Below are 63,049 nucleotides of genomic sequence, written 5' to 3' on the forward strand. Positions count from 1 at the left end.
TGTGATAAATAAGGCCACATATTTGGTATCCCCGTGCACGGGAGAAGTTGCAGAATGTGAACCGAGATTAATTTTGACCGTGGTCTATGCCGTGTGTGAAAAATGCTGGTATAAACTGACGCATTTGCTAAAAAATTGCTAATTTTATTTTGATCCATCTTATTCAAGAAACTTTCAGAAGAAAACTGGACTGTCTAAAAATATGATAAACCCCTTGAAGAAAACCTTGTGGGGTCTACTTGTGTGAATGAAGTCATTTATGGGGTGTTTCTAATCTTTCAGCAGCATTACGCCCCCCAGAAAACAGTATACGGCTATAAAGTCAAGTGTAGAATTCCTGGACCGAAAAGGCCAAAAAGCCTCTTTTTATGCCAAGCCCTGGCACATGCCCATGAATAAAGCACACATATTTGGTATCCCCATGCACGGGAGAAGTGGAAGAATGTGAAATGCGATGAATTTTGTCCGTGGTCCATTTTGTGTGTGAAAAAGCTAGCATAAACTGACGCATTTGTTAAAAAAAAAAAGCTAATTTTATTTTGTTCCATCTTATTCAAGAAACTTTCAGAAGAAAACTGGACTGTCTAAAAATATGATAAACCCCTTGAAGGAAACCTTGTGGGGTCTACTTGTGTGAATGAAGTCATTTATGGGGTGTTTCTAATGTTTCAGCAGCATTACGCCCCCCAGAAAACAGTATGCGGCTATAAAATCAAGTGCAGAATTCCTGGACCAAAAAGCCTCCTTTTATGCCAAGCCCTGGCACATGCCCGCACAGTGAATAAGGCACACATATTTGGTATCCCCATGCACGGGAGAAGTGGAAGAACGTGAAAGGAGATGAATTTTGGCCGTGGACTATACCGTGTGTGAAAAATACTAGCCTAAACTGACGCATTTGCTAAAAAAGTCCTGATTTTATTTTGTTCCATCTTATTCAAGAAACTTTCAGAAGAAAACTGGACTTGCTAAAAATATGATAAACCCCTTGAAGGAAACCTTGTGGGGTCTACTTGTGTGAATGAAGTCATTTATGGGGTGTTTCTAATGTTTCAGCCGCATTACACCCCCCAGAAAACAGTATGCGGCTATAAAATCAAATGCAAAATTCCTGGACCGAAAAGGCCAAAAAGCCTCCTTTTATGCCAAGCCCTGGCACATGCCCGCACAGTGAATAAGGCACACATATTTGGTATCCCCATGCACGGGAGAAGTGGAAGAATGTGAAAGGAGATTAATTTTGGCCGTGGTCCATACCGTGTGTGAAAAATGCTGATATAAACTGACGCAATTGTTAAATTCTTGCATTTTTTTCCAATTTTGCCCACTTTAGAGAAAAAAAAAAAATGATATATACTGACAAATGCCACTAAAACAAAGCCCTATCTGTCCTTTAAAAAGAGTGTAAAATTCTAAGATGAACTTTATTCACCTGCTGAGTTATAGTCATCTAAAGAAGCGCATAGCAAAATTGTGAAATTTGCTCTGGTCATTTAGCTGTAAAACAGCCTAGTCCTTAACCGGTTAATCAGCCCTGGATCTGTCAGATTTTTCACTCTCTGTATACACACACGTAGCGGATTTGTTGTGGATTTTCCAGAGTATCTGCAGCAAAATCCGCTCTGCAATCCACACTTGTGGGTTTTGCTGTGGATTTCACCCCACTACATTGAAAAGGATGAAATCCACAGTGAACATCCAGAACAGAGCATGTTGTATACTAGAAAGTCTGAATCATGCTCTGATTTCCGTGTGGAGAATATTCAGCTGCATGTGGATGAGTCTCATCCACTTGGCCTCAACAGTTTCCCGCGGCTTTCCTACCACATTTCTGGATAGGAAATCCGCTACGTATGCAGGGGACCTAAACCTTCCAATGTTTCCACCATCAGCTGCCAGCGATTCTGGATGACCACAGGTGCTTCATGCCCAGGGAGAATACGACATTGACATTTCCATGGCCAGGATGACAACTGCAAGTTTTTGGCCTAGTTCACACAGAGTCTATTGATGTGGAAACTGCGGCAAAAAACTTCCATAATCGCCTCCCACTGATTGCAATGGGAGCCAGAGGTGTTTTTTTCCCCACAAACTGAAAAAAAAACACTCATGGGGGGGAAATAACGACATGCTCTTTCTTCCCGCGGTTCCGTCTCAGACCTCACATTGACATCAAGAGGAAGTGGTTTTCACAGCGTTTTTTTTTGTCCACGGCGCTCAATGGCTATGGCGGAAAAGTGCAGGGAGGTCGAAATCTGCCTGCAGAAAAAAATATGTGAACTAGTCCTTACAGGGTCACATCTGCGTAACATGATGGAATATTAAATAAAAAACAAATCTCAAGACTGAAATACGTGGCGTGCAACAATGTTAAATAATCTAGCAGCCTTTATTACATCCATGTAGCAGTGAAAACGCGTCTAGCTTAGAATACAATCTTTATAATCAACCAGCAATTTATATTAAAACGAAATCATTAATTGGATGTTCTGCGTAAAAGTTGTCACGTTTTGACTAGTAAGACCCCATAACTTTTTTTAATTTAATTATTATACTTAGAAAACAAAGTTACAGCACGAGGCTTTGTAGGTATCAAACTGGATGTAGCACTAAGGACTTAAAAAATATTAGTATTAGTAAAACATTAGAAGATCAGTGGGATCAAGTTTTCATCGGAAGGCATTTGGTGTAGGTGTTCTTTATAGCAAGTTCCTAAAATATTTAGCTAATCTTTCACTATATTGTATCATATGATCAACAATTATCTCGGTCACTATGGTACCAACATTTTTGAATACAATCAATTTAAAGAGGTCCATCAGCGAAATGATGCTGGTTCTGGATGAAATTTTTTTCTCATCTCTCACAACCCGATTTAAATCATGTCTGACAGTCTGGTTACTATGGACACCGTGCCTAACAACCAATGTTTTCAATAGGGTTGTCAGGCAGGATGTCCCTAGCAATCAGTGTATCACATTTGGCTCATGGTGGAATCACCAGTGAAATGGGTGCAGGGAACAGAAAGGAATCATTTAATGTTAAACTTACAGCTTATTGCACATGTTTTTCTGAAAAAAAAAAAAAAATCTCTACATTTTTGGCAACTGTTCAGGCAGCTGATCAATTAGAGTGCAATACAAAACTAAGCCACTAGATGGCAGACTATCACACCCAAAAGCTTTTTATTTGTTTTCCAGAGACAAAAAAAAATAAAAGATGTTAAAATAATACAATACTTTATATACTTATATTTAGATTTCTTCACTGTTCCCTTGCTGCCGCTGTTCATCCCTGCGTGATGTGTCACGTTAACTGACCAACCAATCACAGCCTGCTACATAAACATGTCGACCATAATGACGTCACTATAGAGAGTGACTCGTTCGTCTGCTTACGTGACACACCAATCCATATCATCCAAGCCTGTACACATGTGCCAGAGTTGTTGCAGAAATTTCTGCGACCAATAGTCTGTACCATAGATCTGAATGGCTTTGTTTCTGGAGCGTGTGTATGGATTTTTACATATGTATCGAACAGTAGCAGAAATTGTTGCAACAAATCTGCCACGTATATAAAGGAGATGAATCTTTGTCATGTTTTTATCTGTCACTTGTGTTCTAGTATCTAATGTCCACTTGTATCCTTTCATGATGCACTGCAAACTTTTCTATAGTTTTACTTATCTGAAAAGCACAAATTATTTTCTGATTACCAAAAGCTAGCACTCTATAGACGGAATATGTTGCTTAAAATTCAGCACTCCGTCTACCCCGTAGGGTGCCTCTGTACTGCACAGTATCCTCCCCTAGTAGCAATGCTTCTAGGGAAGAACAGCTCTGATATACAGTTGGTTATAAAGCATGCCATCGATGCCAAAAAAGTCTTTATATGAAATCAGAGGCACAGAGAGGTACAACTTGGGACCGTAGATTTCGACACATACAGCTGTAGGAATAAAGACGTACTAATCTTTAGGGGGTTTGTAGTAAGAATGGGTTTAGCTCCGCTGTACTCGTCACACTCCATTATAAAACACATCGCTTTCATTGTTAATTCAAACAAATGCAGGATACAAAATTGTTAGTCCTTGAATAATATTCATTCAATTGTCATTGTTTTGATGAATGGATGTTTCAGCTTCATGAACTAAAAATTTCAGCTTCAGTCCTGAAGGGCTTAAAAGGAGCCGGTCGTTTACATTGCAGACCAGACATTAGAGGAACGATGAGAGACAACTGCAGAAGTATCCAATCTCCATCTCTATTTGAGCTTCTTTATATCTTCCGCGTAGATCCTGCTGCATTAGACAGAGGGCGCTCTTCTTACTTGTGTAGATAGGCATCTAGCCATAGATCACCAGACTCTTTCAGAGAGCTGTAGGAAACAGACAAACATTCTATATATTACACAATATTTTTATATAATAAGTCACTCATAGAAAGTTCATTTTAAACAGAGTAAAATGAAACTATATAGGGAAGGTCCCTGTTTTGGACATGGCCTAATTAATACTCCTCACACGGCCATGATACACCTGCATTTTAGGGTCGGTATTACAGTTGCAAAAGCAGACCCCCCCCCTGTGGTTGTACTGAACCAAGTTTACAGTAGATCACCATAGCGTTCTATGGTGATTTATAGTCTATGGAAACCTATGATGCCATTTTTAATGTGATGTATGTATTTTGGAATACTAAGTACTTTTCTAATATACTTTTATAAAAACTTTTCAGCACTGCAGCTGTCAGTCAAAACTGTTAGGGTATGTGCACACACACTAATTACGTCCGTAATTGACGGACGTATTTCGGCCGCAAGTACCGGACCGAACTCAGTGCAGGGAGCCGGGCTCCTAGCATTAAACTTATGTACGATGCTAGGAGTCCCTGCCTCGCTGCAGGACAACTGTCCCGTACTGTAATCATGTTTTCAGTACGGGACAGTAGTTCCACGGAGAGGCAGGGACTCCTAGCATCGTACATAAGTATGATGCTAGGAGCCCGGCTCCCTGCAGTGTGTTCGGTCCACTACTTGCGGCCGAAATACGTCCGTCAATTACGGACGTAATTAGTGTGTGTGCACATACCCTTAGTAAGCTGGTTTGACGGCTCGGCTGAGAGCGGATCCTGTGTACCTCTGACTCCTCATCTAACCCTAAGGCTGGGTTCACACGAGCATGTTCGGTTCGTAAAGGACGGAACGTATTTCGGCCGCAAGTCCCGGACCGAACACAGTGCAGGGAGCCGGGCTCCTAGCATCATAGTTATGTACAACGCTAGGAGTCCCTGTCTCTCCGTGGAACTACTGTCCCGTACTGTAATCATGATTACAGTGCGGGACAGTTGTCCCTGAGCGAGGCAGGGATTCCTTGCGTCGTACATAACTATGATGCTAGGAGCCCGGCTCCCTGCAGTGTGTTCGGTCCGACACCTTTACGGATGTAACATGCTCGTGTGAACCCAGCCTAAGGCCTTATTCACACGAACGTGTGCATTTTGCGCGTACAAAAAAACGCTGCGTTTTTTGCGCGTTGCAGTTCCGTGTGTCATAAGTGTTTGCTGCACGGCTGCGTGATTTTCACGCATATGCCAGCCTTACGACACGCGGTTTTGATGTTTAGAAAAAGAAATGAAGGCGGTGCTTTTATTTTTTCCTTCATTTCTTGATCTACTGTTGCGCGAATCACGCGCGACACACGGAAGTGCTTCCGTGTGCTGCACGTGATTTTCACGCACCCATTGACTTCAATGGGTGCGTGATGCGCGAAAAACAGCCAAGTATAGGACATGTCGTGAGTGTTACGCAGCGGATGCACGCTGCGTGAAAATCACGGAATGTCTGAACGGCCCCATTGACTAACATAGATCCGTGCGAAGTGCGTATCACGGTTGTTAAACACGTTCATCTGAATAAAGCCTTAGGGTATGTTCACACGCGAAACGAACGGCTGTAAATTTGATTTTCGGCCGTTTTTTTCGGCCGTTTTTTGGAGCTGTTTTTCTATTAACACAATGAAAGACGACTCCAAAAACGGCTCAAAAAGTGACCTGCATTTCTTTTTACAGGGCATTTTTTTAAGCACCGTTTTTTCAAACGGCCGTGTAAAAAAACGCCCCGTCGGAACAAAACGCAGTTTTTCCTATTGAAATCAATGGGCAGATATCTGGAGGCGTTCAGCTTTAGTTTTTCGAGGTGTTTACGCCCACGAAAAACGGCTGAAAATAAGCCGTGTGAACATACCCTAATACTAATAAGTATTTGGGTTAGATGAGGTGTCGGAGAGCCACAGGAGCCCAACTCATTGACGGCGCTGAAACAAAGGAATTTTTAAATAAAAGTATAATAGAAAAGTGCTTTGTATCCCAAAATACATACATTACATAAAAAATGGCACCAAAGTTTACCAAGTCTAGTTCAGTAGAGCCACGTTGGTCCAAGTGTTGCAGCCCTAATACAGCCGTGTAAAAAACAGCCTAGACCTCCAAAATAGGTGCTCAGGAATCTCAGGGTCGCGAGATAATGATAAAAACCTGGATAGAGTCACTTACTGGACTATGTCAGCGAATGCAGTATACAGTGGTTTGGATTGGTACTCAATGCCATACTTCTTGCAGAGTGAGCGTATAAGAGGTGCCACTTTCGAGTAGTTGTGTCTTGGCATTGTGGGGAACAAACTGGAGATCGAAAATGACGATGGTGAAATATTAGGATAAACATGGTTTACATATTAGCGACATTTCCAGTGCGGTTTACTTACTGATGCTCGATCTGAAAATTGAGATGTCCACTAAACCAATCGTTAAAGAAAGACTGGTCCACGTTACAAGTAGCTTGCAGCTGTGCGAAAGAAGGAGAAGTGTTAATGCACAAAGGTGCTGAATCAATAATTAAATAGGATACAGTCCAGCTTAGGATGTAGTCCACACACCACGTAGGCCATACACAACGACCGTGCCCATAATTCCGGTCCGTGATTACGGCCGCGGACAGTCATCCGCAGTTGCGGGTTGTGCTCCCATTATAATGTATAGAAGCACAGTCCGTAAAATAAAAAAAAAGGACGTTCTATTTTTTACGGAAGGTTTCTACGGCACAGACACCTTCCTGTACATATACGGGAAGGTGTCCGTCGGTCATACAAATGAATAAGTCCGTAATTCCGGATGAATTCTACGGTCGTGTGCATGGGGCCTTAGTCAGTGGAGGAGGTTTTCTACTTGGACCCCTACGATAAGCTGAAAACAGCCATTTCTAAACATAAAACTCTTCACTCTGGGTAAAAAGATGATGTTGGAGCTCATCATGGTTTCTGATTAGCTGAAGGATACGGGGTTAACATTTTAGTAAAGGGGACATCAGACACCCCTTTTAACAGTAAAAGCTGAGCATTATCCGATATGATGAAATGACATATATATTTATAAGAGGAAATTATATGAACTGTAGCCGCTGTTTATCACACACTATAGACAGGAACAGGCTGCTGCAAGCAATAGTCTGTATTCTGCTAATTGGTGTGCAAGTCTCAAGCTTTGAAATGCAAAAGTTGTTAAAATGGGGTCTCCAAGAGCTGATTTCGGTGGAAATAACATTTGATAAACTGCTGCATCCTTGAATGCAGCTAAAATAACTAGATTCTACTGATGACTTTGTGTAATTTCCCATCCACTACACAAAATTTATGGGGAAAGTATTGATCTTTAAACATTATCTGCCTCATATCCTTAAACTGGGGTTACTGAAAGATTTAACAAGCCTGCCCACCCCCCTCCCCCGCCCATAAGGAGTGTGAGGGAGCACACGTGTTCAAGCTACTCAGACTCTTTCAAAAGTGAACAAGTCTACTAAGCCGGAAGGTGCCCAAGGGGGCAGGGACGCGCTACTTCACATAGTCATTTAGTGATTAGTGGGTGCCCAAAATGCACCACTTTCATGGTAAAAAGCCATAATTGTGACACCCCTTAAAAGAGGGAATGCAGCCCTGAGTGTAACGTTTTCGGCATGAACTCCAATACATATAAAATATTGCTAGGACTAAAAATGGTAGAGCATAAAGACTATTACCTGTGCAGACAGCCATTCCTTGTTATCATCATAGTCTATGTGCATCGGAATATGGTTCATTTGTGTCACCCAAACAAACCAGTTACTCTCTAGGAATCTAAAACAAATTACAAGAATGGTCATGTGGGCGTCAGATTCAAAGGAAAAAATAGTAATTCAAAACTATGGACCCCTACGGGTTCATTACAGGGTAATGAGGGCTGTCGGCACTGGTGGTATCTATCGTATGACAGTTCCGGAACCGCGTTATGGTTTTCGTTATAAACGGAAACCACAAGTCAGATGTGAACACAGCCTTACTTATAAACTAGTGTTCTTCAAAATATTATTCCAGAACTTGACATCACCCTGATGTTGTTCTGAATTCAGCCCCACAAGCCAAGAACTTTAGTAATGTGAGAGCACGTCATAGAAGTTGGTAAATTCAGGAATGTTCTCCACAAACCTTTAAGGAGGACCTATCGCTTCCTAGGAAACCTCATGAAGTAATAGAAAAACTTTCTGCAATATATATGATTAGGAAAATTAAAAAAATGTCCTCTCTAATTGAATTCAAAATCTCACCGGTATCCTGTGTATTATGGAGGATGAGGATAGAAGAAGCAGCAGAGGTAAATCCTGTCACAGCTTTCTCCTCAGTGACTGCTGCTGGCTCTGTATGTATGTAGTGAGAGACTCAGATTAACCTTTTACAACAGCAGCTGTATCCTCCTCTAGCAGATTAACCCTTTACAAGCAGCTGTATCCTCCTCCTCTAGCTGGGATGCATAATACACAGGGAAATCTTATTACATGGCAGATAATTTAACAATATTCTGTATAAAGTAAAGTTCAGGCTCCTGGCTGTAGGTCAGACAAATCTTCACAATTTGCTTTTCGCTGATTTTTCGCCTATTACGAGGCATTGGGGAATTATTCACCTGGTTTGCGATTCACTCTTAGACAATTTTGTTAAAAAAAATAGGGGAGTTGATTCTCACATTGTATTCTATTGACCAGCAAATCGACAAAATTGTGAAAGAAGTGAATTGATTGGTGCATCCTAGCCTTCTCTGAGCATAAGGCTCCACCAGAAACCAAAGTGGCTCAGCTCTCACCTGAGAGCTTCTGTAGCTTCGTTTTAGCGATCAGTGGGAGTCTCAGTGCTCAGACCCCCACTGATCAAAACTTCTGACATGTCACTATGACGTCAGAAGTTTTCTGAAACTTTAGTTACCCTTTAAAGGGACTCTGTCACCACATTATAAGTGCCCTGTCTCCTATATAAGGAGATGGGCGCTGTAATGTAGGTGACAGTGATGCTTTTTATTTAAAAAAAACGATCTATTTTCACAACGTTAGGAGCGATTTTGGTTTATGCTAATGAGTTTCTTAATGCCCAAGTGGGCGTATTTTTACTTTCGACCAAGTGGGCGTTGTACAGAGGAGTGTATGACGGTGACCAATCGGCATCATGCACTCCTCTCCATTCATTTAGACAGCAGAATCGCGTTCTTACTAGAACATGATCTGCAGCCACATATACAGCGATTCTGCTTAATTAACGTTAATCCAGTGTCCTGATAATGAATACACATGACCATCCAGCCTGGACGTCATGTGTATTCAGAATCCTGACACTTCTGAATCTTTTCTGTGAGATTTACAGCAAGGGAAACGAAATCTCGTTTACCTCCGTAATCTCGCGAGATTTCGTATCCGTTGTTGGAATCTCACAGAAAAGATTCAGAAGTGTCAGGATTCTGAGTACACATGACGTCCAGGCTGGATGGTCATGTGTATTCATTATCAGGACACTGGATTAACGTTAATTAAGCAGAATCGCTGTGTATGTGGCTGCAGATCATGTTCTAGTAAGAACGCGATTCTGCTGTCTAAATGAATGGAGAGGAGTGCATGATGACGATTGGTCAGCGTCATGCACTCCTCTGTACAACGCCCACTTGGTCGAAAGTAAAAATACGCCCACTTGGGCATGAAGAAACTCATTAGGATAAACCAAAATCGCTCCTAACGTTGTGAAAATGGATCGTTTTTTTAAATAAAAAGCATTACTGTCACCTACATTACAGCGCCGATCTCCTTATATAGGAGACAGGGCACTTATAATGTGGTGACAGAGCCTCTTTAAGTCACAAGTCCACTCAGAAAGAATCTTACCAAACGCAAATTCAATGCTGGGCATGATATCTTACTGTGATAAGGTCATTGCTGAATATTGCAGATGTAGATGAATGTAGCAAATACTGAATTAACTACATAGTTGATAAAGATAAACCAAAGGACCAACTATACAGGATAATACTTTAACAATAGTATCAAAGGTGCAGTGTACACTTACTTACCTGACTAACATGAAGAGACTGATGGTGCCGCTGATCCCAACCAGCGGAATATACATCATGCCAAACCTCACATAGAATGAAATCATCCAGGCCAGATCCTGTGGAGAAAATGAAAACAGACACGTTCTGAAATTGATGCTTAACAAGTGTTTTAGATCGGGGGAGGGGGTGGTATTTCGCTATGGGGTTCTTCTAAAATGAATGCCCCTGTCTACAGGACCAGAAGAATGCAACTTTTGTGATAAAAATTTTGAAACATCTAATGGTAGTAAATGGGAGTATAGAAGGCTATATCTTATGACCATACACTACACTACACTCCTAGCCTACGCTCAGACAATCTGCCATTCTTTGGACACTACTATTCACTATTAGGGTATGTGCACACACACTAATTACGTCCGTAATTGACGGACGTATTTCGGCCGCAAGTAGTGGACCGAACACAGTGCAGGGAGCCGGGCTCCTAGCATCATACTTATGTACGATGCTAGGAGTCCCTGCCTCGCTGCGGGACAACTGTCCCGTACTGTAATCATGTTTTCAGTACGGGACAGTAGTTCCACAGAGAGGCAGGGACTCCTAGCATCGTACATAAGTATGATGCTAGGAGCCCGGCTCCCTGCACTGAGTTCGGTCCGGGACTTGCGGCCGAAATACGTCCGTCAATTACGGACGTAATTAGTGTGTGTGCACATACCCTTACTGCATCATATATTAATAACTGATCACGAATTTTCCATTTCAAGGTACGCAATATTGGGTTGGAATGATTTTTACTATGATGATTGGAACATTTTATGTGTGGTAAAAAGCATACAATCTAGCCACACTCATTTTGGACACTTTAAAAGGGGTCGTCTAACGCTGATCACTGCGGGTCTGACTTTTCTAACCGCAGGGGATCACGACTGCAGGATAGTGGCCATTTAATGCATTGACAGGACGGGTCCGCCAGAGCAGAAGACACTCTTACATGCCCTTCTCTATAAACAGTGATATGAATATCTGTGGTTTATATTGGCGACTATTGCTAGTACTACTTTGATTTGTTGCCTACGTTAATAGTTGAAGAATATTTAAGTTAGAGATCGGCAAAACGACAGATGTAAAAAAAAAATTATGTTGTTTATGAACACCTTGAATTCTATCCAAAAAACCCTTGGTTCAGAGGTCCATAAAACCCAGGTTAAAAACTTTCGTGTTGGGGTGACTTACTCATGGTGGCAAACTCCTTCTCCCCGAAGCATCTACCGGCCACAATGACAACATACTCACCGCCCACTGCTTGCGTTGCACAGCAAAGTAGAAGATATACCATTGAAAATAGAGTGGAATAAGTGCCGGAGGACCAACTAAGGAGGAAACAAGTATAGTATAAAAAGTCAGGGTCCAGACAATATTCTCCACATCTTCAGCTCTATGCAGTCAGATACTCACTTAAGAAGAAATACTTGTGCTGGTGATTATATGGCATGTGTTTCTTCTTTTTAATTCCAAGCTGTAAAAAATGACAAACAGAATTATTATGAGTCCATAAAAGACTATGGCGCTCTAAGTTACTGTCATATAGTATTTCCTACTCCTTATCCCTTAGGCAAAGGTGGAGCATTTTGTACTGCCCTTGCTGTGAGCTTTAACCCTGTCATTTGACATCACTTTGTACATTATCCCTTTACCGTGACATTAATATTTCCATTATTCTTAGGGTATGTTCACACGCTTAACCAAAAACGTCTGAAAATACAGAGCTGTTTTCAAGGGAAAACAGCTCCTGATTTTCAGCCCTTTTTTAAGCCGGTCGCGTTTTTCGCAGCGTTTTTGCAGCTGTTTTGTATAGAGTCAATGCGAAAAACGTCTCAAGAAGTAACATGCACTTCTTTTTCGCGAGCGTTTTTTTACGCAGCCGTTATGAAAAACGGCCGCATAAAAAACGTCCTGTCAGAACAGAACGCCGTATTTCCTATTGAAATCAATGGGCAGATGTTTGTAGGCGTTCTGCTTCCGATTTTTCAGCCGTTTTTCGGGACGTTTACGGCCCGAAAAACTGCTGAAAATAGGTCGTGTGAACATAACCTAAAGCTGTGGCATGACGGTGTAGATTATGCCCATACTGTGATTTCAACATGTACATTGTCCTTATACAGTGACAACACGGTGTGCATTATCCTTGCGTTTTGACATCACTGTGTGCATTAACAAAGTATTGTAGACTTCCGGTTCCGGCGCGCACATGAGTAGACGCGAGTAAGGAGAGCTCCGTTAACCCGACTCGAAAACCGGGGTCCCGAGGCTTTGTTACCTGACCTGAGGCTGCTGGCCGATAACCCTACGTACAGGCTTCTCTCCGGCGTATGGAGAGATATCTGGTGAAAACCGGGACCCCAGGATTAAAATCACAGGCCCTGCAGACTGACGACATGATGCCGCTGGGGAAAATGGCGCCTGAGCCGGCCAGGAACACGAGGATTACGAGTTCGCGCTCGGCATCACAACCTCCTCTGGTGCAGCCAGAAGTGGAAGAAGGTGAGCCTGAGACTATGTTTCACAATATGGACATTTCATGTCGAGTCTTGGCCAGGGAAGTAGCGAAACTTATAGCCCCAGATATTACAGCTTCTCTGGAGGCGACGGTGTCGAAATTATTGCACCAAATTCAGTCGGATGTTTCAGCTCAGGCGGAAAGACTTAACGATTTGGAACAACGGTTCAGTTTATTGGAGGATGAGCTAGCGGGAACACAGGAGGAGGTGAAGAAGGTGATAGCTTGCAACCTACAGCTGGTTGATAAAGTGGATGACCTGGAGAATCGCTCGAGGAGGAGCAATTTACGTATTATTGGGCTCCCAGAGTCTATACCAGCAGGACAGCTGTTAAAGTTGTGTGCGGTGGAGTTGCCTCAGGCGCTGGGATTGCCAGCCCCGCTGAGAGCGGAGAGAGCTCATAGAGTGGGACCGATGCGAAGTGTGACCCAAGATGGCGCCCCAGCACGACCGCGACCAGTCATTGTGAAGTACCTGGACTATGTGGATAAAACGAATGTATTACAGGCATACCGAAGGTCATCGGCACAAGTGAGAGTACGAGGCAGCAGAATCTTAATGTTTGGAGATTACTCGGCTGAGGTTACACGTAAGCGGCGGGCTTTTAGCACGGTGTGCTCTCTACTGGTCCAGAAACGCATTCGGTTCTCTTTGATGTTTCCCGCCATTCTCAGGATCTTCGAACCCGGCGGTGGGGTGGAATCGTTTTCTTCTCCAGGGGAGGCGGCTAAATTTGTGGAGAGATTGTCTAAAGACAATAATGGTGATAGCCAGACACACAGGGACGGATTGCCTCGCAGGGGACGTTCCAGAAACAGGAGTATCAGGAGGGGTCTCACCTCTTCTTCCCCGGATTGAAGGGAGCTGTCCAGGCGGAGATGGAAGAAATCTCATGTTATTTTAAAGTTCCACATTGTTTGAGATAGAATTGTTATACCTATCGGTGCATCGGGGGTTGAGGTCTGCTGATGTTAATGGTAGGGGTGGGTCCAGCTGAAGTGAGGCTTGAGGAAATTTTTCTTGCAAGGAGTCGGGTGGGAGTGTAAGGTGCTGTTGATATTTTAAGGGTATACAGGGAGTTCATGGTATACCAAAGGGTTTCTAGAGGTGGAATGCACAGAGATTCCACGCCAAAATGTGCGAAAAAAGAGAAGTCTGAAAGTAATAATGATCTGTTGTTGGGGTTTCAATTTTGTTTTATGTTTAGGGAGGGGGAAGGAGGGGGGGAAACTGTCTCGGTGGATGAGGTTTGCTTTGCCATTACTGTGAGATGCCTAAGGTAATTACATGGAATGTGAAGGGACTGCAGTCCCCACATAAACGCATGATGGTTCTTCGCCACCTGAAAAAGTTGAAAGCGGATATAGCGATTTTACAGGAAACCCATTTATTGGAACGTGATTTCCAGAGAATGAGTAAATTATGGGTGGGCACGGTAATGGGTTCTCCAGCAGTTAATGGCAAGGCGGGCGTCTTACTTCTCATACACAAAAGAATTGAATGTTCTGTGGTTACTTTTGAGCGGGATGAGGGGGGTAGATATTTGCATGTGATCTTGGAGGGTGCCATGGGGAGAGTGAGTCTGTACTGTATATATGCACCAAATGACAACAATCGGGTCTTTTTTAAATTTCTGGAAGGAAAACTTTTAGCGGATAAAGAACCTCAGATTCTGCTGGGAGGGGATCTTAATTCGGTCTTATGTACAACAGAGGACAGGAGAAGGGGGGATGGTAGGATGTTGGTTGAAAGAACACATGATAAAGTCTTGGCCCCATTAATGTCTTCCACGGGCATGGTAGATGTATGGAGAACACAATTTCCATTAGGTAGAGAATTCACTCATTTTTCTCATGCGCATACCGCATGGTCGCGTATTGACTATTTTATGGCTTCTCCGGTGCTCCTCTCTAGGATCCTCAGTGCTCGAATAGAGGACTTGGTGATATCAGACCATTCACCGGTTTCTTTGATCTTGGCAGATACGTTTAAAAGGGGGTCGGATATATTGTGGAAATTTCCGTCATTTCTGGCAACTGATGAATCCTTTCAATCCTGCTTGAAGGGCTGGTTAGGGGAATATAGTCAGGAAAATCAAGCTCATAGAGATAACAGCCACTTGTTTTGGGACACAGCCAAGGCAGTGCTGAGGGGGAGGATCATTTCCTATGTTGCGTCGCTTAAACGAAAAACCAACAAACATTATAACGAGTCTAGCAGAAATCTTCGCATGAAATACACAGCGTACTTGGCAAACTCGACATTAGCGCTTAGGGGGGACTGGCTCACGGCAAAGGCAGAGTTTGAAAGGTGGCTGGATAAAAAAGAAAGGTTCCAGAGAGAGCAAACAACTGCGCATTTTTTCAGATATGGGAACAAATCAGGTTCCCTGCTGGCTAAAATGGCGAAAGGACAATTTCGCCCGACTCACATAGGGGGGTTGAGAGATGGGAATGGGGAAGTACAGAAAGATCCAAAAGTCGTCAATGGTATACTGGGAGATTATTACACTGCGCTATATGCACAGGACATTTCGGAGAGGATTGAGGGGAGGGAGTTTCTGGACTCCGTAGCGTTACCATCTCTCTCGGACTCTGATAGAGAAGCATTAAACGCATTGATCACGGAACAAGAGATAATATCGACCATTAAATCATTGACGAATAACAAAGCGCCAGGGCCAGATGGATTTTCTAGTGATTTTTACAAACTTATGAGGGAGGAAGTCACGCCCATTTTATTGCCGGTGTATAATCGTATGCTGTTAAATAAGGAATTCTTGAAGTCGGGCAATGTAGCTTATATTAAAGTATTGTACAAGGATGGGAAAGACCCGGCTAACCCGGGGTCCTATCGACCAATCTCTTTGATAAATCAGGATGTTAAAATATTGTCAAAGATACTGGCAGATAGGTTGGCTATGTTTCTCCCTAATTTGATCGGGCCACACCAGGTGGGTTTTGTCAAGGGGAGGTCGGCGGTCAAAAACATACGCACGGTTTTGGCGGTTCAAGACGCAATGAGGAATTCTAATATGGAGGGACATGATTCGCCAGCACTTTTAACGTTAGATGCCGAAAAGGCCTTCGATAATGTACACTGGGATTGGCTGAGGATAGTTCTAGATAGATTTGGGATACAAGGATTGTTCAGGAATTACCTGGAAGCGTTATATTCAGAACCTCTAGCTAGGGTGTTCACTGCAGGTTTTTTGTCAGCACCGATACATTTACAGAAGGGAACAAGGCAGGGATGCCCCCTGTCTCCGTTGCTGTTCGACTTGGCTTTGGAACCGCTAGCGAGACATCTCTTGTCATCCAGAGATTTTGAAGGGATTAAGGTTGGCAGCCAGGAGGTCAAGCTAACATGTTTTGCTGATGATCTTTTGTTATTTATGAAATCGCCTGGGGATCATTTGGGGGGGGTGCTGGAGAAGCTAAAATACTTCGGGTCCTTCTCAGGATATAAAGTCAATGCGCAAAAGAGTCAATTACTTTACTTGAAGGAATCAGGGGCAAGACCACCCTTGCAGGGCACGGTGGAAATAGCTAGATCGTATATTACATACCTGGGGATTAAAATAGGCAAATTTCCCTCTTCTCTCTATAAGCTAAATTATTCACCCTTGTTTGAAAAAATCCATAAGGAACTAAATCGATGGGCGTCATTGCCATTGTCGTTGTTTGGGAGGGCTGCTCTTTTAAAAATGATAAGCTTTGCTCGACTGTTATATCCAATGCAAACCATACCCATATTGATCAAGCACCTAGATAACCAGAAATTACAGACAGCATTTTTACAATTCTTGTGGCAAAGGAAGAGACCTAGGATTGCATATAAAAAGTTGGCACTGCCCAAAGTGGATGGAGGTATTCAGCTGCCACTTATACGATACTACAATTTAGCGGCCATCTGCAGACATATAGGGGATTGGATACATAACACTAATATGTACTCCAATGTTCAGCTGGAGCAGGAATTGGCGGGATCGGTTCCGCTGCAGGCCCTGCTACACATGTCATATGCTCAACTGCCTAATAACGTTAATGCAAGTCTGTTGCTGAAAGATACAATCGGTGCCTGGAAGGCGGTGCGGAAGCTTTTTGGTCTTCCGTATGGTCTTTCTAAATTCTGGCCGTTGTGGGATAACCCTATGTTTCCACAGGGGAGTCAGAATAAATTGTTTTCGCAGTGGAAAGATGAAGGGATCAAGGTCCTGGGCCAACTCATGAATGTTGAGGAGGGGAGATGGCTTACGTGGCAGGAGGTCTCTAGCAAATACAATTTGAGGGAAAATCAATATTTGCAATATGCTCAAATAACAGGGTTATGTAAAAACAAAGTCCGCAATATTGATGGAGTAGAGATACGGGGAGCATTTGATGGGATGGTGCCGCAGGGTGGTGCGGGGAGAAGTCTTGCAAGTTTATATGGTAAACTTCGGAATGCTCATCTTGATTCCTTTAGTACTTCCTGCTTTAGAACGTGGGAGTTGGAGCTGGAGGATCCAGACATCTCCAGCAAAATACGAGATGGATGGGAGAGGGTGAGGAAGGTCATGGTAAATGAACAGTGGCGTGAGATGCACTTCAGGCTTATGCACAGAGCGACATACGCCTTTAATTTATCCTATAGGGACGCTCCAGCACACTATCTGCGTAATTGTCCTAAATGCGACTTACATAAAGCCAATTTACTTCATGGGATGTGGTTGTGCCCACAAATTCGCACGTTTTGGGATCGGGCTTTACAATTTATTAAAGATACCTGGGGGGAGGAGGTGCACGCAAGCCCACAGGCAGTGTTGTTTCACTATATTCCTCTGGATCCAGGGGGGGAGGGACCACCTCTAGTGGCCCGGAAAGGAGTGCATATGGCTTTATTGGCTATCAAAAAGTGCATCTTGCGTCACTGGTTACAGGCATCGGTCCCGGAAATTGCGGAGGTCGTGATTACTCTCAAGACTTTATTGGGGTATGATAAGACGGACCTAGAAAGGCACAAAGAGAGGTCTACAGAACAATTTTTTAAAACTTGGCGTAAATTCATAGAGCAACATTATCCCACAGCAGAGATAGGGATGTTCATGCGCACATTTCGACACACATCATGGTATAGTTCACAGAGTATCCAGGGCACGCTAGGCATGCTGGTGGCTAGTTAAGAAAATGTTCACCGAGATGGGGGAGAGTTGGGGGGAGGGAAGGGAATTGTTGGTTGTGTTTTGTTTTACTGCATACCTTGTAACTTAATGATGACAAGTAAAATGAAAAATAATTTTGAAGCTGGAACACATTGTTATTTGGTGTATATATTAGTGTATGTGTGATACACATTGCATACTTGTAACTGTTCTGGTTTTGAATAAAAATATATTTGAAAAAAAAACAAAAAAACAAAAAAAACAAAGTATTGTAGCATCACAGTGTGCGTTATTCCTATGCTGTGACATCTTTGTGTGCATTATTTATGCACTGTGATATCACTCTGCACATTATCCCTGTATGTATATATTAGATATTCAGGAAAAACAGCAGCACAGCCACAAAAAATTCTTCAGTGAGAAAAGGACAACTCCCCAAACATCAAACATGGGTGGTGCACGCAGCAAAGAATCCCAGGTCCAAGGGAGACAATCAATATGCAATCGAAGAAAGGAACTGCAGCACTCAAGATAATCCAAAGAAGTGTATTTGATTTATTCACCAAGCATAAAAACACTGGCAACGTTTCAACCCATAAATGGGTCTTTATCAAGCATCATCACCGTCTTGCACTCAGAATATCCTGGTGAATCTCAGAATTCGATATCGCTTATTCTCTGTCTGGGACAAGCTCTTCACCCAGAAAGACCTGTGGCTAGCAGTCTCCCGATCCAGCACTTGAACTATATACACATCTTTTTCACTACCAGGTTGTTGTGCCCCTAGCACGATGCCGCCAGGTGAGTGTACACCTCTCACTTTCCTGCCTCTCCTATGAGATGAGGCCCTATGTTGCGCCATTGCGTGCTTTTTTTCTTTAAAATAGGCAAAGTGGGCACATACAAAATGTTCATGTATTGTCAGTGGGCTTTTATGGAATACCATGCCAGTGCAGCTTTACCATTAGGGGCATCAATAAGAAGACTAATCAATGATAAAGAAGCATCTAGACATGTTTTGGATTGTGGACTTTTAATTTTCTGCAAAAATGGCATTAGATGACCATAAAATGTGCACTCACCTCCACTGATAGCTTCTTGCCCAGTGCAAAGAGAAGAGGGTGCATGTTAATGTCGGGGTCCTTGCGGAAGCAGTTGGGTTTGGCATGATGCTGGAAGTGTAAGTGATTCCACCAGCTGGCAGGAGCACCCTGGATGTGGAAACAGATGGGATACAAATAAAGTAATGCCAAGAGAAATGCAGACTGTGATTTGCAGGAAGCTATATATAAATTCCCAGCGGAAGATATATAGGGATGACGATTCTTATAGGAATACATATAGATATAATGATCAACATGGGATGATATACGACAGCCGTGAACATTCTACTCATATTCCTACATACAACAAATAATTAGATCGACAGAAATGGTGATTTGTTGAAACATACAAAATTGTATCTAGTAATAATTGAAAATGAATTGCTGCCATCTTAACTGTAAAAAATCTGACATGTTAACAATTTTTATCGCCGATAGCAAGCACTACAAAAAGACCTGTGAAAATTGGAATCTTTTTCACTTATCAGCATAAGGCCCCTGCACACGACCGTGCCCGTTATCACTGTCCGTGATTACAGGCATGGCCGGCCACGGACTGCCACCCGCATTTGTGGCCCGTGCTCCCATATAAAGTATAATCACTGTCCGTAAAAAGAAAAAAAATCGCACATGTCCTATCTTTTGTGGAGCCTTTCTACGGCACGGACACCTTCCCGTAAATATACGGGAAGGTGACCGTGGGCAAAAAGAGTCCGTAATTACAGTCCATAATTCTATGGTCGCGTGCATGGGGCCTAAGGGCTTATGCACACAGCGTACTACGGTTCTGTTCGAACTCCAGGTGGTGCGGCGCGCCAACACAGTCCTAGTGTATCCCTGTATGCCTCTGAATTCATATAGAGGCATACTATTATTCCTGTAGGATTTGTAGGTAATCCTACAGACTAAAAATTGTGGCATGCTCTATCATTGGCCGTATCACAGAGGTACTCGGTAATATGGCACCATAGGAAGGCACCATACGGCAGCACAGGGAGTGCCTATGGCTCCGTGCAGGCTCTCCCTTTTGCATGAGACCTACAAATCACATCAGATTCTACTCAATGTTATAAAAAATAATCATTATCATCCCATAAAAAAAATTACGTTCTTACCTTTAGCTGTCCAATCACAAATTTATGCATCAAGTGATTCCATTTTGATTTACCGAAAACTGATAAATGTCCAAAGTCGTGCTGCAACCACCCAGCTTGTGCCTGAGACAAATTAAAATATAATGTGACTCCTTGGAAGACTTAATAGAAGTTAAGTGACTGTTTTTTACTGTTCAGACTCATGCACACGGCGGCTCCGTTTAGTATGGAGCCATTAAAGGGCTCTCCCTGTAGAACATGAGGCTTTTACAGTATGTATGAATCCGCATGCTACTATTTATGTTGTATTTATAAAGGTATTCCCTCCTAGAAGCATTGCTGATGATAGGGAAGAATCGCTTCGTAGATACGGCACCTGACGTGTCCTGTATGGCTGCACATTGGGGCTATGTCGTGTACATTGGGCCTTTTTGTAAGATGCTAGTTAAAAAATAGCCCAAAGAAATTAAACAGAAGGACAGCAAGTATGAGGATAAGTAGAGAATCAGACACATTTAGAGCAGGGTATAGTAGTAATATTATTATTTCTGCTATTGCATATAACTATGTGATATTGTGATATACATGCTTCATAAACATACCGATAATCCATATCAGGCTCGCTAACCTTAAGGAAACACTCAAACACAATTGAAATAGATACGCTGTGTTCTGCCTAGTGCAGGGCTTGAGGGTAAGGGTATGTGCACACATTTACTAAAAAAACAAGGGAAAACAGCTCTATATTTTCAGACGTTTTTGGTCACTATGTGTGAACATATCCTTAGGCCTCATGCACACGAACGTATTTTTTTCCTCCCGTACATACTGGCGTAAATACGGGTCCTTGGTCACACATATTCGACGCGTATTTCACCAGTATTTACGGACCCGTGCCCGTAAATACGGGACCGGTGTCACCAGTATTCCAGCCGTATCTACAGGCACGTTTTCGCTGCAAAATTGCACTGCACTAATAAGCAGCCCCTTCTCTCGATCAGTGCAGGATAGAGAAGGGACAGCCCTTTCCGCAGTCAAAGTAAAAGAAATTCATACTTACCCGGCCGTTGTCTTGGTGACGCGTCCCTCTCTTGACATCCAGCCCGACCTCCCTGGATGACGCGGCAGTCTATGTGACAGCTGCAGCCTGTGATTGGCCTGTGATTGGCTGCAGCGGTCACATGGGCTGTAACGTCATCCCAGGAGGCTGGACTGGAGGAAGAAGCATGGAGTTCTGGGTAAGTATGAACGTCTTTTTTTTTTTTACAGGTTGATCTAAATTGTGATCGGAAGTCACTGTCCCGGGTGCTGAAAGAGTTGCTGCCGATCGTTTAACTCTTTCAGCACCCTGGACAGTGACTATCCCCTGACGTCGCCTAGCAACGCTCCCGTAATTACGGGTGCACACACCTAGACAACCGTAATTACGGGAGCCCCATAGACTTCTATGGGCCTGCCCGTGCAGTAATTACGGCCTGAAATAGGACATGTTCGATATTTTTAAACGGCACGGGCACCTTCCCGTAAGCATACGGGGAGGTACCCGTTGCCAATAGAAGACTATGGGCCCGTAATTACGGCCCGTAATTACGGCCCGTGATTACGGGCGTTTTTACATTCGTGTGCATGGGGCCTTACAGGTAGCTCCTATCTATTCATGACCCTAAGGGCAGATACAGACGGACGTTGCGTTTTTGCGCGCGCAAACAACGCTGCGTTTTGCGCGCGCAAAAACCATTTGACAGCTGCGTGTGTCATCCGTGTCTGATGCGCGGCTGCGTGATTTTCGCGCAGCCGCCATCATAGAGATGAGGCTAGTCGACGGCCGTCACTGTCCAAGGTGCTGAAAGAGCTAACTCTTTCAGCACCCTCGACAGTGAATGCCGAACACATCCTATCGAAAAACCTGTTGAAAAAAAAGAAAAAGTTCGTACTTACCGAGAACTTCCCGGCCGTTGCCTTGGTGACGCGTCCTTGGTGACGCGCCTCTCGACATCGGGCCCCACCTCCCTGGATGACGCGCCAGTCCATGTGACCGCTGCAGCCTGTGCTTGGCCTGTGATTGGCTGGAGCTGTCACTTGGACTGAATTGTCATCCCGGCAGGTCAGACTGGAGGAAGAAGCCGGGAGTTAGCGGTAAGTCAGAACTTCGTTTTTTTTTCTACAGGTTCATGTATATTGGGATCGGAAGTCACTGTCCATGGTGCTGAAACAGTTTAACTCTTTCAGCACCATGGACAGTGACTATCTCCTGACGTCGCGTACCGATAATTTTTTTGCCGGGTTCGGCCAAAACGAGTTCGGCCGAACCCGGTGAAGTTCGGTTCGCTTGTCCGGCTTCGCTCATCGCAAAGACACTCCGTTTGGATGGTCGGAAACAGAAAAGCACGTGGTGCTTTTCTGTTTACATTCATCCTTTTGACAGCTGGTGCGCTGTTTCAGTCGGTTCGCATGGAAGTGCTTCCGTGCAACCTGCGTGGTTTTCACGCACCCATTGACTTCAATGGGTGCGTGATGCGCGAAATACGCAGAGTTATTGAACCTGTCGCGCTTTTTGCGCAGCAGACAAACGCTGCGCAAAAAGCAAGGACTGTCTGTACTGCCCCATAGACTTGTATTGGTCCATGCGTGCCGCGTGAAAACCACGCGGCCCGCACGGACCGAATACACGCTCGTGTGAATCCCCCCTAACAAGTCTACAACTACACTTTTCCAGCTTCAGGAATTACAATCATTCCCATCCTGTCATTGCTTCTACTCAAGATAACTCTGCAAAAAGATTGGAGAGTGAACTACTTGTAAACGACTAAATAACCTAATCTCGTCATACATATCTCCCAGCAAGTTACTTAAGAAACAGATCATAATGGGGAAACCTTCAAAGCTCTAACGACAAACAAGTCAAAAACTGTAAAACACTGGTAAAAAACTCCAAAGCTACTAAATAGAATAGACCCTATTCAGACTTCAACATGTCGGTGATGTAAAAAAGAAATTGAGAAATCTATCCCACATCTGTTTTAATTGTAATTTAATTAATTTGTGAAAAACCCAAACTTTTAGAGAAAAGTTGGAAAAATTATAATTTTTCTAAATTTAAAGGCTATGTAAACCTTTGTAAGGCAAAAAAAATTAAATAAAAAGGTGTATCAGTGTGTTTAGTGCAACTTTACAAATACAAAGTAAAACTCATTTTTAATAAACAAAAAAAAATTATTTGTATAGTTGCACCCAACACACTGTTACCTTTTTATTAAAAACATTTTTTTTTTCCTTTAAAAGGTTTACATAGCCTTTAATTGGATCTGCTTGTAAGACAGATCGTTATACCACACAAAATAGTTGCCAGTTAACATTTACCATATGTCTACTTTATGTTGGCATCGTTATTTGAACATCCTTTTATTTTTCATGACATTACATGGCAGAGCTAAGAAAGGAAGGAGCGGCATTTGGATTTTGGAGCTCAAATTTTGCTGTAATGGTTTTCCGGTGCCATGTCACATTTGCAAAGCCCCTGAGGGACCAAAACAGTGGAATCCCCAGAGAAGTGACTCCATTTTGCAAACTACACCATTCAAGGAATTCATCTAGGGGTATAGTGAGCATTTTGACCCACATTTTTTATGCTGAATTCATTTGAATTGAAGCTTATTCACATGAACGTAGAATATGTCCGCGTGACGACCCTTAAAACAACGGCCGTCACACGGACGCATGTATGTCAATGGGGCGGTTCACACGGTCGTTGTTTTAACAGACCGTGTGAAGGGTCTGTTGAAGAATAGAATATGTCCCATTTTCTTCGGTTTTCACGGATCCCTCGATAGACTCAAGTCTATGGGGATCCGTGAAAACGGGACCCGCATGTGTGCAACTCAGATGTCAAAAACTACAGTTTTTCACATCCGAGTTTGCACTCGTACGTGTGAATCTGGCCTTAGGCTATGAAAATTAAAAAATAAATTTTTTCCAATATTTTTTTTTTCATTTCCACAAGTAAAAAAAGCGAAGAAAAAAAAAGCACCCTAACATTTATAAAGCAATTACTCCTGAGTACAGCAATACCTCATACGTGGTCGTAAACTGCTGTTTGGACACGCGGCAGGGTGTAGAATGGAAGGAGCGCTATTTGGCATTTGGAACTCAAATTTTGCTGGAATGGTTTTTGGGTGCCATGTCGAATTTGCAGAGCCCTTAAGGGACCAAAACAGTGGAAACCCCCTAAAAGTGACTCCAATTGGGAAACTACACCCCTTTAAAGAACCTATGTAGGAGTATAGTGAGCATTTAAACCCCATAGGTCTTTTGCAGAATGTATTGGAATTAGGCTGTGAAAATCAAAATATAAATTTTTTTCCCACTAAAATGTAGAATTTTTAAATTTTTACAAGGGGGTAATGGCAGAAAAAACACCACAACATTTGTTACTCCATATCTCTCTCGAGTATGATGTTTAGGCACATTATATATATATATATATAAATTGCAAATTTTTTTGGTTTTATATATATATATATATATATATATATATATATATATATATATATATATATGTAGATGATCTAAATGTACAGTTTTAGGCCTCATGAACACAGCCGTAATTTTGATCCATTCATTTCTATTGCCCACAGACGCCTTCCCGTATCTTTACGGGAATGTGTCCGGGCTGTAGAAATGACCCGCAAAAAAAAGGACATGTCCTGTTTTTTTATTTTACGGACCGTGCTCCTGATTTTACGGTACGCAAATGCGAGTTTCTGCCCGTGGCCGGCCGGGCCTGCAATTACCGGTCGTGATTACGGGCACGGTCGTGTGCAGAGGGACCTTAGGCAGGGGCTACACGGCGACTTTGGCCGCGACACCGGTCGCATACACAAAGATCGCTTTGGAAAATTTGCTCCCCAAAAGCCAGTTTGCCCACTATTCATTGTAAGCTCCGCCTTGCGCCCAGCGTGTATGAAATACGCACATATTTGGTATCGTTGGAGTCGTCAGAAGTTGCCAAATATGTATTCAGGTGTGTTTACCCAGTGGCCGCATCAGATGTAAAAAAACATCATCTAAATTCATGTATTCACATTTTTTTTTAATTTATTTCCCCTTTTTCCTTTTAAATTTTTTCAAAAGTAAAATATATCTATTATTTTTTTTTACAAAATATGGAAGCCCAATATGTTCTGAGAAAAACAAGACCAAATACATGTAGATTGGAAGAGAAATAGAAGAACAATTCGCTTTTAAATTGGCACATGGCTAAAACTTGAAAATGGGCCTGGTCAGGAAGGGGGGTAAAGCCTCTGGTCAGGAAGTGGATAATTAATAATTGGGGCAACTGTCCAAGCCGGTCATTTACAGACAGGGATATCCTTCTAAGAGATTTTTTAAGAGATTTGAGTTTACAACACTGGTCTCAGCACCTCCTTGCAGTTCACCTACCTGAACTGTGCCGAGAAGTAGAGCTGTGATGAGAAATGGAATAAGAGAAGGCCCAAAATAATTAAGATTCAGCCAGGCCAGTGCGTCTATCAGCAGGATGTGCAGGAGAACACCAAAGAAAAATAATTTATTGGGTTTCAGGAGACCCGTCTGCTCCACAGTGGAACGCAGGGCACGGAAATCTTCCACTAGAACGGCCTATTGGAGAAAGAAGAACAGCAGCCATTATGGGCAAGGACGGATACATTACAGGGCACAGCGACTTTGTATCGCATGGAAAACTTACATTCTTGCTGGGCTCCACACAAGGCTGTCCAGGCGCCAGCTCTCCAATCAAAAGACACTTCATATGCTTCTGTACCAACTCCTTATCAATGTGGAATGCAGTGAACGGATCCTGTGTAGGAGTCAGTCCGATAGATATAAATGTTTATATAATATACAAAAACACAGATAAAACTCATATAATCTGTGTTATTACCCATGAAGTACTTGTTGCTGAGCTTAAATTCGTAAACCGCTGTGAAACTGGATGTAATCTATTGTTACCTGTTATCAGCCATTTCAGGCTTTGGGTGTACTTCATTGGGTTTATGGATAGAAAGTCCAGAGTAATGTCCGCCCCCCTGATCGCTACTTTACATCACACATCTTCAGTGCTGAGAATCTCCAGAAACATTAACATACGTTTCCATACGTGATATCAGCAGCTACTCCTATACACTGCGTCTCATGGCGACTGTCTCGCGTCACAAATAAAGGGTCCATAGCACCCCATTATCCTTTTGGCCTCCGTCAGGCTGATATACGTTGGTATATCTGTTTTGTTGAAGGATGGAATAGTGTAATTTACATCCTAAGGGACCCCGCATAATAAGTATACGCTTTTTTTTAACATGGGAGCCTATGGTGACGAAAAGCACTGTTAGGCATCCGACACAGGTATATATTAAACGCATACGTCGGGAAGCTCCAGTGATATAACTTACTGTATTTGGACAGATATGGACAGTGACTTCATGAGCTTATCCCACTGTATGCCATACAGTGAGATACGTTGCAACCTTCCATCAGAGGTATACGAGGGGGGTCCTCCTAAAGTATACTTCCGACAAAAGGCCAAAATGCGATGTGAGGACGGTCTTATGCATAGGGCAAAAAAGTGGGCAAAGAGCCAGTACGCAGTGTCTGCTGGGTCCCAATTAAAAATCTATAAGAGGGTCCCGCTACCTATCATATGGCATTTACAGTAATGGTATCTTTCTATGTGGCAGAGGGTCATTTGGGCCCACTCAGGCACCAGGGCCTGGGTGCGGCTACTACATCTGCACCCCTTTTGCTATGGTATGTACCCACTCCTTACCCTCTGTGTGCCTCCGTATGGTGCTTCCAAATGTGTGGCACATATTACAGACATATTCTGCTCCAGAAACAATACTTCTAGTGGAGAATATCTACTAATACGGCACTCGATAGAACCTGCTAAATTTATTTTTCTGTATGAATTGACAAAAAAAACCTCTGTACGGCTCCATAGAATAGTAGGGTCCTATAGACTCCTATGAGTGACTTATAGTTCTTTTAAAGGGAAATGTTCGGATTGCAGTTTAGGTTTAGTACGACTTTAACCCATGTTGGGAAATAAAGAATATATTGTATAATAAAAGTTTAGTAATAATAATAATTAAAAAAAAAACATTTTCTTCTGCTTATTGTTTTGCTTTCTACACAGCAACACGGCTTCCTCTCCTCTCCAGTACACCAGAGGTTAATCTGTGCAGGATGCCGTCTGCTCATGAAACACAGGCCCCACCTCTGGGGGATTGAGGGCAGATGCTAGTGGCGGGCGGGAGTGGGCTGAGCAGATAGTGGAACCACAACTCTGCACCAATCCCGTCAATGGATATTACAGCCAGTGCTGAGAGAGGCAACACCTGACACTGTGCGGAATGTGAAATCCAAGCAAAGAGTATATACAGTGTATACAGCGTCTATGAAGCATGGAAAGAGCAGGAGGAAATGGGAGAAAGTTTCCTGATTATTATTATAATACAAATAATGTGTTTATCTTGTATGTGTAAATAGAGAGAGATACATATATAGAATACAGATGGATTTATAGACAGAAAGAACATGGATTAGATAGATAGACAGACAGACAGACAGACAGACAGACAGACAGACAGACAGACAGATAGATAGATAGATAGGTAGATAGATAGGTAGATAGATAGATAGATAGATAGATAGATAGATAGATAGATAGATAGATAGATAGATAGATAGATAGATAGATAGATAGATAGATAGATAGATAGATAGATAGATAGATAGATAGATAGATAGATAGAATAATAGTATGTTTTAAATCGCACATGCTGGGTATAAGTGACAAAAAAAACATTTTAGTATAAAGCTGAAACGTTTTAATGAAATAACCTCTATGGAATATCTAAAAAGTCCATTCAGAATAAATGACATGTTACGATTCTAAAAATACACATCATTACATACTATAATTTGTGACATGGCACCGACCACACAGGAAATAACTGCACAGGCGGGTCTCATGCAAGGGCTGGTACACTGCAGACTTCAAGTGACACAGTTGCCAGGGGCAACCAATCAGATTCCAGCTTTCATTTTATAAATGCAGAGTAGCAAATCAAAGCAGTTATCTGTTTGGTTACTATAGGCAACGCTTCACGGTTTTTTAATCAATCTATCTCCCTATCTATCTAATATTTATCTATCTCCCTATCTATCTATCTATCTATCTATCTATCTATCTATCTATCTATCTATCTATCTATCTATCTATCTATCTATCTATCTATCTATCTATTCATATCCAGAGGCTTGAATCTCCTGCACTTATGCAAAATCTATAAACCTATAAGGCCATGTTTACATAGTGGAAACAGCGTGTATTCCATGCTGAAATACACATAAAAACCACCTACACACTGTGTCCCATTGATTTAATAGGAACCCCCCCACCCCATTGTTTATACAGGGTGGAATTTTCCCCACACACGGAATCCACGTTGGTAAGCAACACGTGGATTAGCTCAATTGGATGGTGCTAGTCTGCTTGCGGATCCGCATAAGATGAAACTGTTAACAGCAGAAATCAAACATCCCACGTTTTTTATTGTACTTGTGTCCTCACATGTGACAGAGGGGAGTTTGGGCCTCCTCAGACATCAGGCCCCAGGTGTGACTACAACTTGCTACACCAATACATATACTATATACTGGCAAGAAGAAGAATACTACAGCTATGCTGCAAATGTCTCTATGGTGACTAATGTCAGATCCATTATCTTGTGTATCATATAAATACATTGTTGCAGTCAGGCTCCGCTTCCTGTCCTCATGCCATTATATTGTATTAGAGTTTTTAAAGGGGACAAAAAACCTAAAATAATTTTGCAATAAATGCCATTTTATATGAAGATATTATGATCTGAGTTATCATTATTGATCTGCTACCAGCAATTTATAGAATAAACAAATAAATAGATCGATAGAGATAGATAAATAGACAGATAGAGAGCGAGTGAGATGGATAGGTAGATAGAAAAATAAATATGAGATAGATAGATAGATAGATAGATAGATAGATAGATAGATTTCCTGTGATAGACTTTCAGTTCCATAATATAATATGCATACTGGGTTTGTGGAGAAGTAAAAGAACATGTTGGCTTTCTTCCAGAAACAGCACCACATCTGTCCACAGGTTTCGACTGGTATTGCAGCTAAGCGCTATTGAAAATAATGGGGCTGATCTGCAATACCACACACCGCCTGTGGACCTCTATCACTATTTTTGGAAGAAAGCAGCCATGCTTTTCCAATTGAGAGGGCCCAGAGTGCGACAGCTGCCTTTGCATCCCCTATAGCTACACCCCTGCGGATTCTTCTATGTCCAAGTGCCAATGAATGGGGCATTGGAGTTCTGTGCAAGAAAAAGAGAGCTCTGATCCTTAGTAATAAATATTAGTGAAATTTACACCTCTTCTGGCACGTTTTAAAACTTTTATTTTGTTGATGGTATGCTTGAAAGCTTTTCAAACTCACGCATCTTGTAGCTGGGATGAGCTATAAGGAACTGGGTGGTGGAGGCCCCTACATGGTGGAGGCCCTTAGGCAATTGCCTCTTTTGCCCTCCCTATAATCCAGCTCTGCAGAAAAACCCATCCGCCCCCCACTGCATATCGTAAATGAAGCCTTAGTAATGGAGAATGAAAATTTCTATGATTCCTACGTCAACTTTACAGTGGGGTGCTGGACTATAAATGACAACCTTAGAATCTGGGGCCTACTGATGAAAGCCGCTGCATCTGTGTATTTTAGGCAGAGCACTGTCATGTTTTATCTATACCAAGTAGAGATGAGCGAAACAATCCACCTGATTAGTGATCTATGATGAATAGTTAATTGATTATTGGACCTGATCAGTTTGATTTAACAGTTTCGAGGTTATGACAACACTTACCGTAGCGTCTTGGCCGGCAAAGTGGCTCATGACTCTCGCTCCGCCAGGGTGTTTATAACAAAACCTTGTGATGTCGTACACTTTCCGCTTAATGACCAGCCATCGCTCCTCACGTGTGCTGCGCTTCTGCACTTCTTCCCACGTATAGTATGGAAGTTCTCCTCCGGAAGCCGTTGCGTTATCAGTCATGTCTATCTATACACACTTTTCCTACAATGTGACTACCTACAAGACACTGGATCAGACTAAACTACAAGTGCAATCACTCTGCTCATTCATAATCTATCTGCAGCACAGTATACACTGCTCATATGCCTACCCCTATACAGTGCTGAACACTCTATACAAGTCACATGACAATCTCCCAATCCTCCACATATGTCATTCCATACCCATTGTCTTTACTTCACTGCTGTTATCCTCCCACTTTCTATAATTCCCCCATACCTTTATATACCGTAAATACTCCCGTATGTGCGCCACTACGTGTCCCTACAGCGCTCTTTATACGCAGCTCTCCCGTCCCAGTGCCCGGCTATAACGCTCTGAGCTTCAGCACCAGCAGTTCTTGGACTGCGGCGGCATGACACACCCACCTTGACATCTATTGGTTCCCGTATTAACCTATCAAGCTCTCTCTTTTCCTAATACCCTCCCATTCAGTATGATTGGCTGGATATGGCTGACGAGATGACAGTTTCCACCAATCCACATAGGGTAATTCACTTTGAAGGACCCGCTTAGTCATGAAAACCCGTTACATTCAAGCTTTATTAAAACAGCAATGACAAGGAGTTATTCCATCGTAATGGCCGGCAGGTGGCAGTGTGGTGATGGGAGTTGGTGTTATAACGTTCTGTCTGCGCTCCAGTCCTCTCATCACAGTTATTATAGTTTCGGGATATTTTTCCTTCAATGTGATCAATAATAATTATTAGGGACAACCACAATCAATTCCGTGGGTCTAAGCTGTGCCATGTTAGCAATGTTAACATTTTTTAAAGGAACATTTTTTTGCAAATAAACCCTGCCCTCAAATGCTGCCATACCCCATAATTACAACTGTATGGATACACCCATGGAGAGTGCCAACCCAAGTGCCCCCATAAATGGAGCCACTCTGAGTGCCGCCATTAATAGTGCAAGCCAATATGTAAAAAATAAATCACTCATCTCCCCAGTCTCAGGAGGTGACATGTGACCAACCAACAAGCCGCTGCTCTCAGGTCACCGCTGATCTCCACTACAAGGAAAGCTGGGTGCAAGGAAACTGGTTTTGTCTGGTGGAGGGGTCAGTGATTGACACTGCTGCCAAACAGACATCAGGGAGACTTGAATACTCAGCTGCCAGAACTTTCCAGAGACTTCTAGAAAATTTGGGAGGATTGGCAACTATAACTAAAGCTGGGCATACATATTAGATAAAAGTCGGACGAACTTGCCGATTTTGGCCAATCTAATGTGTAGGGTGGGTCTCCTGACTGTCCCCTGAAAGCAGATGTCGGTGGAGAAAAGCTTTGGGCATGTTGGATTGCAACAAACTGGATCATTTATTCCGGCAGGAGCTAAACCGCTGCTAGAGGGGTCTGTCAGCGGCTTATTCTCCTCTCCACATTGAAAACATGATGCACGCATGTTTATGGTGGAGTCGAAAGGAAAGCAAACTTCCGTCTGACAACTACCTAACGTGTATGGCCAGTTATGCAGCATAGGAGCACTTCATTTAATCTCTAATGGGAACCCCAAAATAAAATATAAAAAGTACAGCACTCAAACAGGAACATACACTGCTCACATCATACTGCCAAACAGTGTCCGAATAATAAGCCATCATCAGTATTCCTTCTAAGCCATGCACGCTGGTAATAATAGAGTTAAACATCCTCAACCATGCAGACAGGTACCACTGATATTGGGCTCTTTAACCTCATGACAATGTTGTTTAAAGTGTAACTAAACTTTTTAAAAACCTTTGACATGTCAGAAGTTTTGATCAGTGGGTTAAAACCACCACCGATCGCTGAAACGAAGCAGCAGAATCACTCAAGTGAGCGCTGTGACCATATGATTCTGATCGACTTTGCAGAGCGAGAAGTGCACGGACTCATTGACTTTCTATTTAGCCCGTATACCGATCAGAAAGAAGGGGTACATCGCTACCCAAGCGCTTCTGCTGCTTCGTTTTAGCGATCGGGGGTTTTAACCCACTGATCAAAACGTATGACATGTCACAGTTTTTACGAAAGTTTAGTAACACTTTAAACTCTTTCCTTTCCAGAGTGCACAGCTTAGAGGGAGCACTGGCCATCATGCTCATCATGTCCCATAATGGGAAAATTCCTTTTAATTGATTTTTGGACAGATTCATGACACATAATTTGGTTTCTGGTGACTAGAGTTTTGCAGAATGTTCCCCATTTCCATGCAGTTTATGGCTGATGTGTTATGTTCTGTGTGCAGCTTACTAGTTCTTTTATTAGAGTAGAAATGGTTTCCTAATATAAAGTGATGCAATGTGCTCCTTATCAGGTTTTATATTCTGGTCTGGATATTTGCGTGTAGAGATATGATACTAGATAAGTCAGATAGAATGACACTAGCTGTTCATATAAGCAAGTACATGGGCCCCTTTCCAGAATTCCCCAATCTCTCTAAGACATTTGCTACACCTAGACGTTAAAAAAGTATTGTCCGGTTTCAGCAAATTAATGTTATTTTTGGGGTATGATTAAAAGTTATAACATTCTCCAATATACTTTCTGTATTAATTCCTCATGGTTTTCAAGATCTCTGCTTGTTGTCATTCAGTAGGAACATTCATTGTTTAATTCCAGTGGATACAATTCTGTCCATGGTCATGTGATGGACACACAGGTGCTGGGATCGTTAGAAGACACATACTGTAATTGTAACGAGCCGTGCACCTGTGTGTCCATCACATGACCATGGACAGAATTGTATCCACTGGAAGTAAACAATGAATGTTCCTACTAAATAACAACAAGCAGAGATCTTGAAAACCATGAGGAACTAATACAGAAAGTATATTGGAAAATTGTATAGCGTTTAATCATACAAAAAATAACATTCATTTGCGGAAACTGGATAATCCCTTTTAATGTCATGTCAATGATCCCATGAACGAGAGGGTCCTAGTTGCCACTTGTTTTGGTGGAGAAATGAGTCAGAGAGAATCCTTTGATTAAAACAATTAAAAAAAATCTGTATTTACGTTTTGATATTTGACTTACTGCTTGAAGCTGGTAATGCAACAGAAAAGGTCTTGCTTTACTGCTTTTCATTATAAGTCAAGAGTCTTCATCAAAGACGCTGTGCTTTTGTAATTGATCTCCCAACGTAAGTCAGATCCTGGCCTGATCATCGATTGTTTCCAATGACGGGATGATAAGTTGTTTTCACGGAAGTTGTCCTTTAGGAATATGCAAAGATCTGCTGAAGAGCCGGCCTCTAAAATTGTTCTGGCACCGGAATTATCCCTAATTATTGGTTACGTACTGTATTCAATAACATATATATCAGTTGTTGCAAGCCAAGCGAATTTTTGAGATCCACAATAAAGCCCTGTTCACACTGCAGAATTATCGCTGCAAAATTCCGCCTACCATTCATTTCAATGGGAGTCAAAATGCTTCTTTTTTGTAAACAGGAAGACGCGCTACCGACAAGATAATAATGTAACGGGACGAGCGATCGGTGTAACGAGCGCTCATCCCCATATATAGCTCCTTGTGAAAGGAGCAAACGAGCGCCGATCAATGAACTGTCTCGTTGATCGGCGCTCGTTTACACGGCCTAGGACGGGCCGTGTAAGAGGACCTTAAGGCTCAGTTCACTTCTCTTTTTGTGCACATGTTTGTGGTGTACGGTGACGTATATGTTTTTAATTCTAAAAATGTATACTTTCTTTTCTTGAGCAAAATCAATAAAGATCTGTAAAGTCAAAATATAAAGGAAGAAGTAGGGAGAGGCTGGAGTGATTTCTGGCACAAGTACTAAGGACTTAGCAGGGGGAGGCACTGTTTTGTCTTATAATTTGGTTAATTTGCCATATATGGAGAGAGAAACGTATACGTTTGACGTATGCAAACGTAGACTTTAACCCCTTCCCCCTGCTTGCATTCTGGGCCCTAATGTCCAAGCCATTTTTTCCATTTTTCCATTGTCACATTCAAAGAGCTATAACTTTTTTATTTTATAGTCAGGATTAACAGAAAACAGCAATTTTTCCATTGTTTTTTATTTTATTTTTTACGGCGTTCACAGTGCGGGTTAAATAATGTAACAGCTTTATAGTCGGGGTCGTTACGGACGCGGCAACACCAAATATGTGTACATTTTTTGCTTTATTGTAGTTTTTTTTAATAGTAAAGCATTTTGTAAGGGGAAAAAGTGCGCTTTTCATTTTTTTTTTTATTAACTTTATTAAACTTTTTTTACTTTTATACTAGTCCCACTAGGGGACTTCACTATCCTCCGATCGCTATTATAATACACTGCAATACTTTTGTATTGCAGTGTATTACTGCCTGTCCGTTTAAAACGGACAGGCATCTGCTAGGACATGCCTCCGGCATGATCTAGCAGGCATTCGCTCCAGGCAGACCTGGGGGCCTTTATTAGACTCCCGGCTGCCATAGAAGACACAGACACTTGGCGATTTTATTGCCGGGTGTCGGTGGGGAGAGAGGGAGCTCCCTCCCTCTCTCCAAAACCATTCAGATGCGGTGCATGCTATTGTGCACCGCATCTGAAGGGTTAAACGGGTGAGATCGATACTAATATCGATCTCACCCGGCAGAGCAGGGACGCCCCCCAGCCCTCAGCTGCCTCTGGCAGATGAGAGCAGGGAGATGTGACAGCTCCCTGCTCTGTTTACTTTATTCTACAGCAGTGCTGTAGAATAAAGCCCATTAATGACCGGCGTGAAAAGGCTTATCGGCGGTCATTAAGGGGTTAAGATTGCATACGTCATCCATACGTCACCACTGACTTCAATACAAATTTCAATGTATACGTGTGGTATACGTTTTGGAAAAGTACTGAAATGTGTAGTAGACTACGCTTTTCAGGACTTTGGGAAAAAAAGGATAGAAAAGCACACAAAATGTGTGCCTAAATTACACTATTAGGGCATCCGTTGTGTACGTACGTCAGATGTACGGTAAAAACGAGATGTGAACTTAGCCTAGTACAAAGTTCCACATAAGATGCCACTTATTGGCTTTTCACAAGTCATATCCTGGCAGAGAGCAGACCCTGGAGCAAGGAGAAGATGGGTATGTTTTTTGTATGTGTGCACGTGGGTAAAGCATTAGTTAAGGGACAGAAAACAAAGAGTCGTTATAAATGGTACTTACTCAAAATGGGCTGAAGTCAATACAAAGAACTAGCACATGATCTGTTCTTTCCAAGGACTTTACAAAGGATCAGGGGACATTCATTGCGTGTGGAAGAAAGATGTTTCAGAAATCAATATAGGAAAGGGTTCTTTACAGTTAGAGTAGTGAAACTATGGAATGCCCTACCCTAAGATTTAGTGATGACAGATACTATGTCAGCATTTTAAAAAATGGCTCGATGTTTATTTACTGAAAAATGGCATTGAGGGTTATAATTAATTAAGCAATGAATGGCGTGTAATTTATTGAGAAAGGTTCAACTTGATTGACCTGTGTCTTTTTTCAACCTATGTAACTATGTAACATGCTTGTCGGCATTATTACTTGGGAAACTCTGTCTCGAACTACCCATACGGGCACTCTGGTTGGCATTATTTTCGGGGTCATCTAGGCTGTTGTTATGAGGGTATGGGCTTGAACTGCTCAAATGTTCCAAATTTTTTAAAAAAATGCTGTATACGAAGTCCACATCGTGCACAGTGATGCCACGTTATAATTATAATAACATTTGCCACTATCTGGACATATCTATGCAGAAGCGAAATAAGAGTGGGAACAAAGTAATAACAGTCTCATATAATTTGTCCAGACGCTTCTTGATGCCCATATTATAGCCGGCATCTACAGAGTGGTGCCATCCTGTGCCCACAGAGTAACGCCAGACTTTATTCTATGATGCCCTCAGCACACCATGACAACTCTGAGAGTAGTGATAACGCCACTGTGCAAGGGATACTTATTACAGCGTATCTTTCCATTCTCCCCATAATGTATTCATGGCACAGGAAAGTGCAAGCTATCATATCAGTTCTACTATGCTTTAGTCATTTGACTGAATAGGACCACAGACCAGAGCCAATGAACATGTAACGCACTGTATTAACCTCTGTTATCAGACGTCTTTGTTTATCTTCACCATATCGGAAATATTGTATGTGACACAGTTTTATGGCCTTTCATTAGTAAAATGTGAAAGTTCTTGATAACAATGAATATCTGATTAATTTCCCTTAAGATTATGTGTAAAATATTATCCACGTCCCGGTTTAGAATTATTTCTATACAAAGCATTATTATAGTTCAGTATATTTCAGACTCAAATACTGTGCATTATTAAAGGGACACTCCGGCCAAAACTAAACTTTCCCATGTGCTCCATTATGGTATTCCGTGTGTCAGTCTCTCGCCAGTTATTTTTCTTGCTGCTTCTATCTCTATATATCAGACTGGGATGGTTGCTTAGCAGCAGTCTGAATCCGGCTCGGGGACTACTTTCTCTACTTGGGTCTATGGAGATCTATGTGTCACCCATCACAGGCTTCAGCAGTTCCTGTACCACACTAGTTTTGCACAGGGGGGACAGAAACTTCTATCATCAGCTCCCACTGATACTTAGACAGGTTCCTGTCACATAGGTATATTGTAGAAGAATATAGAGCAGCCTCCCTGTATGTATACTTATGGTTTCTCAGCTTATTTAGGAGAATATAGCGAGAATGATTATCACAGTGTCCCCCAGCATGCAGAAATGGTATGGTCTTTAGCTTGTCATGCGATGCTGTGTTGAAGTATCATGGCCTTGATAGCAAAGCAGAGAGGAAGAGAAAGCTGGGGAAATCTAAGAATCAAGATAGAGGCTTTTTTAAAGCACAGACAAGGCAGAAATTCAATAAGTAAGTAAACTGTACATAAAAAGTGTATAGTGTGGTATACAATCAGGTGGGTGGTGCAGACATGGAAAGTTGTGTTACCACTGGAGTTCTTCTTTAATCAAGTATATTGAACAGGCTTGTAAATTGAGGAGGGAGCATCCAATTCATGTGCTAGTTTACTTCCTTCTGATTATCGAATAGAAGTAATATGGGACTTTAGTACTATGCCACCCAATTACTGTCTCCGCTGGGTGTCTAGAGGTTGAAGGTGCTGGGGTGCCCCACTAGAAAAACCCCAAAGCAGTAGTATGGCCTATCTCTATGGCAAATACACCACTTTATTAATGAGTCATTTACTATCCAAAATTATTTATGAAAATAATCCAATTTTTATTATATATCATTCTTCAGCTGATCTATATTGTTAGCAGCGTTCCCTATAAGGTGCGCGGCCATGCACATTCCACAGTCCGCCCGCTCACTAAAGTTTAAAGACCACGCACTGTCACGGGCGGATGCAGTGGCGTCACTAGCACCGGAGGGGGATCCGGTGCTAGCGACAGCCACATTCACTTGTATGTGCATCCTCAGGACGCAGATACAAATGAATACTATAGGCTGCAGGCCACGTTAGGCCTGCAGCCTATAAGGTGCTGGGAAGACTCCCTGCGCAGGCCAGTGTGATGACTTCACATAATCACGCTGGCCTGCGCATGCGTCCCTCTCGAGGGGGCTGTGTGGTAATATACAGGGGGGATATTGCTGTGTGTTTACTATATACAAGGGGAGGGGGGCAGTGTAGCACTGTATACAGGGGGATTGCTGTGCAGCACTATATACAAGGGGAGGGGGGCTGTGTGGCAGTATATATAACGGGAGGGGGGATTGCTGTGTGGCAGTATATACAAGGGGAGGGGGAATTGCTGTGTGGCAGTATATACAAGGGGAGGGGGGATTGATGTGTGGCATTATATACAAGGGGGGGATTGCTATATGGCAGTATATACAAGGGGGCTGTGTGGCTCTATATGCAAAGGGGCTGTGTGTTTCAGTATCTACAGGGGGGCTTGTGGCACTATCTACAGGGGGGCTGTGTGGCGCTATCTACAGTGGGCTGTGTGGCACTACCTACAGGGAGGCTGTGTGCTGCTATCTACAGGGGACTGTGTGGCGCTATCTACAGGGGGCTGTATGGCGCTATCTACAGGGGGGGCTGTGTGGCACTATCTACAGAGGGCTGTGTGGCATTATCTACAGGGGGCTGTGTGGCACTAGCTACAGGGGGGCTGTGTGGCACTATCTACAGGCGGCTGTATGACATTATCTACAGGGTGGCTGTCTGGCACTATCTACATGGGGGCTGTGTGGCACTATCTACAGGGGGGATGTATGGCACTATCTACAGGGGGAGCTGTGTGTCAGTATTTACAGGGGGTCTGTGTGTGATGCTAGCTAAAGGGGTGTGTGACTATCTACTGGGGGTCTGTGGCGCTATCTACAGGGACAGTGGTGTAATGAAGTATTCTTTCATTGATGCCTATAATTGGGGTTTATAACTGTCTATTTTACTGCTGGACTTGTAATATTATAGTATTTAAAAAAGTAATTAAAACTAATTTAAAATAAGTTTTCTGATTCTCTTATTTAGTCGCTATATTAGCGTTTACTGGGGGTATTACTTTTGGTCACCAGATCGCCCACCATTTCTGGAAACTCGCCCTGCTCCCTAACTGCCGCGCTCAGGAGCTGCCAAGATTTAGAGGGAACATTGATTGTTAGCAGGATAAACCATAGTGGACTGGCTTTGCACCATGTCTGTTGTATGTAGACATAAACATATATAATGTACAGTACGAGGTTATAAAATGTAATTTATGGATTACACCACAGCCATTTCTTGATAAATCAGGAGGAATTTACATTTCATGTTATCAATTCCACTACAAATCTAAAAAAACAGCAAAGGGTTTGTTCCTAATTGTAAGATAATGGCAGGGCCATAAAGATGCGTAACTTGAAGCTCCTGGACCCCAATGCAAAATCCTTATCAGAACAAGATATAGAAAATGTATAGTTGTTCCCCAAAATGTATAGTTGTTCCGGAATCAGCGCAGCATAGAGAACTACACTGTTTGCATAGCTCCCGAGTTCTCGCTGTGCTACACTGTTTCCATAACTCCCATTCACATCTATGAGTTAAGGAGGCTCTGTCACCACATTATAAGTGGCCTATCTTGTACATGATGTGATCGGCGCTGTAATGTAGATGACAGCAGTGTTTTTTATTCAGAAAAATGATCATTTTTGACGGAGTTATGACCTATTTTAGCTTTATGCTAATGAGTTTCTTAATGGACAACTGGGCGTGTTTTACTTTTCGACCAAGTGGGCGTTGTACAGAGGAGTGTATGACGCTGGCCAATCAGCGTCATACACTTCTCTCCATTCATTTACACAGCACATAGTGATCTAGCTAGATCACTTAGTGCAGTCACTTACTCACATATTAACTATACTGAAGTGTCCTAACAGTGAATAGACATCACTACCAGCCAGGACGTGATGTCTATTCAGAATCCTGACACTTCGGTAACGTTTGTGTGAGATTTACAGCACAGCAAGCGTAATCTCGTTTTAAATGACAGTTTACAGTGTAATCTCTCGGGACTACGCTTGCTGTGCAGTTAATTTCACGCCCACTTGGTCAAAAAGTAAAACACGCCCAGTTGTCCATTAAGCGTAAGCGTAAATCTAAAATAAGTCATAACTCCGTCAAAAATAATAGTTTTTCTAAATAAAAAACACTGCTGTAATCTACATTACAGCGCCAATCACATCATGTACAATATAGGCCACTTATAATGTGGTGACAGAGCCTCTTTAATGGGGTTTTATACTGGACGATTATCGGGCAGAGAAGCGTTCATATAACGCTTGTTGCCGATAATTGCCCTGTGTAAACAGGGCAGCAATCAGCAGATGAACAAGAAAACGCTCGATCATCTGCTGGTCGTATCGTTTTAAAAAAGTAAAATATTAACGTTGTCGGCAGCACATTTCCCTGTGTAAACAGGGAGACGCGCTGCCGACATGATAATAACGTATGGGGAAGAGCAATTGGAGTAACGACTGCTCGTCCCCATCCATAGCTCCGTGTGACAGGAGCAAACGAGCGCCGATCAACGATGTCTTGTTGATCGGCGCTCGCTGCACCAGCCATTTGTCGGCCGGTGTAAAAGGCCCTTTACTCTATAGAGCCATGGGGTTTCATATCTCTATGCAAATTGGAATTAATACTTTTATCATGTTAGGATGTATCTTTGATATGTGTCAGCTGTTCTAGATACATATACAGGATATGGACAAAAGTATTGGGACACATGCACATTACACCTACAGGTGTTTTTACGACATCCCATTCTAAATCTATAAGCATTAATATTGAGTTGGTACCCCCTTTGCAGCTAAAACAGCTTCCACTCCTCTTTAGGGTATGTGCACAAGTAGTGACCAAAAACGTCTGAAAATACGGAACTGTTTTCAAGGGAAAACAGCCCCTGATTTTCAGAAGTTTTTTGAGCAACTCACGTTTTTCGCGGCGTTTTTGCAGTCTATGAGAAAACGGCTCCAAAAACGTCCAAAGAAGTCTCCTGCACTTCTTTGACGAGGCAGTCATTTTACGCGTCGTCGTTTGACAGCTGTCAAACGACGACGCGTAAATTACAGGTCGTCAGCACAGTACGTCGGCAAACCCATTCAAATGAATGGCCAGATGTTTGCCGACGTATTGGAGCCGTATTTTCAGGCGTAAATCGAGGCATAAAACGCCTCGTTTACGCCTGAAAATAGGTCGTGGGAATTTTTGCCTATTCATCCAGAAGACATTTGTGAGGCCAAACCGTGATGTTGGAGGAGAGTTCCTGGCTCGCAATCTCTGTTCTAATTCATCTCAAAGGTGTTCAATGGGGTTTATGTCAGGGATCTGTGCGGCCAGTCAAGTTCTTCCACATCAAACTCACCCAAACCATGCCTTTATGGACCTTGCTTTGTGCACTGGGGCATAGTCATGCTGGAACAGAAAAGGGCCTTCCCTAAACTGTTCCCACAAAGTTAGGCCTCATGCACACGACCGTAGCCATGTACACGGCCGTGATTTTCGCGTCGGCCGGCAGTAGACTGTCACACGCGAGCCGCCCGAAAATCGCAGGCCATGCACGTGGCCACGGCCATTATTTTCAATGAGCCTGGACTGCACAACACGGCCTTAATAAGACTTGCCCGTTCTTTCTGCAGTCCGGGCTCCTGAGCCATGCACGGACAGTGAAAACCACGGTCGTGTGCATGGCCCCATAGGAATGAATGGGGCCGCAATTCTACCGTGGATTTTCGGGGGAATTGCGGCCGCAAAAGCACGTTCGTGTGCATGGTGCCTTAGAAGTTACAATTGTCCAAAATGTCTAAGTAAAGCAAATCACATTAATTTGAGGAAACCGGACAACCCCTCTAATGACATTTCAATGATCCCAAGAATGAGAGGGTCCTAGTTGCCACTTGTTTTTGGTGGAGGAATGAGTCAGAGGGAGAATCCTTTGATTAAAACAATTTAAAAAAAATTCTGTATTTGCTTTTTGACATTTGACTTACTGCTTGAAGCTGGTAATACTACAGAAAAGGTCTTGCTTTACTGCATTTCATTATAAGTCTAGAGGCTTCATCAAAGACACTCTACTTTTTTAATTGATCTCCCAAAGGAAGTCAGATCCTGGCCTGGTCATCGATTGTTTCCAATGACGGGATGATAAGTTGTTTTCACTGAAATTGTCCTTTAGGAATATGCAAAGATCTGCTGAAGCGCCGGCCTCTAAAATTGTTCTGGCACCAGAATTATCCCTAATTATTGGTAATTTACTGTATTCAATAACATATATATCAGTTGTTGCAAGCCAAGCGACTTGAGATCCACAGTCATGGCTAGCTGCTGGTGCAGGAACTGCAATCAAGAATGCTTGAACCACGGCAAATGTTTACATGGTAAGACCCACCCTAAGCCATGCTTGCCAATAATCCTAGATTGTCCAGGAGTCTCCTGAAATACGGGACACCTCCTGGACTCCAAATTTGTTTGACAGAATGAATTGTATTCTCTAGTGCTAATCTGTGTTACTATAGACTAACACAAAGTGACATGTAAGATTATTTCACAGGTCATATCCTGGCAGAGAACAGATCCTGGAGCAAGGAGAAGGTGGGTATATTATTTAAAATATATATATATTTTCTCATTATTACTGGATACTTTGGCTCGAACTACCCACATGGGGACTCTGATTGGCACTATTTGCGAGTTACCTAGGCTCTTGTTATGAGGGTATGGGCTTGAAGGGAAAGGGCAAAGCAAAGGGTTTGTTCCTAACTTTAAGATAATGGGCAAGGCCATAAAGATGTGTAACTAGAAGCTCCTGGACCCCAATGCAAAATCCTCATCAGCACAAGATATAGAAAATGTATAGTTGTTCCCCAAGCTTTAGGGGTTCCATATCTGTATGCATATTAGAATAAACGGTATTATCATGTTAGGCTGTATCTTTGCTATGTGTCAGCTGTTCTGGATACATACAGTGAAGGAAATAAGTATTTGATCCCTTGCTGATTTTGTAAGTTTGCCCACTGTCAAAGACATGAACAGTCTAGAATTTTTAGGCTAGGTTAATTTTACCAGTGAGAGATAGATTATATAAAAAAAAATAAAAAAAATCACATTGTCAAAATTATATATATTTATTTGCATTGTGCACAGAGAAATAAGTATTTGATCCCTTTGGCAAACAAGACTTAATACTTGGTGGCAAAACCCTTGTTGGCAAGCACAGCAGTCAGACGTTTTTAGTAGTTGATGATGAGGTTTGCACACATGTTAGATGGAATTTTGGCCCACTCCTCTTTGCAGATCATCTGTAAATCATTAAGATTTCGAGGCTGTTGCTTGGCAACTCGGATCTTCAGCTCCCTCCATAAGTTTTCGATGGGATTAAGGTCTGGAGACTGGCTAGGCCACTCCATGATCTTAATGTGCTTCTTTTTGAGCCACTCCTTTGTTGCCTTGGCTGTATGTTTCGGGTAATTGTCTTGATGGAAGACCCAGCCACGAGCCATTTTTAATGTCCTGGTGGAGGGAAGGAGGTTGTCATTCAGGATTTGACGGTACATGGCTCCATCCATTCTCCCATTGATGCGGTGAAGTAGTCCTGTGCCCTTAGCAGAGAAACACCCCCAAAACATAATGTTTCTACCTCCATGCTTGACAGTGGGGACGGTGTTCTTTGGGTCATAGGCAGCATTTCTCTTCCTCCAAACACGGCAAGTTGAGTTAATGCCAAAGAGCTCAATTTTAGTCTCATCTGACCACAGCACCTTCTCCCAATCACTCTCAGAATCATCCAGATGTTCATTTGCAAACTTCAGATGGGCCTGTACATGTGCCTTCTTGAGCAGGGGGACCTTGCGGGCACTGCAGGATTTTAATCCATTACAGCGTAATGTGTTACCAATGGTTTTCTTGGTGACTGTGGTCCCAGCTGCCTTGAGATCATTAACAAGTTCCCCCCGTGTAGTTTTCGGCTGAGCTCTCAGATTCCTCAGGATCAAGGATACCCCACGAGGTGAGATTTTGCATGGAGCCCCAGATCAATGTCGATTGACAGTCATTTTGTATGTCTTCCATTTTCTTACTATTGCACCAACAGTTGTCTCCTTCTCACCCAGCGTCTGTCTTATGGTTTTGTAGCCCATTCCAGCCCTGTGCAGGTCTATGATCTTGTCCCTGACATCCTTAGAAAGCTCTTTGGTCTTGCCCATGTTGTAGAGGTTAGAGTCAGACTGATTAATTGAGTCTGTGGACAGGAGTATTTTATACATGTGACCATTTAAGACCGCTGTCTTTAATGCAGGCACCAAGTTGATTTGGAGCGTGTAACTGGTCTGGAGGAGGCTAAACTCTTAATGGTTGGTAGGAGATCAAATACTTATTTCTCTGTGCACAATGCAAATAAATATATATAATTTTGACAATGTGATTTTCTTTTTTTTTTTAAATATAATCTATCTCTCACTGGTAAAATTAACCTAGCCTAAAAATTCTAGACTGTTCATGACTTTGACAGTGGGCAAACTTACAAAATCAGCAAGGGATCAAATACTTATTTCCTCCACTGTATATACTATATGGAGGAAAGTATTGGGACACGTGTACATTATACCTACAGCAGCTTTTATGACATCAAATTCTAATATGTTGGTCCCCCCTTTGCAGTAAAACAGCTTCTACTCTTGTGGAAAGGATCTATACAATATTTTGGAGCGTCAGTGGGAATTTTTAGCCCATTCATTCAGAAAAGCATTTGTGAAGTCAGACACTGATGTTGGATGAGAGGTCCTGGCTCGCAATCTCTGTTCTAGTTCATCCCAAAGTCGTTAGATCGGGTTGACGTCAGGGCTCTGTGCAGACAGTCAAGTTCTTCCACATCAAACTCACCCCACCATGTCTTTATGGACCTTGCTTTGTGCATTGGGCACAGTCATGCTGGAACAGAGAAAAAAGCCTTCCCCAAACTGTCCCCACAAAGTTGAAAGCTACAATTATCCAAAATGTCTTGGTATGCTGAAGCATTTATATTTCCCTTCACTGGAGCTAAGGGGCCTAGTACAACCCCTGAAAAACAACCCCATATCATTATTCCTCCTCTACTGATATTCACAGTTGGCACAATGCAGTCAGGCAGGTAACGTTCTCCTGGCATTCACCAAACCCAGACTCATCCATCAGACCGCCAGATAGAGAAGCGTGATTCATCACTCTACAGAACATGTTTCCACTGTACCAGAGTCCAGTGGCGGCTTTACACCTCTCCACCCGACTCTTGGCATTGTGCTTGGTGATGTAAGCCTGGCATGCAGCTGCTCGGCCATTGAAACCCATGCCATTAAGCTCCTGGCGCACAGTTTTTGCCAGAAGAGGTTTGTAGCTCTAAAGTTATTGAGTCAGCAGAGCGTTGGCGACCTTTATGCACTATACGCCTCCGCACTCAGGGTCCCCGCTCTGTAACTAGAAATTTCACAAATTGACTTGTTACAACTGTGACATCCTGTTACAGGACCATGCAGGAATTCAGTGATCTCTTTTTCCCCAATATCTGATCCATAAAAGCAGACTCTATACATCAGAGAGTAGCTATGATTAAGAACTGAAAAGTTCGAAACGCGTAGGCGTTCTCTCCCGGGATTTTTTTATTTCTTGTTTTAATTTTGACTTAAATAAACAGTTTTATATTTTTTAACATCATATCGTGTGCTGGACCTCTAACTTTTTTCCTTGGATTTCTACCTACTCCCGACGTAGCTCTCACACGGAGCTGTTATGGACCTTTTGCATGCGCAAAACGCCACATTTTTGCGCACGCAAAATTCACACGCTCGTGTAAATCCGGCCTTAGGGTAGGAACACACTAGGCATGAACACTGCGGATTTTATGCAACACATTTTATTGTGGATAATCCGCAGCGTATTACAGTCGCAGCAGAGTGGATGAGATTTAAACAAATCTCATTCACACGCTGCAAAAAAAATGGACCTGCAGTGTGGCTTTTGGCTTTTTAAGGGAGGAATCTTGGGTAATCCCCTGGTGTCGTATAGAACTCTTCTGCAATTACGGACAGCTACGGATCCAGAAATCACGGGCGTGCGCATGGCTACGGTCGTGTGCATGAGGCCTTATAGTTCCACGCGATCTGATAAATGGGACAATTATAAGGCCGTGTTGGGGGCATATCAGGAGTTTATATCAGAAGGCCTCAAAAGAGATTTTACACAGGGGTGTATCTATAGGGGTGCAGAGGTTGTGGTCGCAACCGTGTCCTGGGGCCTAAAGGGGCCCAAAAGGGTCTCTGTCCCATATGAGAAGACCAGTACTATAAGGGTATGTTCACACGCTAAACAAAAAACAGCTGTAAAATACGGAGCTGTTTTCAGGCTGTTTTTTAAGCATCAAGCGTTTTTTGCGGCCGTTTTTGGAGCTGTTTTTCTATTGACACAATGAAAAACAGCTCCAAAAATGTCTCAAGAAGTGAGATGCACTTCTTTTTACGGGGCATTTTTTACGTGACGTTTTTTCAACTGGCCGCATAAAAAAACGCCCCGTCGTAACGAAACGTTTTTGCCACTGAAATCAATGGGCAGATGTTTGGAGACATTCAGCTTCCGTATTTTCAGATGTTTTTCGGGGTGTTTACGGCCCAAAAACACAGCTGAAAATAAGCCATGTGAATATACCCTCAATGATGTGTGATTGCTGTAGGGCTCTTACAGATTTTGCTTTGGGGCTGAGCTGCAGTACCGCACATAGCCTATGGACAAGAGTGGCACTGTTTCTTAGAAAAAAAGCAGCCTTTTTTGTAATCTCATAAAACTTCATCTAAATGAGAGTAAAGCTATTATTAAGTGTAGCATGTTGCTCCTCGTTCTCGTGGCTACTTCTGTCAGGTAAATACACAGGTGCTAGGGACCCAGTCGAATTTGCTCTCATTTCCATACGACTTTACATGAGAATCAGCATAGGAAAAAGAAAACAAACAAACTCAGTCATTGACACATTGACTTTCCTGGTGTGTGTGTATAAGTCATAGCTTTTATAAATATACAGAATAAGGCCTCAAGCACACGGCCGGAAACCATTAGCGATGTTTCCGTCACCATTGAGATCAATGGTGACTGAAACGGAAGCTGTGCTATCACTTTCATTTTCCGTTGCGGGGTTCACCCGACGGAAACCTCAGACGGAACCCCGGAGCGGAAGCGAACGGTCATGTGAACAGGCCCTAACACAAAAGTTTTGTATTTTTTTAAGCTGGTTCACAAAAAGAAATAATTCTAAATTCTACTGGACCAATTTCCTATTTAGAGACCGGCAGCAGCTCCAGGAGCGACATCATAAGGGTAGGAACACACTAGGCGGATATGCTGAGTAAAACTACACAGCTTATCCTCCCCGGTAGCCGCAGGGAATTCCGACAGCAAAACCGCACCAAATAGTGGCTCAGGTTTCGTGAGGCGTGTCCGCTGCGGGAATCCTGCAGGGAAAAAAAAGTTTAGACTTACCCCGGCCGTAGTCCTGGTGACGCATCTCTCTCTTCTGAACGTAGCCCCGCCTCCTGGGATGATGCTGTAGACCATGTGACCGCTGCAGCAGTCACATGGTATGAAACGTCATGACAGGAGGCCGGGCTGCACTAAGAATAGAGGATCGCGTCACCAGGACTACGGCCGGGGCAAGTCTAAACTTTTTTATAAATTTAAAAAAGTACCTTTTTTTTTTTTTTTTCTCATGTGTGATTTTTGCGGCAGAACCGCAGCATTTCCGCAACAGAGGAGCAGCGATTCCACAGAATAAATTGACACGCTGCGGCTTAAAAAGCCAAAAGCCACACTGCAGGTCCATTTTTTTTGCAGCGTGTGAATGAGATTTGTTTAAATCTCATCCACTCTGCTGCGACTGTAATACGCTGCGGATTATCCACAATAAAATGTGTTGCATAAAATCCGCAGTGTTCATGCCTAGTGTGTTCCTACCCTAAGGCCGGATTTACACGAGCGTGTGAATTTTGCGTGCGCAAAAATGTGGCGTTTTGCGCATGCAAAAGGTCCATAACAGCTCCGTGTGTCAGCAGCGTATGATGCGTGGCTGCGTGATTTTCGCGCAGCCGCCATCATTATGACACTCTGTTTGTATGTTTGTAGCACGTGGTGCTTTTCTGTTTTCATTCATAGTTTATACGGCTGCGGAAGTGCTGGCCGTGATTTTCACGCACCCATTGACTTCAATGGGTGCGTGATGCGCGAACAATGCACAAATATCGGACATGTCGTGAGTTTTACGCAGCGGACACACGGACACACGCTGCGTGAAAATCACTGACAGTCTGAACGGCCCCATAGAGTAACACAGGTCCGTGCAAGGCGCGTGAAAATCACACACGTTGCACGGATGTATTACACGTTCGTCTGAATAAGCCCTAACAATAAGGCCCAGTTCACAGAGTTTTTGGGCCTTGATATTGACTCGGACACTGCGTCAGAATCAGCACCAAACAACTTCCAAAACCGCCTCCCATTGATTTAATCTGAAATCAATGGGAGCCAGTCGCGGAAAAAAGAAAAAGCAGCACATCCTTTCTTGCCGCGGTTCCGCCTCTGACCTCCCATCGAAATCAATGGGAGGCAGAAAATGCATTTTTCCCTGCGTTTTTTGTCTGCTGTCCTCAATCGCCGCAGGCAAAAAACGCAGCAAAAAACGCGGCAAGATAGTGTGGGCAGGTCAAAATCTGCCTCAAAATTCTTTAAGGAATTTTGAGGCAGATTTTTTCGGCCTGCAAAATATTCTGTGTGAACAGGGCCATACATAAACAGCACTTTGAGACATTTTACTCACTGTGTCAGAAGAGATGCTCCCACTCCAGTGTTCGTCAGGCGATGTCTTCGGTCCAGATGTCGTCCTTCACCTCCAGGCAATGGCGGGGATCGAAGAACTCCTGCCGCCGCGCAAGAACTGGACTCCTCCCCCTCTCCTTACGCAGCTACGCTCTGGAGAAGGAGGAGGAGGCGGAGTCGGACGAGGAGGCGGAGTCGGACGAGGAGGCGCTGGACGAGGAGGCCGAGGCGGAGTCGGAGGCGTGCCAGCAGGTAATTAGACTGTGCGCCGCTGTCCTGGCTGTTCTTCCCAGTTGATTGGTCGCTGTACTTTTGGTGCGTGCGCACCGCATCCCTCTCGGCGGCGGGCACGAGCGGGTTGCTTTCCGGCGTGTCCGGTCGTTCGCGCGTGAGCGCGCATTTGCGGTAACGAGCGCGATGTTTCGCGGCGGCGTTAGAGAGGGGGGCCCGCAGCTCACGCCGGTGTTTGACGAGAGGGGGGCCCGCAGCTCACGACATTGCTTTGGTGAAAAGAACAGGCCCCATTGCAGGGGCCTGTTTTTTTCTACCAAAGGCAAGTCGCGGCAGTTGCCGGGCCCCCCTTTCAATTAAGTTTGGCCGGGCCCCCTACAGTAGTACCCCTAATACCCCCCTGATGGCGGCCCTGCGGACACCTATCTGTAGCGATACGGAAAGGTGTCTGCGGCCAATAGAATCGGGCAGGTTCGTAATTGCAGACCATATTACGGTCTGCAAATACTGAGATTTTTACAGTCGTGTGCATGGGGCCTGACCTAAATGTAATGTAGTTCATTTTTGGCTTATATTGTATGTACCAATATTTATATTTCATCTGCTTCTTTAAAAAAATAATGAAATTATCATTGCACTTCCTTTAAATAAATATGGATAACATACACTTGAATCATAAAAAATACACTTTGACTTTCACATAAATCTATATAGTGCGGGAAAGAATTTATTACATAAGTAATGTGAATTGAACTAAGATTCATTTATCATATTTGACACATATTGTCTTCATAGAGACTACAAATGTTTTCTTTAATCTCACCCCTTGACCATCTAATGTGTAAGAGGCATCCCGATTCTCTTCCGACGGAAGATGGATTTCAGCATGCCCGATTCTTTGTTGGGATAAGTTGCCGCTAACAGTGTCTGGCAGCAGATTTTTCCCCTCTCCCCGTTGAGTACTCATGCACGCTCGGCTGCGCTTAGTGGTTCCTAAAAATATAATTCCTGGGGTCAAGATCAGGTGTATGCTATATGTACATTAGCGCCCAACTCTAGGCAAGTCCGAAGCAATGAAAGAGGTCATATGTCTGCATTTTTTCCACACTTATTACACTTATTACGGACACGTCGGCACTTCGTGTGGTGTCTCTGTGATGCACTGCATTATCCCCTAGTAACAGTTCTTCTCAGGGAGCGTACCTCTGTAATATGGCATGAGTTGGGAAATATCTGTCAAGGCATCATGCACATGACCGTTTCCGTTTTGTGGACCGTAAAACATGGATCCCAGTGGTTTCCGTGAGCTGTTCTATTTTTTTGCAGACCCATACAATAGAGTGGGTGAGACGGGCCGCAAATACGGACAAGAATAGGACATGTTCTATAACTTTCTGGAACGGAAACACAGATCTGCAAAAAAAAAAAAATCGATGTGTGCATGGCCCCAAAGAAATGAACGGTTCAGTATGCTATCCGCAGAAAAACGGATAGGTTAGTGAAGGAAACAAATACGCCGGCCCCTGTAACCCTCAAGTCACACAAGAAATGATGGATTATAGTAGCAAGAATGTTTTATTAAAATATAGAATCTGTCAAATAAACCAACCCGATCCTTATTACATAATGTGACCGGCGAGCTCCTTCCCTGAATAGTTCACTCCATACAGTACACTTGTTGTCTTGTGCCTGCGATTCCACGGAAAACAACGTGCTATTCTGATGTTTGAAGCCTCAAATTTTTTAATCTGAAAATAGCTCTAAATATTTAGAATTTTTTACAAGCAGCTTCAACCAAAGAATGGAAATGTGCAACGGCTCTGCAACTCTTTCACATCCCAGATCTTTAATAAGAAGTTCTACTCAGAAATATATATATATAAAACAGTTTAATCTGAAAATAATAATAGGTGAGCTAGTAACAAAAAACATTTCCATTGTGCATCACTTTTCAGTTCTATGAATGCAGAAAGCAATGGAAACAATGGAAATGTTCTCCTCCAGTTTATAAAACCACCTTTAGGTCTTCTTCACACACGCAATATTTCTGGCAATTTGAACTACATAGAAAAAAAAACCTGTCTAAAAACGCTAGCTTTATTAACCCCTTAATGACCAGGCCATTTTGTGCATTAACGACCAAGGATTATTTTTTGTTTTCTCACGGTCGTAACTGTTTTTTTTATTCTGTCGACATAGCCGTATAAGGGCTTGTTTTTGCCGTATAATGGTGCAGACATATGCAGCACTGACATCGGCCCACGGGCCAGTATATGTAGTTACTATGAGTGCAAAGAAACACAAAAAACAACAACGTACAGCTGAAATCGATATTGATGAAGAAACTCTTGTATGCATCCTGAACCAGCAGCCATGCATAAGGACCCATATGGGTATGTTCACATGGCCTATTTTCGGCCGTTTTTCGGGCCGTAAACGCCTGAAAAACGCCTGAAAAATCGGAAGCAGAACGCCTCCAAACATCTTTCCATTGATTTCAATGGGAAAACGGCGTTCCGACGGAGCGTTTTGCGCTGTGCTTTTTTATGCGTAAAAAAATGGCCGCGAAAAAGAAGTACAGGACGCTTCTTGGGATGTTTTTGGAGCCGTTTTCCATAGACTCTAGTGAAAAAAGCTCCAAAAATGGCCGTAAGAAACGCAGCGAAAATCGCGAGGGGCACAAAAAACTTCTGAAAATCAGGAGCTGTTATTTCTTGAAAACAGCTCCGTATTTTGAGACGTTTTTGACTCTGCGTGTGAACATACCCAAAGAGAACAGGAAAGAGATAGAGAGAAGCGAAAGAGAAGAGAGGACAGAAGGGAAAAAGGAAGGAGAGAGAACTGACCTTACGCATTGGGCCTAGGGATTATGCTCAAGAGGCCATGATGGTCCTATACTCCCCAGACGATTGAAACCTAATCCAGTCACGCCATGTTTTGAGGAATTTAGCGTGGGACCCTCTCATCCATGCCGTGAGGTCCTCCATTCTCATAATCTCCTGGATCTTGCTGAACCACATGCCCACTGATGGAGGGCTGCATATAATATATCGATTAACTTTTATTAACTATATTGTAGGAAAGAATTTAAAATAAGAAGATATTCCAGAATTGATTTTCATGGTATAAATTTACGCCGTTTACTATGCAGCATAAATAACATGTTACCTTTATTCTATGGGTAGGCACGATTACGGGGATACCAAATATGTAGAGGTTTTATGTTTTCCTATGTTTGCACAATAAAAACTCTTTTAGAAAAAAATTACTTGTTTTTGCGTCGCCGCATTTCAAGAGTTGTAACTTTTTTATTTTTCCGTCAATGTGGCCGTATGTGGTCTTGATGCGGCATCTAATGACAGCGGCATCTAATGGGTTAAACTTCCGGAATCGGAGAGCGCTTCGATTCCGACAGTTAGAGGCAGGAGCCAGGCGATCAGAGGACGGATATATCCGTCCTTATGTGGGAACTAGCACCTACATTGGACGGATATATCCGTCCTTCGTCGTAAAGGGGTTAAAATGTAACTTGCGTTTTTTTTAAAGGCGTTTTTAATGCCGTTTTTAATTTGGTGTCATTTTGTACATGCTTTTTTTCTGGCATTTTTAAAGTCCTATAGAGAAGCGTTTGGAAAAAAAACCTGACTGACCACAAAATTGCCTCAAAAACCCCAAACGCAGATGTGTGTAGAGCATTTTATATGTTACTAAAGACTTTAATGTAACATGTGGCGACATTAAAAAACGCACCATAAAATGCTAAAAAAAAAAAGCCATTAAAAAAAACACCCAAAATGCACAAAAAAAACAGCAGCAAAACGCTGTGTGTGAATCCAGCCTTAGGGCTCATTCAGACGCGCGTGTATCACATCCGTGTGACAGCCGTTAAAACAAAACGGCCGACACACAGACTCATGTATTTCAATGGCGCCGTTCACACGACCATTGTTTCAACGTAGTGTGGGAAGGGTCAGTGAAAAAATAGGACATGTCCTATTTTACTGCGTGTCACGCATCCCTCCATAGACTCAAGTGACAACTCGTCCGGCGCGGGTGCATCTTGGACGTGAAAAACTGCAGTTCTTCATATCCAAGGTTGCCGACGCTGGTTTGCTCGCCTTGGGCTGGTTGTTCAGGGATGTTCCAGCCACACATTCATAGTAAACTGCTACCAGCTGCACACCCACAGTTTACTTTTGTGACTCCCTAGTATCACGGGATACAGGATACAGGATACAGGTAGCATATACTGGAACACTGAGAACTGGAAAACTTTAAGGGACCATTTGCAAAGACTAACACGGGTAAACACAACAATGCTCAGGCAATGAAGGAAGAGGCAGGGCCCTTCTTATAGTCCAGGGTGATCATGGGCTAATTTGGCATACTTTTCATGTGCGTGCGCTGGCCCTTTTAGGCCGGGCACGAACGCGCGCGTGCACCCTACGGGACACGGTCGAGTGAAGCGGAAGTGAGTGCTGGCATCTCCTGAGGAGGAGATACGGGCCAGCGCTCACTAATCCATGGCTGCGGCCGTCTTGGGTGAGTAATCCCGACGGTCCGCGGCCATGGGTGTCAAAACATGTAGTTACTAAAATAGACATGTCAGGAGAGATAACAGGTCCTCTTTAACAGATTTTATATGTTAGAAATAAATTTATAATTTTCGTTGCTATACATTCTTTTTAATAGGTTTTCAAACCAGTAAGAGCATGGGAAAATGAATAACAGCGACATCACAGGCAAAGAGGAATGAGCAATAGTCTTATCAAAGTCCTCTTTATACATCAGTTCAATTCAATGAGATGCTTGTGTAATGAATTTGCATTAAACTCAAATAAAGGCAATACCACGGAAAGTAAAGAGTCATCTGCTCACATGGTAACGTTGTGAAATTGTGGTCTCAAAGCTGCAAACCTTGGGTTTGAGCGGTTGAGATGTTCCTCTTGGTCATCTGGTCACTGCTGGAACCCAGCCTGTGTTTTGTTAAATGGACACTAAAACTAAAGTAAATTTTAATTTAATGTTTCTACAGGGAGCCTACTGCTGCCACTTTTCTACCAAGATGACTCCACGTCCCTCTAAAGAGTAGGAAGTTGTAAGACTGAGCATGTTCTACCTTCCAGCAATCAATGGTACTTCTGGCAGCTCTTCCAGTTGATGCCACAAAGATTCCACAAATCTGACCATGTTGATCTTTGGTTATGACATTCAGTTTAGTTAAGTTGTATAGGAGGATCGGTCATGTGAGCTCGAGCTCTGGTTACTAATACGAGCTCCAGTCTTGGCTCCATGTATGCAAGGACTTTGTATGACAGTCTTGTAGGTGCCAGTCTTTTGCTCCAGTGCACAGCTGTGCAGTAGTGGTGGCAATAATAGTAGCCCACGAGTCACATAAAACATACTTCAACAGAATATGGTCTCCAATAACTGATCCTCTAAGCTCTTCTGAGTCTGTAAATTAATTGCATTTCTGACGCTAAAGTTATCCAAAAATCTTGAATACTTTTTGTATAATATCATGTAATCATCAATGAATCACACTTTCAGGCTGTGCAGTTGTCTCATTCTCATCTAATATAATCCAGATAAGTCTAATGTTAAATGGAATTGGCAAAAAAAATTAAAGACAAATGTCAAAAATGTTTTGGCCATGAAGCCGAGTGGTTCTATGTGACCTGGAGATGTCCAAAGTTATTTACATTTAGGAGGACTATCCTCGAATTTAACACTACTTTTAACAAAAATACCTTTGAACACCAGGATCGGCTTACTTAGTGACTAGTCCCTGCTTCCCGTAAATAATATATCTATACAGTGCATTCAGAAAGTCTTCAGACCCTTTAACTTTTTTCACATTTTGTTATGTTGAGGCCTTGAGCAAAAATAAAAAAATGGCATGTTTTTCACCATCATTCTGCCCTCAATACCCTATAATGACAAAGTGAAAACAGAATTTTACAAATTTTTGAAAATTTATTTGTAATGGCAGGGGGTAGGGAGACGGACAAGTGAGCCCTAATCTAATCTACCCGCCACTCTGTCCCTGCCTACTTGCAACGACCCGCCCTAGGCGACAGGGTACAACTGGGCGGCGGTCCCTGCGCTCAGTAAGTGCACGACAAACACGACAAACATACAAGGAACACAAGCAAGGAAAAGGGGCCGTTGCCCACGGCAACACCGTGAGCAACCAGAGTGGTGAACGAGCCGAGTCAAGCCAGGAGTGTGCGAGGTACCAAACGAAAAGCAGAAGAGTAGTCGGTAAGCCAGGGTCTGTATGGAGCAGGATCAAAAATAGCAGGAGCTGTAGCTGGGCCAGGAAACCACAAGGAGGGAAACACAAGCAATAACAAGCACCGAGGGACAGGAAGTGCAGGCTTAAATAGACCGAGGGTGGGAGCTAGCTGAGTCTGGCCAGGTTACGATAGGCTCTCCCACTCCTAAGCCTGCCAGCCTGAATGGTGGAAGCAGGAGTCAGTCTCAGGGATGTATTCTCAGGTGCTGACTGATTAGTTCTGGGAGTTAACCCCGCTGTGCCTGGCAGATCCTTTACAGTACCCCCCCTTTTATGAGGGGCCACCGGACCCTTTCTAAGTGGACCTGGCCTACTGGGGAAACGCAGGTGGAACCTCCTGACCAATACCCCAGCGTGAACATCCCGGGCGGGTACCCAAGTCCTCTCCTCGGGCCCGTATCCTCTCCAATGGACCAGGTACTGGAGGGAGCCTTGGACCATCTTGCTGTCCACAATCCTGGCCACCTCGAATTCCACCCCCTCCGGGGTGAGGATGGGAACAGGAGGTCTCCTCGAGGGAGCCAAGGACGGGGAGCAGCGTTTGAGGAGGGAGGCATGAAACACGTCGTGTATCCGAAAAGACGGGGGTAACTCCAGCCGGAAGGAGACAGGATTGAGGACCTCAATGACCTTATACGGCCCAATAAACCGGGGAGCAAACTTCTTGGACGGAACCTTGAGACGCAAGTTCCTAGATGACAACCACACCAGATCCCCGACCATAAACAGGGGGTTAGCAGAACGTTTTTTATCAGCCTGAGTTTTTTGTACGCTCTGGGACACCTCTAGGTTTTTCTGAACCTGGGCCCAGACTGTGCACAGTTCCCGATGAACGACCTCTACCTCAGGATTGTTGGAACTACCAGGTGAAACGGAGGAGAACCGTGGATTAAACCCAAAATTACAAAAAAAGGAGAGACCCCTGACGAGTTACTGACCCGGTTATTAAGGGAAAATTCGGCGAGGGGAATGAAAGAGACCCAATCAAATTGACAGTCAGAGACAAAACACCTTAAGTATTGTTCTAGAGATTGATTAGTCCTCTCCGTTTGGCCATTGGTTTCAGGATGGAAGGCAGAGGAGAAGGACAGATCAATCCCCAACTTCATACAGAAGGCTCTCCAAAACAATGAAACAAATTGTACCCCTCTGTCCGAAACAATATTGACAGGGACCCCATGGAGACGCAGGATGTGTTTGACAAACAAGGTAGCCAACGTTTTGGCGTTGGGTAGTTTCTTGAGGGGCACAAAGTGGCACATCTTACTGAAGCGGTCCACCACCACCCACACCACCGACTTGCCTTGGGATGGAGGCAAATCGGTGATAAAATCCATGGAGATATGTGTCCAAGGTCTCTGGGGAATGGGCAACGAACGCAGTAAGCCCGCTGGTCGGGACCTGGGAGTCTTGGACCTAGCACAAACCTCACAAGCGGCGACGTAGGCCTTAACGTCTTTAGGCAACCCAGGCCACCAATAATTTCTGGTAATGAGGTGTTTGGTACCCAGGATGCCTGGATGGCCAGATAGTGCGGAGTCATGATTTTCCCTAAGTACCCTTAGCCGGAATTGCAGGGGAACAAACAGCTTGTTCTCAGGAAGGTTCCCGGGAGCTGCACCTTGATCAGCAGCAATTTCAGAGACTAAATCAGAATCGATCGAGGAAATGATTATACCTGGAGGCAAAATACAAGCAGGATCTTCCTCCGAAGGAGGGCTGGCCATGAAGCTACGCGACAGTGCATCAGCCTTAATATTTTTAGACCCAGCCCTATAGGTAACCAAAAAATTGAATCTGGTAAAAAATAACGCCCATCGAGCTTGTCTCGGGTTTAGCCTCCGTGCAGATTCTAGGAAAACCAGATTCTTGTGGTCGGTAAGGACCGTTACCTGGTGCCTAGCCCCCTCCAGGAAGTGGCGCCACTCTTCAAATGCCCATTTAATGGCTAAGAGTTCGCGGTTGCCAATATCATAGTTACTTTCAGTTGGCGAAAACTTCCTGGAGAAGTAGGCACAGGGGCGGAGATGGGTGAGGGAGCTGGTACCCTGGGACAAGACAGCCCCCACTCCCACCTCAGATGCGTCAACTTCCACGATAAATGGCTCCATTTGGTTGGGCTGAACCAGCACCGGGGCCGAGACAAAGCACTTCTTAAGGACCTCAAAAGCCTGGACAGCCTCAGGAGGCCAGTGGAGGAGATCAGCACCTTTGCGAGTGAGGTCCGTAAGGGGCTTAGCGATGACCGAGAAGTTAGCAATAAATCTCCTGTAATAATTAGCGAACCCCAAAAAACACTGTAACGCCTTCAGGGAGGCAGGTTGGGCCCATTCCGCCACAGCCTGAACCTTGGCGGGGTCCATGCGGAATTCATGAGGAGTGAGGATTTGACCCAAAAATGGAATCTCCTGTACCCCAAACACACATTTTTCGGTTTTGGCAAACAGTTTATTTTCCCGAAGGACCTGGAGCACCTTCCTGACATGCTCCACGTGGGAGGACCAGTCCTTGGAAAACACCAGTATGTCATCAAGGTACACTACCAGAAAAATCCCCAGGTAATTTCTCAAAATCTCATTTATGAAATTCTGGAAGACCGCAGGGGCATTACACAACCCAAAGGGCATGACGAGGTATTCGAAATGGCCTTTGGGCGTGTTAAACGCAGTCTTCCACTCATCCCCCTCTTTGATGCGAATAAGGTTATACGCCCCCCGTAGATCCAATTTAGAAAACCATTGGGCCCCCTGAACCTGATTAAAGAGATCAGGAATCAAAGGAAGGGGATACTGGTTCCTTACCGTGACCTTATTCAGGCCACGGTAGTCAATGCATGGCCTAAGACCACCATCCTTCTTCCCCACGAAGAAGAAGCCAGCACCTACCGGAGAAGAAGAGGGACGAATGTAACCCTTGGCCAGGGATTCCTGGATATACACTCTCATAGCTTCACGTTCGGGACAAGAAAGATTAAATATCCTACCCTTAGGAAGCTTAGCTCCTGGTACCAATTCGATAGCGCAATCGTATTCTCTATGAGGAGGTAACACTTCGGAGGCCTCCCTAGAGAAAACATCAGCGAAGTCCTGAACAAACTCGGGTAGCGTATTCGCCTCCTTAGGGGGAGAAATAGAATTAACAGAAAAACATGACGTACAACATTCATTACCCCATTTGGTTAGCTCCCCAGTATTCCAGTCAAACGTAGGATTATGCAACTGCAACCAGGGAAGACCTAGAACCAAATCGTACGATAATCCCTGCATCAACGGTACAGAGCATTGCTCCAAATGCATGGAGCCAACAAGGAGTTCAAAAACAGGGGTATGCTGTGTAAAATAACCATTAGCAAGAGGAGTGGCGTCGATACCCACTACCGGGACAGGTTTAGGCAAATCAATAAGAGGAATAGCAAGGGACATAGCAAATTCCACAGACATGATATTAGTAGAGGACCCTGAATCCACGAAGGCACTGCCGGTAGCAGACCTACCACCAAAAAGACCTGAAAGGGAAGCAAGATCTTAGTACGTTTCATATTTACTGGAAATACCTGTGCGCCCAAGTGACCTCCCCGATGATCACTTAGACGCGGAAGTTCTCTGGCTGCAACCTTACGCTTAGGACAGTTGTTCACTTGATGCTTGTCGTCCCCACAGTAGAAGCAGAGACCATTCTTCCTGCGGAATTCTCTACGTTGTTGGGGGGACACGGAGGCCCCGAGTTGCATAGGTATCTCTGAATCTTTCGGGGAGGAACGAAGCAACGGAGCTTTGGGAGGCATCATGGGGGAGTCGGAGGAGAAAACACATAAACGTTCACGTTGTCGTTCCCTGAGACGTCGGTCAAGTCGTATCGCTAAAGCCATAACCTGGTCTAGGGAGTCAGAAGAGGGATAGCTAACTAGCAGGTCTTTCAGGGCATTCGACAGACCCAACCTAAACTGGCACCTTAAGGCAGGGTCATTCCACCGAGAAGCTACGCACCACTTCCGAAAGTCAGAGCAATACTCCTCAACAGGTCTCTTACCCTGACTTAAGGTCACCAGCTGACTCTCTGCAAAGGCAGTCCTGTCAGTCTCGTCATAAATAAGTCCGAGAGCAGAAAAGAAACAATCAACGGAGGAAAGTTCAGGGGCGTCAGGAGCCAAGGAGAAGGCCCACTCTTGGGGCCCTTCCTGGAGCCGGGACATAATTATACCCACCCGCTGGCTCTCAGAACCTGAGGAATGAGGCTTTAAACGAAAGTAAAGCCTACAACTCTCCCGAAAGGAGAGAAAAGCCCTCCGGTCCCCTGAGAACCGGTCGGGCAACTTGAGGTGGGGTTCAAGAGGTGCGGTGAGGGGAACTACCAGGGTAGCATCAGGCTGGTTGACCCTCTGAGCCAGGGCCTGGACCTGTAGGGAGAGACCCTGCATTTGCTGAGCCAGGGTCTCACGGGAATCCATAGTGGTGTCAGGGACCAGGGGTAGACTAGGTATGGGCTTGTTATTATGTAATGGCAGGGGGTAGGGAGATGGACAAGTGAGCCCTAATCTACCCGCCACTCTGTCCCTGCCTACTTGCAACGACCCGCCCTAGGCGACGGGGTACAACTGGGCGGCGGTCCCTGCGCTCAGTAAGTGCACGACAAACACGACAAACATACAAGGAACACAAGCAAGGAAAAGGGGCCGTTGCCCACGGCAACACCGTGAGCAACCAGAGTGGTGAACGAGCCGAGTCAAGCCAGGAGTGTGCGAGGTACCAAACGAAAAGCAGAAGAGTAGTCGGTAAGCCAGGGTCTGTATGGAGCAGGATCAAAAATAGCAGGAGCTGTAGCTGGGCCAGGAAACCACAAGGAGGGAAACACAAGCAATAACAAGCACCGAGGGACAGGAAGTGCAGGCTTAAATAGACCGAGGGTGGGAGCTAGCTGAGTCTGGCCAGGTTACGATAGGCTCTCCCACTCCTAAGCCTGCCAGCCTGAATGGTGGAAGCAGGAGTCAGTCTAAGGGATGTATTCTCAGGTGCTGACTGATTAGTTCTGGGAGTTAACCCCGCTGTGCCTGGCAGATCCTTTACATTATTAAAAATGAAAAACTCAAATTTCGCATGGACATAAGTATTCAGACCCTTTGCTATGACACTTGAAATTTAGCTCGGGGGCCTCCCATTTCTCTAGATCATCTTTGAAATGTTTCTACACCTTGATTGGACTCACCTGCGGTAAATTCATTTGATTCGACATGATTTGGAAAGACACACCCCTGTCTATATAAGGTCTCACGACTGACAATGCATATCAGAGCAAAAACCAAGCCATGAAGAGGAAAGAAATGCCTGTAGAGCTCAGAGACAGGAGTGTGTGGAGGCATAGATCTGGAGAAGGGTACAAAAAACATTCTGCTGCACTGAAAGTTCCCAAGAGCACAGTGGCCGCCATAATTCTTAAATGGGAGAAGTCCATAACAACCAGGACTCTTCCTAGAGCTGGCCACCCCACCAAACTAAGTAATCGGGGGAGAAGGGTCTTGTAAGAGACATGACCAAGAACCCAATGGTCATTCTGGCTGAGCTCCAAAGATCCTGTGTGCAGATGGGAGAAACTTCCAGAAGGTCAACCATGACTGCAGCACCAATCTGGGCTTTATGGCAGAGCGGCCAGATAGAAGCCTCTCCTCAATAAAAGACACATGAAAACCCGCCTGGTGTTTGCAAAAAAGCACCTAAAGGACTCTGACTGTGAGAAACAAGATTCTGTGGTCTGATGTTACCAGGATTGAAGTTTTTGGCCTCAATTTTAAGCATCATGTCTGGAGGAAACCAGGCACTGCTCATTACCTCCCCAATACCATCCCTACAATGAAGCATGGTGGTGGCAGCATCATGCCGTGGGGGTGTTTTTCAGTGGCTGGGACAGATAGACTGGTCAGGGTTGAGGGAAAGATGAATGGAGCAAAGTACAGAGATATTCTTAATGAAAACCTGATCCAGAGTGCTCTGGACCTCAGACTGGCCCGAAGGTTCACCTTCCAATAAGACAATGACCCTAAGCACAAAGCCAAGACAACACAGGAGTGGCTAAGGGACAAGTCTGTGAACGTCATTGAGTGGCCCAGCCAGAGCCCTGACATGAACCCAATCAAACATCTCTGGAGAGACCTGATAATGGTGGTCCACCGACGGTCCCCATCCAACCCGACAGAACTGAGAGGATCTGCAGAGAAGAATGGCAGAAAATCCCCAAATCCAGGTGTGCAAACCTTGTGGCATCATACCCAAGAAGACTGGAGGCTGTTATCACTGCCAAAGTACTGAGTAAAGGGTCTGAAAACTTATGTCAATGCAATATTTTAGTTTTTTTATTTTCAATAAATTAGCAAAGATTACAAAATTTTGTCATTATGCATCATTAGTGCAAAATGATAGGGAAAAACTGTTTTTTAATTTTGCGTAAGGCCTCAACCTAACAAAATGTGAGAAAATGTAAAGGGTCTGAAGACTTTCCGAAAGCATTGTAAGCTACCGATAATTAAACATCTATTTGTGGCAAGAAATATTATTGCACAATGGATGTCGAGTGAAATAACTTTTAATATGTGGAAAAAATAAAGTTATATATTCATGCTTAATGAAGTTTTATGTATACAAAATGACAAAGAGATTTCATGTCTTGATGGAGATGTGAAACCCGTGGTTTGATAAGGTGAATTCCAAGCTGAAAGTTCTAATGAAATATTGGGATGTAGAAACAACTATTCCCTGAATATTTAATATCTCCAATTTATTTTCTGCTTTCTCTCTTGCACATGGGGTTGGGGGTGGTTATTGACTTTTTTGCATCACAAAATTATTTTCATTCAATTCTTTTTAGTAAAATTGCAATAATAAAATGTGAATGTATCAGTCATGTGTACAGCATTCACCGTCTGTGAGTGGTTTCATTTTTTACAGTTCTCATGTTGCTGTTGACTGCGAGAGGGGAAAATGACCACAGAGTTATTTCAGCCTTTTATATACTAATACTGTAACTGCCGAAACATTGCAAGGAAGTTTGGGTGAAAAGAGGCCTCTAGATGTATCACAGTTCACTATTTAGGTACTAGAAATCCTCGGTGGCCCCGTGACTCATACAGCAATGTTAAGCATTGTGGTTTGACATTTACACTTAACATTTTTGACATCTTAATAATATATATATACAATAAATTACTTATTATGTACTGATCTCAAGTTACATCATGTTTTTTCTCCATTGACATCCAAAGCTGCATTTAAAAGTTATTTTGTTGTCCTTGGAAACAGACAATGCCTTAAAAACTATGATGTCAGATATGTGGCCTACCATCTTAGCGCTATCTGTGCAACTTCCATCTGAGGTCCCATAATGCACTACTCCCTTTTTAATAAATAATTATTAGAATGCACGAAACACATATTTATGCACTTTTTACCAGGATCGAAGCTACGGGCCGCTGGCAGGGCATGTGCCTAGGTCCTGGGTTCTGTGCTAGTAGTTAGAGCTCATAAATACCTAATAAAAATGGCTCCATTGGTATATCTAAAATACCTATGAATGGGGGGCGTGGCTTGGACATGGTGCTGACCGGACGTGCTTTCTGAGAGCTCCGCGCCTGCACTCCTTTCAACCCGATCATAAGCTAATTTAAAAGCATCAAAAGCGCATATATTTACTAACCTGATGGTTAGGAAGTCCAGGGCCTCTTCGGGGACTCATTATCACACT

The 63,049-nt window shown here is 43.5% G+C and overlaps 1 protein-coding gene across 1 annotated transcript; it reads right to left on the reverse strand.

Annotated features, from left to right (window-relative positions):
• Positions 1-2,370: 2,370 nt before the first annotated feature.
• On the reverse strand, positions 2,371-30,830 carry FADS1 (fatty acid desaturase 1). The gene is made up of 12 exons (XM_075837662.1): positions 30,242-30,830; positions 26,024-26,134; positions 25,738-25,935; positions 20,320-20,421; positions 19,184-19,312; positions 11,856-11,916; positions 11,694-11,770; positions 10,416-10,513; positions 8,071-8,167; positions 6,764-6,843; positions 6,555-6,680; positions 2,371-4,380 (listed from the first exon to the last, which is right to left on the reverse strand). Exons 1-12 carry the CDS (start codon positions 30,428-30,430, stop codon positions 4,329-4,331), a joined length of 1,320 nt encoding a protein of 439 aa, XP_075693777.1. The 5' UTR covers positions 30,431-30,830; the 3' UTR covers positions 2,371-4,328.
• Between the last annotated feature and the right edge of the window lie 32,219 nt (positions 30,831-63,049).

Source organism: Rhinoderma darwinii, chromosome 9, assembly GCF_050947455.1.
Source record: "Rhinoderma darwinii isolate aRhiDar2 chromosome 9, aRhiDar2.hap1, whole genome shotgun sequence".
In the NCBI taxonomy this organism is placed as follows: domain Eukaryota; kingdom Metazoa; phylum Chordata; class Amphibia; order Anura; family Rhinodermatidae; genus Rhinoderma; species Rhinoderma darwinii.

What these genes read in the sequence shown, in the direction of transcription:
- FADS1 (XM_075837662.1), bottom strand. Translation starts at nt 30,430, where the DNA reads ATGACTGATAACGCAACGGCTTCCGGAGGAGAACTTCCATACTATACG. An exon ending in TACTTCTCGGCACAGTTCAG is followed by an intron (nt 20,422 to 25,737) that starts GTAGGTGAACTG and finishes AATTTGTCTCAG; the next exon opens with GCACAAGCTGGGTGGTTGCA. An exon ending in AGGAATGGCTGTCTGCACAG is followed by an intron (nt 6,844 to 8,070) that starts GTAATAGTCTTT and finishes TCTTTCGCACAG; the next exon opens with CTGCAAGCTACTTGTAACGT.